Source organism: Cupressus sempervirens, chromosome 3, assembly GCF_028749045.1.
Source record: "Cupressus sempervirens isolate cs-2001-9-10 chromosome 3, ASM2874904v1, whole genome shotgun sequence".
Classification (NCBI taxonomy): Eukaryota; Viridiplantae; Streptophyta; class Pinopsida; order Cupressales; family Cupressaceae; genus Cupressus; species Cupressus sempervirens.
In genome coordinates, this window is record NC_143120.1 from 874,402,917 (window position 1) to 874,475,005 (window position 72,089).

The following is a 72,089-nucleotide window of genomic DNA, read 5'->3' on the forward strand; positions in this document are numbered from 1 at the left end:
AGGTTGAAAAAGAAGATATGAAGGCAAAAATTAAAGAACATTACAATTCATTGCATTGTCTCTAGATGAAGTTACATCAATTGATAATACTTCCTAAGCATGAATGCATGGTTATACTATAAATGATCTTTTTCGTCAACCTTTTCAACTATCTATTGCTAGATTGAATTGTAGCGCAACAACCAAGAATTTATATGATTTGTTAAAGAGTACTCTAATTGACTATGGAGGTATGGAAAACATGGAGATTTCCAAAAAGTTGGTGTGTGTTGTAGTAGATGGAGCTTTGATTATGCAAGGTCATTAAGGCAGTCTTTGCAAAAAGATCAAGAATCATTTGGCATCATATGTTATTCCCATTCACTGCATGACCCATCAAATGAATCTAGCTTTTGGAATTGTTAGCAAATTTGGTTGTGTTCGTAAAGTGAATCTTTAATCAAAGAAATTTACCAATACTTTTGTAGAAGTTCAAAATGAGTTTGGGAATTTCAACACTTTGCTTAAGGACTTACTGATGGGAGAAAGCTTCTTAAAGTCAATGATACCATAAGAATCTCTTTGGATGGACTAGCGCATTGAGTATTCTCCATATATCCATCATTTCTTGGACTAATCCACTCTGTGCGAGAAGAATTTCCTCGTCTCTATTGGACTTCTACTAATGTTAAAATACTCTTAACTTTAACAGGTATTCTCCCCATGCTAGAGGAAATGAGAAATATTATTAAAAAGGTTCAACAAAGAGCTATGTACATTGTAGAATATAAAGATGTGTAAATTGCCGTATACTAACATGGATACTCTGTATCGATTACAACCATTAGGTGACTCAAATTTTGCAAAGTGCATAGGAATCAAAATTTTGAATAATCCTGAGAAATTTTTACATATTGGTGCAAATGATGAGGTATGTGCTAGGGTATGTGAGTTGACGTACCAATATAGTACTATGTCTATGTTGGCCCTGAGGCTAACCCCAATGAATCATGAAGTGAACAAGAGAAGGTACTTTCACATGTTAAAAGTGAAGACTTCAAAAATATCATTGATTGCATGCTTGAGTCTATTAAGCGAATTTGCTATAGCATTTCCTCACAAACTATATTCATATTCCCTCCAGAGGAACTGCTTGAGGCAATGTCTATTGTTTTTTCTCAATATTGGTCTCTAAAAAGTCTAAATGATTTTCAAAGCAAGATGATGACTTTGATTAAGCATTTTTACAAAAGTACAGTAATCGGTGGAGTAACCATAAATGGAATTTTAGACGAGTCTTGATTGAGAGATCAATCATATTGTTTTGCAAACATAATGAGCGAACAATATGATCTTGTGGAGAACCCAAATGAAGAGGGAGCAATAACAAAGCTTTGGAAAAGCCTTGGTTGGAGCGGTTAGTTGAGAAAGTCAATACCAAAATACTCCAAGCTTGTCGGTTTATGTTTGACAATTATATTGGTTTCAGTGGAGGATGAGAGAGTTTTCAGTACTTTGGACTTCTTGAAGTCAAAGGTTAGAAACAAATTAGATAATTGTTTGAGGCTCTATATTTTAAGTATGAGGTAGATAATTTTCCTTATGACAAGGCCCTAAGCATTTGCAGAAACAAATGTCAAAGAAGAGGGTTGGCAAACATTTCAAGCCAAACTAGCAGTGGTAGTAACAAAAATAATGTCATTGTCAGTGGTTCATGTCTTGGTATTGGAAGCAATGATGATGAAGTTGACTTTGGCATGCATGCTGACAGTGAATATGAAGAAAACACATCGAACAATCAAATGCTATATGAAGTAGATGGCAAGGAATTTGATGATAGTGATGATGAGTCGGTGTGGAAACTATAGCAGCTTCTCTGTGACTCAAGCAATAGGCTAGTGCCTTTGGTTTTACCAATTTCAATTCAAATTAATTTATGTTCTCTGGTCTTAATTACCAATGTCTAAGTTATGCATCTCTAAAGACTAAGACTCTTTCTACTACTTAATTCTATTTGTAGAAGTCAAATTTCAATTAATAACCTTATGTGTGTTGTTGTAGATGTTTAAAATTATTTTAAACATGTTGATATTTTTATTGATTCTAGTTTTTAGACATGTTGATATTTTCCTTGATTCTAGTTTCTTAAAGAAATTGTAACATAATGCATTAATAAGAAACTTTCTTTCAAAAAATTGTATAATAATTTATAAATCAATGTGTAACATAATACATAATACATTTCACAAACGTAATACATTTAACATTACTATCTCTATGTAGAAATCTTTGACAATAGAATTATACAAATTTAGAGCCTAGAGAAGTAGAATATTAAAACCCTTTGTAAATGACTCCAAATTTTCTTTTATAGATACAAGGGAGAAACAATAGCTATAGGTCAATTTGTAATTGTATATGATTAGTACTACATTATGTGTGTACAATGTACATTGCCAGTAGTACATTTTTTTCAAGTAGGACTAGCCTCTAGGGGAAAAAATTCCAACTAGTGACTACTTTAGGTAGTAGGTTGTCCAACTATCCCGATGCTTGATTCCTATAAAAATTAATAAAGTTGAAATTTAAATTTAAAATTTAAAATTATAAAGATCAACAAGTAACAAAATGTTTATATTACTATCACTTACTAAGTAGTTAGTACTATGGTTGAGTAGATGGCCCAAGGAGATTTTCTAGGTCTCTCCATTATGCATCATTTGGAAGCTTTATTTTATATAGGTTGTACATAAATAGTTGTAACCTTGTCAGCAATGCATATTTCAAAGAGATATTTTTATATGAATCGAGCAATTTATCTATAGTTGCATTCAATATTGACAATGGTTTGATGCAACTTGCAATTCTTTCTAGAGTGATTTCCTCAAGCATGTTACCTAAATCAGAGTTCATGATGTTCTACAACTCTTTCATGTAATCTTCTCTTCCACAAAATTTTCCTTTTGATTCAGCTGGATTTGGTAATCTAGCATTTAGCATGTGGAGTATGTTGTGATTCATCTTCATCAAGTCTGTGGAAGTAGATTTCATAGCTTCATCTACTTCCATTAATTTCTTATAATTTTGCATGACAGTTAATGCCATTGTAGAGGTGTCACAATGGTTGTTTATTCCATGGCTTGTCAATTCCTTGTCACTGGATCACTGAACTTTATGCAAAAAAAAATAAATCCTAGTATTTTCTATGGAATGGGGTAAGATCATTTTTTAATCCTCAACATTTTTTTAACATTTTCAAAGCCATCTATGATATTGCGAGTTAACTCAAGTTATTAGTGTTCTACATTAATTTCTTCCAATTTTCTTGTTTGATATGTTTGACCAAGTTTCTTAATTTTATCCTTGACATGATGGTCTTTGGAAGATATAGTTATATTTTGTGTAATTGCATTCTCCATGTTTGTTTTCATTTTAGACATCTCCATTTCACTCTTTTTTCTTATTTTCTTTTCTTTCCCTTGCCAATTAGTGGCTTTCTTCTTCTCATCCTCCAATTCCTTCTTCAAATCTTAGATTGTCTTTGCAATAGTCACCTCTTTTTTCATCTCAACCTCCAATTCCTTTTTTAAATAAATGATTGTGTTTGCAGTAGACCGATCTTTTTTCTTTGCATTCTCTAATTCCTTCTTCAAATCACGGATAGTGTTTGCAGTAGACTCTTCTTTCTTCACATTCTCCAATTCTTTTTTAAAATCAATTATTGTCTTTGTTGTAGACTCCTCTTATTTCTTCGTACTATTCAATTCCTTCTTCAAATCATGGATTGCGTTTGTACTAGACTCCTCTTTCTTCACATTCTCCAATTCCTTCTTCAAATCAAGGATTGTCTTTGAAGTAGTCTCCTTTTTTTCTTCTTATTCTCCAATTCCTTCGTCAAATTATGGATTGTCCTTATAGTAGACTCCTCCTTTTTTCTTTCATTCTCCAATTCCTTCTTCAAATTACTAATTTTATTTTTCGATAGAAGAGTTATTTTTCCTTCTATTCTCTAGTTCAATCTTCAAATTATTATTTTCCTTGACAATAGAGTCCAATTCATTTTCAATTTATTGTTTACCTATGCACTATTCTCTATAGACTTGAACAACTGTGTAGTCAAGGATTTTTCATCCCCAAATCTTTTTTTGCTATCGTCTAATTCTTTAGTTAGTTTTTTAGTTATTCATTCCTCTTTTCTTGTTGCACAATTATCGTTGTAGAAGAATGATTTTTTATCTTGTTTTGCAATTCTTTGAACTATATTTTGCTACTTTTTCCTTGGTCTTCACATTTTCCAGGTTTGCCTATAAATTTTATATTTGCTTCGCAAGCCTTCTTTTCTCCCTCTTCGCTTTTAGAAGTGTAAAGTAGATCATTTTGTTGATCTCTTTTGATATATTGATTTTGTCAATATTTTTCAATTTTGAGAAATCCATTTGGAAGCTGCTAACTTGTACATCATTGCGATTTATTGGAATTTCTGGTGGATTTTTATTTCTAGCTAGGAGCATAAAAACCATGAAGCTCAACATTTTCGTGTTTGGGTCATATGTTGGAAATATACTGTTAGAGTTACATATCTAATGTTCAGCAACTACATCACTTTTCAACGTCTTCATAATTTGCCTATTTCTTTGGTTTGTCTGATCAAATTTTGTTGCAAAGTCATTGAAACAAAAATATGGGTTTGCTGATACAATTGAGTGTTTGAAAGGTGAATTGTCACTTCTATTGATGTATTCTCGTTCAACTCCATTTACTCCACCTACAATTGTATTTTGAGGATTGCCAACAACCTGAAGATGGCCTATTTGAAATCCTGGTATTTTTGGACTATTTTTCATGGTTTTGTCCAAAAGGTGCTGGTGCATACATTGTTGTCATTGCAATTGTCATAAGTTTTTTCTTTTTTGCACTTAGTTCTTCAGTGCCAATGATATCAACGTTAATTGGATTTGAATATTTAACAAATATTGTATTGGGATGACCTTTAGAAGTATAACGCTTTTTTCCCTTTCTAGATGAATCATCATCAATATCATTGGAGAGTCTAATTAATAGTTTACTTCTACTTTGGAATGGATCTAGTACTGCAATCAGATTCCAAAGCCCTTCACCACTTGGACAAAGGAGCCCTATACTTTCATAACCCATGTTTTGAATCATAGTTTCCCCTTTAGTATATGTTTTTTTAATAGGATCACTCATTTGAAGTTTAACAATATTTTTTCTAGTCTCAATTGACCTAGGATCCTGAGTTTCTTTGTCAGAGTAATAGTCATTTTGTCTTTGACTATCATTTGCACAACCACTACCTAATTGATATAATACAAATGGATGCTCTTTATTCCAATAATCACTAAAACGTTTATCCTCCTTGGTTTCCCCAAAAGGTGCTAAGTTCTTTGGCTCACCCATATTTTTCCTCATTTCCCAAAATTCACTCATTTTGGTTTGACACCAATATAAATATTTGCATGCCTCTTTAATTGCTTTCAACATAGATTTCTTAGAAGGTTCAATGGCTTTCTTGTAGAAATTGAAGTATGTCACATGGTTTGATTTTTGTGACTCTGATATGTGCAATGTCGTGATTTGGGATGACAATTCTTGCATTGAAATATTATTCTTTGCTACATGTTTCTCCATCTCTTTCTTAACCTCATCCCATGAATCCATGTTTTTAAACTTTTCTACCAATAAAATCTCCTGATGTTGATATTCGCTTGCAAAGTTCCCATTGGCAATAAGTCTTGTTTTATTATGTTGAGTGGATCATGATTCCAGTGAGTAATAAGATCAAAGCTAAAAATATTGACCAATTCATTTGCCACATTGAAAGCCTTTCTTTCACATGTGAGCCCTCCAATTGTGAAAGGCAAGGGAGGAAGTATTGTTTTCTTTTGTTGTCCACTAAACAATTCATCTATCTAGTGCTCTCTATCACATGCATTGGAAGTTTACTTGATTCAACTGCAGAACTGTAAACCTTAACACATTATAGTCTTTTATGAAGAATTAGTCAACCAATTGAATTTGACTTCCCAATTGAATCCAATCTTTACAATACACAAACAATCTAGGCATCGGAGTGGACAAAATTTTATGGTAAATAGGTGCCAAAAAGTTGTCTATAAACACGGTGTAGTTATTATTGCTACCACTCATCCTCATCTTATGTGTCCACTCATATACTGGACTTGCAGTCTTTGATTTTTTTGGGGTTTTCTCATCAAACTTATAGACCTCAATATTAAGCTTGTTGTTCTCAATCTCAAATATTGGTGATGCTTTGCTAAAAGAAGGTAGCACAAATAACTTGTAAACCTAAATGTCTTGTGTGTATCTTGTTTAATCAATAGTAATTGTCCTTGCATAGATTCAACAATGTGCTAAACAAAATTATATCTTACTTCTACCTTGTCAACTGAGTCACCTTGACAATGGATATTATAAATCATTTCAATAACATTAGCACCAACTACCTTGTTACTATCCAATCCTAGACAAAATGCTAACAATGAAATAGTATTCTGAACCCATGGCACAAAAATACCATATTTATAAAGAGGCTTATGATCTATGTCCAGTGTAACAGTAACACTAGTATTATTTGTAGATGACTATGAGCTTATTAAACCCTTAATAAGGAATCTTGAAAAACTATTTCCAATTTTTCATAAGCTTGTGTTAGTTTATCCAACCTAATGTGCTCGTTAAAGATATTTGTTGTAAACTCTAGGTCTAACAAAGTGCAAAATTCACTCTTAGTTATGGATAAAATTTCATCTTGAGTGTTTTGGTTTTCAATTTCCTTTTTATGTTCATCATAATTTTGAGCGCATAGCATTACAATTTCTAGGCATGGGAATACTTCAAGTACTGCCAGGTTTGCTAATCCACTAACCAACACAGCTAATTTATTTGTATGTGCACCAATACTTTTGTTAAATTTGAGATATTTTCTCCCCTTATGTAGATCTTTCCATTTATTAAAGAATGAATGTCTAATTCCCATGTTCCCATATCTCCACGGATAATAAGATAAAAAATATCATGATATTCATCGGTGAAACCTGGGGGTTTTAGCACAATGGTCTTGAGTTCTAATAAGTCTTTCTTTTGGCTTGCACTCGTATTAGAGGTTTTTGACTTTTTTTTTCCCATGTATGCTACTAGTATTACACAAACTTCAAGACCTAATTTATAAATTGTAGACCTAAGAATTCTACTGCTACAAGTGCACTACAAAAAAAATTGAAAATTTTAAATACCTAAAATCGAGATTCAATTATTTGAATTTGAATTTGAGTTGCGTTGGACTAGTGCTAGAAAAGACTCAGAAAATAGGTACTCTCTTGTGATCCTCAAGTTTAAGTCTTCAAAACATAAATTAGAATTTAGTCACAGTCTTTGAAAAGTTGAAAACCCTACTATCTATGACTCTCAAAAACTTCATAGTCTAAGAACATTAAAAGAAAAAGTTTAAAAGTTTAAATGTAAGTAATTAATAATTACTAAAGGTTTAAAGTATTGTATTTTTTACAATGTACATGTAAGTTAAAACTGTCGAGTTACTAACATTACTAATAAAAACAATAATGTACATAATAATTAATTACATAATACATTGGTACAACTACAATTCTTAAATAAATTAAATAATAAAAAGTGAACTTAAAAATCAACTGCCTGATATGATTTTATTTGGGGAATGTTATCACTGTTGGCTAGAGTCATTCGGAATCGTGTCACGAGACATGATTCTAGACAACTCTAGCCAACAACGATAACATTCCCCAAATCAACCTGAAAATCATATCGGGTCATCAATCTTTCTTTCAATCTACAGTCAGAAATAACAAAGACTAAGAGTACAGTTGCCAATGCCATCACTTGTCAGTGAATTTGGGACACGACAACACGTTTCCTAATTTAGGAAAGAAATAAATTTTGTGATATGACTTTTAAAATTAATTATTAGGCCTATAATAGATCCAGATCAATTCCTTTCACAATAAGTTTTTGATTAAGGAAAACAAGTTTTGAAGGGTGCCTGAAACCCTTTATGGATCAAAAAAAATTCAATGAAGCCCAAACCAAACTATACTAGAGCCCATACGTGAAACAGGTCACCAACCAAAACAAGGTGACCAGGGTGGCATCACATATAACACAGTACTCTTCAGCCACTAAAATAGGTTTTGAACGGACACCTAAAACCCAATGGTTAAAAAAGAAATAAACAATAAGTCCCTAACCATGTCAAACAACAAAGAAAAATAGGCCAAAAGAGCCATGAGAGCCAAAAATGGGATAGTCGCAAACAGGCAGGGTCTCAAGATTTCCTTTTCAGTCTCATCTTTTGAGAACGCAATGCCATATCAAATGATGCAGTGGAGGGCTTGACCCTTTTTCCTTTTACTGTTGTCCATTCATCCTCCACCATACCAGTAGCCTTCTACCATGCAAAGTTAGCAACACCACAACTAGTCCCCAAAACCCCCTGTGGCCAGTGAAGAACCAACACCAGACAACATCAGGACCACAACAGAAGAAGGGACAACAACAACATCTAGAGACAGAGCCACAAGAGGGCTATAGTCGAATCAATTGTGATAGAATCTGAAGGAGGGAGAACAGAAGAGGTCACCGCTATTGGGGCAACATTCGTACCATCAGAGATAGCAATTGAATCTTATGCCAAAGTGTCCTAAGAAGGGCCACCATCCCCAACAGAGTGGGCTTTCTGAATCATGTAGTGATCATCCGAAACCCCCTTCCACCAAGAAGGTGACTTCTTCGGTCTAGATTTTTCAGAGGAGCAGTGAGCAACAAAGTGGTTGGTCTTGTACCATTTCCTGCATTGGAAGGGGATACCCTTGTAACTAAGAAGTTGAATCCAAGAGCCAAGAGGGGAGGCTAACTTAGTTTTTTTAGGGAGTCCCTTAGAAATGTCGATCTCCACAAGAATGTGAGCATACGTCATTGAAAATACATTGAAAAAAAGACACAGTATCAACCAGCAAAAAGTCCTTGAGGGCTTCCCCCACCGCCTCCAGGACTGAATCCAACCATAAGTGAAGGGGGAGATTTGGCAACCTGACCAACAGAGGGATCTTATTAAAGGATTCCATTGACGGGTCAAAATCCTTATACCAAGGCTTAGCCATTAAGGGGAACTTCTCCCCCCATGAGAAACTATAGGGTAGGATGACATTTCTATCTTCAGTAATAGCATATTTCATAAATGAAAAAACCCCTTGCCATAGGGTAAATCTAAGCTATTCCGAAATGAAGGGCTCCCAAACATGGGTAATCCAAGCATGGAGATCCTTCTTTCACAATAAGTTATTAACATTGTTAACATGCAATTTGCAAATTTTGAGTGACACTTAATCGGGCAATGAGAGGATATGTGTCACGATTCCATATGAATCTAGGCACAAGTGAAAACATTCCCCAAATCGACCCAAAATTCATCTCGGACCATTGATCTTTTTTCAATCAACGATCACCATTGGACATAAGAAAGACTGCAACTGGCACATTAACTCTTGAGTGAATTTGGGACACGTCCTAATTAAGGGAATAAATAGACTTTAAGTTATAACTTTTAAAATCAAGCCCGAAATAGAGTCACAACCATTGATCTATCTTTCATTCAATAGTCCACATCAATTCCTTAAACCTTTCACATAACAAATATTAAATTATCAAATTGTTGCATAATACATTAAATTATTTCTTAGATTTACTATATTAACTACTATTTAAATCACATAGTGCACACATTTAGTTAAAACATAGTACATACAAATTATTTCTTGATAAAGGATGATGTTATTGCCCAAATAAAAATCAAGTTATATTAATATATTGAATTTCACTACTTTAAAATATTTGTTGAAACGTCACGTGTGAACTTTTTTTAAGCAATATTTTTATTTGAGGATATAATATAATTTTAACTTTAAACAATTTCAATTTGGATTAGAATAAAATTAAACATGAAAAACAAATGAAATTTTGAAAATATAAAATTATAATTTCTTAATAATTATAATGTTTATACAATTATAATTAATAATTTCTTGATAATGATAACTTAATTTAGTAAACATTTTTATTTAATTAAAAATATTATTCAAAATATTGTAATAATAAAATTATGATGATATTTAAATAAATTTAGATTTGAAAATAGGAAGTAATGAATTAATATTCAATACTTTATATGAACATTTTTATATAAGTTATAATTTGAACTTTTTATTTTCAAATCAATATAATGTATACAATTTAAATTGCATGATGCAGCATAATTTTATCTTTAACAAACTATTTTTTATTTATTTAATATTTTTAACTAAATTACTATTAATTAGAATTATTATAACTATTAACTAGAATAATTAATAATTATTATTATATAACTAGAACTACATGGCACTAGCCTAGCCCTGCATTCATCTGCCATTAATTATTGAAGTTTACTGGAGTTCAGGCCATACATGATACAATCAAATATGAAACCTAAAGGGAAAGTTGAAACCCTTTTTTTGTTTCTAACAGTTAATTTTTTATAATAGAGCCACAGACTAATATTTTAACAGTGCAGTTAGGAAATCGTGATTCATTACTCTATTTTAGTTATAATTGAAACCAAATAATTTAATTTGAAAAATTATAATTGAACAATAATTCATACATTTATATGAACAACGAATTGAGAAGTCAAAAACTATTGTTTCCTTGATTATATTTGAGATTGTACATATTCATAACGTAGATGTTCAAAATAGCTTATTACATCAACCTGATTTTACCATTTTGTAAATTACATGTAAGGGCAAACCCAATCCAAAGTAACTACTAATAGTTTTTATCAAGAATATATATCTTACAATATTTTTTTGTCCTAAGGGCATGGATTTATTAAACAAAGAACTGGGTAGTTGGAATAGGGTTCCATGGAACAGGGAATAGGGAACAGGGAATAGGGTTTGAAGCATTCGATCAAAAAGGTCTTCAAGCCCCTCCACGAGGAATCTCTTTGAAATGATCATGTCGTTGAACTCATGCAGCCATGTGAAGTCAATGTCGCTGACGTCGTCAAACAACCACCACTTCCATAAAAAAATCCCTCTCGAGTCGTGCCCACTTCTAATGGCGAGGCAATTGTTCTTCATTCATGCTGAGCAGGAAGGGTTGCTTCTGTACAATGCTCTCAATGTCTTGCTCCCAACACTTTTCTGCTACATCTGCAAAAGGAATGCCAACACCTAGTAACTGCTCAACCAATACAAAGATTTTGACATCGTCTTCTAAAAATGTCGCGCAGAAGCATCAAAATGTCTAGTTGATCCCCTCCCAGGTCAAGAAGAGACCTGAGGAAGTGGGAGGTAATGTTCATGGACATGCAGTACCTCTTCTCATTTCTTAAGAATTCATTGGCTGAGGACCATGAACAAAGCATAGCAGAAAGAAAAAAAATCTCACTATAATCTTTCTTGCGATCCACAGTGAGCACATCATCAGATATCATGCCCAAAAAAGGCTTTTGCAAATCCATTCTATTGCATCTCAACCTAATTGGTGTATCTATGACGAAACTAAAAAACAAGTTACAAATCTACAACTAAGAAATTATAGAAGTGCAAAGTACTAGAATTGAGAACCAACTTAACTAGAAACCAAATCTACACCAAGTACCTAAGAAATTATGCAAACTACTAGAACTGAGAACCAACTGAACTAGAAAAAAAATCTACACCAAGCACCTAAGAAATTATGCAAACTACCAGAACTGAGAACCAAAAATATAATTGAGAATTTGATAGTGAAAGAGGAATTGGAGAGACTCTTCAATAGAAGTGACACTAAATTGTTTGTGATCTTTCGTATCTTTAGTTTTCATATTCCTATTAAATCGCAAGTTTAGAAAATGTACTCGCATTAATGTCGGAGAGCGTACCAAAATGGCTGGAAATGGAAGGTATTAATTATAACTATCAGTCTCACATTTATGATTTTAATCTTGATATGAAGTTCACTACATTCTAGTTAATGGTTGTCATGCAAAATTTGTCACATGTCTCCATTCTGGAAAGTTTCATGAGGCTCCAAGGCTTTTCGAGTAATTAACCCTAAAATACATCTTCTATCATTGATCTCTAGTTAATCAATGGTCGATAAAAGTAATGTACTAACAATACCATAGTGGCGGCGGACAAATTGGTGACATTATTAATAATGGACACTAATCAATACACTTGGTAACCATAAAGCCTTAAAGATCACTAGTCACTACACTTGGCAAATTCACTTTCAAATTAAACAATTTTTTAGTTTACCACCAAAGATTAGCCAAGATCATTATTATTTATTTTCCTACAAAACCATTAATTCGCTTCACATTACAAACTCATTTTTGGAAAGAAAAAAATTCATAGACATTTATTTATGTACCAGCAAGGAGTAATTTAATTGGTCACATTTAAAATGATTTTTGTTAGGGCAAGACAAAAATTTGCAAACATATAATATTTTATTTCCCTATGTGGAACGTAAAAATTGCCCTCAAGATGAAAATATTCCTGCCCATATAATGTTGGATTCGCTAGCATTTTACATTTTATTTTTTTTCTGGAGAGGTTTCTTAAAGTTGTCCCTGAATTCATCCTTGACTAGTATGAAGTTCGATAAGAATTATTTATTTGTTATTTTCGTATCTTCCAATATTAACATCATCACCATCGATTGAGTACACAGAAAAAATTAGAGAGAAAATATAAACTCACCTCATAGTTTACATGACTCTTGATAGCAAGTTTCCACTAGTCAATGTTGATGACTTTCTTGATGGTCTATGTTATCTTATGTGAGGAACAATTTTTTTTTTGAATGCTATTTTTAATGAAAACCGCCTCTTTATTAAGGATGTGCAAGAAAAAGGACAACTCCATGAACTTTAAGCCCACAATTTTGTAGAACATAAAGATATTGTTGTATCATGAAGAGAGAGTATTGATTAGTTGGTCAAACATTGATGAGTTAACCTCTTAAAAATATCATTTGCAACTAAATTTCTTATGTGTGTGTATATATATATATATATATATATATATATATATATAAGAATAAAGCGCTAAGATTATAGATGCATTAAAAATATTTTTGCATGGCCCTATCTTAAAAAACATTCAACGATGATGCTAGGACCTCATTGGGCCACTCTACTTTCCCTCACATTTTAGTTAACATGAATATCTTTGCACCACTTTCGAAGGATGTGGTGCTCATGGTTGGGGAGAGGCCTTGGACTCAATCATTTGACTATGAAAGTCTTCTCTTTTAATGTTGGAGATGCTTCTCTAGTAGTCATATAGCGAAAAATTGTTCATTTTTGTGTTGTAATGGTGGCACTAGTTGGGGGAAGGATGCAAATAATTAGAATTTAATCGTCTTAGCTTTTGATTCTCTCTCTAACTCTAAATTTGAGGAGTCCTCATAGACTAATGATGAAGAAGAAGCTCCTATGGAAAATCTATATGAGGCTCCCATTGCAAATATGGGTCATGCTCCTATTGCAAATTTGGGTTATACCCCTGCAATAAAGTTTGTGGATACTGCTACTACTATTAGTGTGGCCCCCATTGGCCACGTGGACCATTCTTTACCTTCTCCTACTCTGTTCCAAGCTTCAATTGATAATATTATCAACTTTGTCAATACTATGTCTATTATGTTGATAGATGCCTAATAGGAGTTTCATTAGTTGTTCCCCCTTATGGTGGAGATTCTAAGGACACCATCACCTAAACAAGTGTCTGATGTTGTAGGGAAAATCCAAATTCACTCTTCCTCACAAGTAGTGAATGAATGACTCTCCCACTTCTAGGGGCTACTAGCCTTTGTTCTAGTGCACTGTTTATTTTGTATTTTGTCTTTGACAACATCTATCATGTTCATGTGTTGTTAATAAGTCATTGATGCCCTATAAAAGCCAACACCCATGTTTTAGTGGTGTTTTCTTGACACCTTTGGGATGTGCTTGTATAAGGGTCAACCCCCTTATTAGGTTGTTGATTATAATAAAAAACATTTTTCTAATACGTTGAGTGAAAAGTTCATTATCATTACCATCTTTATTTAATTCAACATAATAATCAAATTACCACTACACACAATGTTTGTGTATATCTTAAATAACATCCATGGGATACTTTGAGTATGTTCTTGATTAATTAAGCAAAACAGGGTGTCAACTAGTTACAACCAAAAGCCCCATCTACAAAATCAATTAATAGACCACTTTTAGTATTAGATCTGCCAGTAATAGACCATTGACAACACATTAACAATGCTACAGACAAACCCACATCATGAGTGGATAGAACTTTCATCCACAACACAGGGAAGAGTGGGATGAGGATGAAGGAAGACTTTCCTTCGTCGATTGACAATAGTCCAAGCAATACTATCATCAAGAACACCATTACAAGCGGGAGCGTGAGGGAAGCCCCCCTTAGAGGGCTTTTTGGTACATTGAGCATAAGGCTAATGAGGAAAGCACCCTCCATCAAAGGCTAGACTTGAACAAGAGTAATAGGCAAAGTAAGTTGCAAGCACGAGGCAAAGGTTCTCCAATGAGGTCCATAGGGCACAACAAGGCCACATGGTAGTAAGAGGCTCAATATTTATTATTCTAGGAGTCATCCTAAGAGGAATCATAAAAAGTTAAAAAAGTAAAGTCTGGATAGTCAAGTGATCACCATTAACATCCTTCCATTGAGTAGCAATGCCTTTATGACACAAGACAAAACATCATCTACCGAGGTGACTAGTCAAGAAGCATTGATGGCATAAAAAAGGGAGGCACTCCTAACCCAATAACTAAATTCGTGTTGTATCCCAACCATCAAAACTGCATTCCCATGAAGAGGTTTGGAGATGTCAATATCAACCAAAATGTGAGAAAATGTATGATGCCCCATGGAAGTGGAATTATCAGCCTTCAAGAAGCAACCAATGTTGAACCCACACTAAAAGCGAATTGAGTTGTTTAGTAAGAGGATGAAAGAAAATTGTCCATGGTTTGATTGAAAGAGTGTACTCCCTAATCCAACTTATTCAACGTCATGCTTCTACCTTTGGAAGAAGAAAAAGAAGTGACGAGAAACCCTCGACACTAGAGAAGAGCTCAATCTTGCTAGACACCAAGGGTTTCCAAGAATCCATTACAACAATGAAGATTTGGAAGAAAAGGCCAAAGACCAAAAAACCTGTACACCAAGTTGATAATTCCACTTCCATGATCTATTAACTTCAAGTTTTTGAGCTTCAATTTCTTCGAAATTTAAGCCATGAAAGTTGCATTCATCGAGTTTAAGACCAATGATATTCTTGAATTCCTACACTTTAACAAAGTTTCTCCCATTAAATCCAAACATATTGAAAGAAGAAATCAAGGAAGCCATCTAACCCAAGCACATGATTTCTTACCATATTAAAAAGAGCAATTCCTAACATGTGAGCCAAATTATTTGATGATCTAATAATAAATGGGATAGTTCAAAGGACCAAATTCTACCTCTCCTTTGTTTTCCTCTATTAGCATATTATTCTAAAAGAACACGAGAGTAACGTAAATTTGATTAGCAGCATATTTGTGCTCCTTCAATGAATCAAAGACATCATTGACCTGGAGGTATTTTTGAGCATCTGGCATCCATCATCCTGCTTTGCATTTGAAATAGGTTATTTAAATCTGAATGATTCTACTCATTCAAATGTTGTTTCAAAGCCTTCAGCTTTCTAGTAAAAGTGGACAACTTCATCTCAAAAATGAGTGACATTCATTAGAAAATGGGTGATGTCCTTTCCAAGCTAATGCATATTTAAAGGGAATTTTCCCAGGACTAAAGATGCTCAAGCATAAGAGAATTGGAAAACAAGTGGCTATATAGATCTTCTTTTGAGGGCGAAGAGGTATTTCCTCATATATTATTTGCCTCTAAACATGGGAAGGAAGATATATTTAAGGGGAACCATAGTTACTCAAGGAAAAAGGACCTTTCATGAAGCATTCATCTGCACCTTTAACCCCAACAAAAACCTCCCTAGCACAGTATTAGTATGCATAAGACTACCTTTTCTCCCAAGTGAATATTGGCAAGAATCCTCCATAGAAGAACTTGGGAATATCATTGGAGAAAATATCATGTATTCCAAGTTAAACAAGAGCCCAGGAATCCTCAACTAGCTCATATGTATGTCAATCTCAGGTTGGAACAGCTTTTCCATGATAGAATTATCCTGCACATGAGTGGAATAGAATGGGAATAGCCACTTGAATATGAAAATATTCCTTTCAGACATGTCAGTGCCACAAATGAGGACAATTTGCAAGGGTATATCCCTCAGAAAAATTAAAGGGACCACCTGGAGAAGATTCAAACCAAACCCGAGGCAACAACACCAAATCAAAGCCTATTCACAACTTGTTTATGAATTACATGAACATTTGACTGAAAAATCATTACCTTGGGGTAGATTTAAACCAAATGTATTTGGCATTCTTGGTCTCTCATGACTCGAAGCTTCAAGGATAATAAGAAGAGATCATGCAAAGAAACTATGAAATTCAGAACAAAATAATACAGGTAGAATTCTAACATCCATTTAATGACATTCAAACAGTGTTAATATGACAAAAAGGAATTATCACATCATTCATTCACCAATTTACAGCAACAAACTCACTCCCAAAAGAAGCAGAGTTCAATAAGAACAAAATTTTATATTTAAATTTAGAGATGCTCAAGAGAGGAAACATAACACAAAAACTTCAGCATTTTATAAGAAGCATTGCAAAATGAACTCGTAAACTTGATATCCAATCTGACATATATCCAATCATATAATTAAATTTTCAACTGGACATATATTCTAGAAATTACACAGAGCTTTACATAAGATGCAGAAGTTGGTTATAACATATTATATTCCTTGAATTATAGACCATGATACACATCCGTCTTGTGTATCACATGCAATGCTCAATGGGGTTCTTCATCTTTTCCTCGTCTTTGCTAATGGAAGTCCATCAATATTGACTTTTAAAGCGTTCCAAGTCAGCCTGCAAGTGACATTATTCAATAAATTATGAAAATGTCAAAGGCAGTATTCTTAACATTATAAAAAGGTTAGGAAAGGTATCAAATATTTAATTCATAATTACAATCTATAAGAATGTAATCCAACACCAATGAAACTGTTTCACAACTCAGACACAAGTATGGACATTTCTAAGAAGATAAAAAACACCAATCAAGAAACTCCATATGATGAGGCTTATATAAAAAGAACAGAAATCAAGATGTACAAATTAACAAACATACACAGAGTCATCACAAAAGGACTATGTTGATCCCAATAGCAGAAGAAATGTGTCAAACAGCTTGAGGACTGTATTGCTGTTGATGACTCACCAATAATGCCAGCATTCATGCCCAGTGAAAAAGAATATTAACTAGAAAAGCTTAGTCCTGGGCTAAGAGGTACAGAATAGATTTGGAAAGCACAGTAGCTTTACCATGAAGGATAATTAATCCTACAAGTAAAAAACAAATTAAAAAAAGCAAGTGAAGATGTTAGACTAAGCCTATCAATAGATGTGTCAATAATAACATATGCGTGGATAAATCATGACAGATTACTCCTTGGCGGCTTGACCAATCAAAAATTTCATTTGTCTTCAAGGACCTCACAACCCAATCTCAGCAGTGTATTTCCTAATAATTTTTATTTATGAACCAAACAAATTATCCTGATGATTCTAGAACCTGAAGTTCCGGTAAAATGGACATACTTGTAACAATAGTTCAAAATATCGCAGATATATCTGCAACAAGTCTACGTTTTTGGCTCCCGAGAAGTAACGTCAGCATATCGCCAATAAGCTATCGCGGAGAGGTTTCAAAATATTTGCAGAGAACTTGGTAAAATATCAGCAATATTTATCTGTTTTATCGTGATAGATAGCAAACTTCTCGCCCACAGGCCTGTTATTGGCAGGGATGGTGCACAAAAGGGCAAAACACATTTTTTTGATTGGTAATACAAATTTGGAGAGGAGAGAGGGCAAAGAGGAGAAGGCAGGTTCAGTCGGGATTGGGAAAACAGATTTATGACTAGAAAAACAGATTGTAAGTTCCCAATAATTTTCCGAGAAGTTTCTGAGTTATCTCCAATATTTCCAGGTATCTTTTTTCTTGCCATCGGCAATAAGTTGCCGTGTTTTGAACTAGGCTTGTAACATCACATGTGCCTGTAGAAGATTCTCTCAGGTTGTTTGGAAAAAATACACTGGCTTTCACTCTTATCTAAGATGGCAGGCTCTCCAAATTTGTCTCTGTAACTGCAACAAATAAATGACCTGTGGAGCACAGATCAATGGTGCAGAAAACATAAAATTTATCTTTAATAAACTTGCACACAATAAAAGTTTCAATTTCTAAACATTTTGGGTACAAAAGAAGTGATTGTGGCAGTTTTCATGATGAAATTGCCCAATACATTTATTGCTATTGTTTTGGTAAATATAAGCAACAAAAATAAGGGTGCTGTCCCATACAGACAAGCCAAGAAGTCTTCAAAAATAAAAGCAGCCATAACAAGGGGGTTGGCCCATACAAAAACAAGGTCCAAAGGCAAAAATCAGGTCATTAACAGCACATAGTCAGCACAACAGATGCTGACAAGAACAAACTCAAAGCCCAAAGGCTAGAGCCTTTCAAACGAAAGGCCAAACTCACACCAAAGAAGATGTGCAAACATGTGAAGAACAGTTCTTCCTACACTGTCAGACCACTGTCTACGCAATGCTATCCTTAGGCTCCCCAACAAACGAAACTTCACTAGGGCAGCTGCCAGCGCAGGAGCTAGAGTGTTGAAGAAGCTCAGCAATGTCAGCAAAAACTTGGTGCAGAGGTGCAGAGCAGAAATTGAAACAGTAGAAATAGAGTGAACCTCACGACTGGGGGAGGAGTGGAGGGGGCTGCTCTAGAAGCAGGGGAAAATTGAAACACAGAAGCAGCCTCACACCAATCAGAAGCAAGGGCAACATCCATAGTAACAACATGAGTAGAAATTTGAAACATGGCAAAACCCTGACCCCAATCAGAAGCAGGGGCAACATCCAAATTTTCAGCAGAGGCTTCGTTATCAATTTTAACTTTTTGAGTCCTCAAAGGAAGAATCAGAATCAAAAGCACAGACTGTCAAATGGTCCTCCCTAGCTTCCTTTCACCAAGTAGCAGCACCCTTACAACACATAAGCGCGCAATCAGAAGCCATGTGTCCAGTGGAGAAGTAACATCAACAGCGAAAGGGAAGACCCTCATAATCCAGCACTTGAGACCATGGTCACTATCCAACCATGAGCACCACGTCCCCTGGAAGCGGTGTGGAAACATCCATATCAACAGGATTAAGAGCATAAGTAGAATAGCCCAATGTAGTTGTAGGATCGTCCACCTTCAAAAAACGAGCAAGAGAGTTTCCAGTGGCATCAAAGCAAGACATCTCCCAGAAATGAACTTAGAGATTAGGAAGACGAACACACACTAAACGAACATTGAGTGGTTCAGTAACCAGGTTGAATGAAACCATCCACGGTTTAGCAGAAAGGGACTGATTCCCCCAAACCCACAGTTTATACAAAATCAAATCAATCTTTCAAGATGTAAACGAAACAATAAAAAAAAATCCTTGCACAAGGTTAGAGTCCACTATTATCAGAATCTAGTGGCTGTCAAGAACTAGTTAGCCAGCAATGCAAATGTGGAAGAGAGGGCCAAAGACCAGCAAATCTGCAGACCAACCCAGGACACTGGTGAAAATCCACATTGTCCAACACAGCTGGGCCACAAACCACCATAGGGGAGGCTTTAGCATAGTTAATACAACTTAATAGGTTGAGTTTTCCCCCTGAGAGGGATGGTAGCAGCAGTTTTGGGAGCATGGCCATAGCTCTTACCACCACAGGTAGTAGATTTTAAAGGGGGGACTCCGTTCTTAACTGCTCCAGGACTAGAACAACCAGTGCTAGAAGCAAAGGAAAATATTTAATTACAACTGCAATCGAATGAATATAATCATCAATGGCTAGTTAATACAGATGAATTATGGAAACAGAATTATTATAATTAATTATCTATAATCAACGGTAACCATTCAAACACAGTATATCAAAGGCAATATGGAGTCTTGACCCACAGTCGTACTCTTGAGAAGACAATCGTAACTGAGACCATTTATTAATATTGTTAATATTAGTTGACAGAATTTGAATAAACTACTTATGTCTGAAAGGGATATGGTTCAAGAAGTGACATATCTCTTAGACACAACCTTTAAGTTTGGCATGATATAAAATGGGCACCCAATCCATTTTTAAAGAATCATGGGTGGAAGAAAATAAAAAAAATAAGACAATATATAAAATATGAAGAATACTCTTCATTAAGATATAAGATAATTTAATATGTTGTAAGAATAGTATGACAGCAACAAGATGGTAATGTATCTAAACTAGATACTAATCTATAGAATTGTATATATATGTAATATGAAGGATGAAAAGCCATCACATGGTCATATATATAAACATGTCGATAATGCAATTATACACGTATTTATATTATATTTCAAAATACATAATACACTATATATAAAATAATCAGGGATGAAACCATTGTTAAATAAGTGATGAATATACTTAAACATTCAAGTAAATATTTATTATTATATATAGAAAACATATTCAATCCTATTACTATTTAGCTAAGAAGGGAAGACTGAAGTGTTACTGAGGAGGGGCTTGTATAAATCCAAGCAATGGATCTTTGTCCCAAGATAGGATAGGGATTAGTGACCCTAAGCGCCTTGCAAGCAAAGTCCCAAGAAAGGCTAAGGGCTTGGATCTGTAACCTTTTGGTGGAATCCATTGCGAGTTGGTATGTGAACAGCGTGGATAAAACATACTCCTTCCATCTTTGAGCTGAAATGGTAATTAGGTAAGAATGGATGATAATGATTTGTATAGAAAAATCTAATAAGATAAATGACTACTCCTATCATGGGACATTACAATCCAAAACCCCAATCGAGAAATTTAGGATAAATTAAGGTCCCAACAAAGGACATTACAGTTTGAACATTAGTTTATATCAAAAAAGTTTCAGTAGCGATTTATTCATCTACTTTTATTGTTGGTCCCAAGTGATTAGATTACCAAGAGGGGGGGTGAATTAGTAATCAGCCAAACAAACTATTTTTTCAACCTTTTAACCTTTAACTAATAAATAACACAAATGCACCAACTAAAGCATCCATTACATGAAATCACTCACACATTTGACACAACTATTTTTGTTATGAGGAAACCCAACTTAGATCAAAACTAAAGTGGGGATTAGTACCCACAAATAATTGTACTCTTATAAAATATGCCCTATTAGGAGCTTAATCGTGTTAGGAGTTACAAAGACACTATCAGGTGGCACCCTGTTAGGGGACTTACCTCTAGCCCTATTAAGAGTAACCTTGTTAAAGGACTTTGAACACTAGCTAAATTGTCACCCTATTTAAGGATTTTACAATAAGGACCTATTAGGATCCACCCGGTTAAGGGATTTCACAAAGTTGCAACTGTTAGGGAACAACAGAAAGATTGATCTCTGTGACAGCACTACCTCTGTCTTATCAGATCCACTTAAGCTCAAACTCATTTCTCTTCTTCTTGGCTAGATGGCACCTTCCACTTCTTCACCACACACACTGGACCACGGTCAACAACGACAAACGCGTTCTTTCACTTGTTTATATTGGTTTACCTCTTCCACCAACTTAACCAAACCCTAAACATATTACTGTTGTGAAATTCAAATATCCCGCTCAGATCCAACCAGCACAAGACAATATCTCATGTTACAAACCAATATACATGGCCGCACCTACTAATTCATACAATTGTGTGCCAAAGGTCAAACAAGTCTTGACCTATCATATGCTTCCTCTAGAATCTTCTCCACGTGTTGTTCTCGATCACTGTAATGCCAGATCATCACCTCCACATGTACATCCATGTCACTGGATCATGACCGACTCATCCAATTTCATTGCAAACTTAACACATGTCACTGATGGCTAGTTAATTGATCGTTTCTCAAGAACTCATTCTTCTTTAACCTGTTTGTCACAACTTCACCTATTTGTCACAACTTCACCAGTCATCTATCCTTCCTAAAACTGTTGTACCGGGGAAATGCTTTTCCTGTAATGCTAATGAGATACTATTATAAATATTTCGGCTTCAGTGTCTTGTGAACATCATCCTATGATCACTTCACTTCATTCATCATAGATTTGATAAACCAATCAAATCACCTATCATTTGTCACTAACTGTTTCAGTAGTTTCACTATGACTTCACTGATCAGCTTACTCTTTACTTCAGCAGCAGTGGTCAACATATACTTTTCAAGAGACAACCCCAATGCTCTCTTGTAGATTGCACTCACTGATCCTTACTACAACACTTTATTTACCATTATTATGCTTGGGAACATACTAGGAATACTATGTCAATAGTTGACATCAATGACAACATAACTAATCATCATGCAATCAAATCATCACTCATCACATCATCAGTTATGCCAACATTTATTGTTTTTTTAATCTGAGATAGCCTGTGCCTCTTTTCAAATTAAGCATTCAAATTTCAAAAAAATTGACCTTAGATTCTGAGATTCATATTTAAGTTTTCATTAATTAAGTTTTTCATTTTCTGGATTTTTTGTTCTGATTTTACTTTCTTGGAATTCAGCAGTAGATTTTTCGGGCTATTTGTTATCAGAACAATTTGGTTGCCACCCAAAGGGCTAACAGTTAATCCCAATCATTAATGAATCACCCAATGTAATAGTCAATCGCCAGCTATCAGTGAATTACCACATCTGAAATGAATTACCACATATGTAAAAACTAGACTATAGAAGAATAGCTAATAACATCTGAAATGAATTACCACATATGTAAAAACTAGACTATAGAAGAATAGCTAATAACGAAGATATCCAATAATTATGTTATGTTGGTGCACATGTATCATTGGTCTGAGTTTGGACCAGAATCCCCATTTGATTTATTTTCTTTTTAGTCACTCGTTTAGAGTCTAGACTCTATTGAGAATATACAGGAGATTCCTTTTTTAAGGGCTAAAATCCTACTTCCTAAATAGCCTTCCAACATGGTCTGAATCAAATAATACTAATTCAATACGCATTAGCTCATATGCTGTTTGTTTCTATGTCCTAATGGATATATTTGATGTTTGATCATGCTAGTGTGAATCAGCTATTGATCATGCCATACAATGGATCCAATAGCATTGTTGCTGATAATTCACAAGAACAAGAAGCATTGGTCAGATGTGATTAATAAGTAAAATGATACCATACAGGAAGAGAATCACAAAGCATCTCAGTATTCCACATATTATAAAACCAGTAGGGATGTAAAAAGTTTCTGCTGTTCAACACCCAGCACCCAGATTGAGGATCAATTTATGCCACAAGAAGAGCTTTAGCTTGACAGTTACAATGTCCTACTATGAAGAGGTCAGCCAGATTTTAAGGAAGATAGGAACAAGAAGATAGAGATCTTAACTAAATACTTGCTGCAGAGAGTTTGGGTAATTTTAATGACAGGGCAAGTTTTAAAAGTTAAAACAGCGGATAGATTTACAAGTGTTTTAACCTTCTGTAGACCTTCAACCACTCTCCATAGCCACGATAAGGACAGTGAATTTGGGAAACCAGACATTGTTTGTGGTAGGAATGAAAAGGAAGAATGATCTTGGAGGGGACCCCACTTTACCCATAATGGCACTGCAAGAATTTCTTAAGTAAAACTTCAGACATTCTAAAGCACAGTTATGAAAATCCAACTGAGTTTAATTCATTATGGATTGTCTTCAAGACATTGACAAAATTTGCAATGTGCACCACAAAAAGAAACGTGCGAGAAGAATTTAAAATGTGAAACTCAAAACTCTATTTAAAATTAGGGAAACAAAGCCCACTTGTTTCTTGATGAGATGATTCTTAGAGAGACTCGTCGCAAATAGAATTTGTGGTGATAGGCTACAGAAATCACCATAGAGGTGAAAGACCAAAAGATAAAGATAGCTATAATTAATAGTGGTACAAGTGTCAAAAGATCCTGTGCAATGGTGGTTGGAAAAGTGGGCAGGAAAGCAAGGAGAAAGGCAGGTAAACTCAATAGAGTGAATGGCACATCTGTGAGCAGTTTAAATTGAGCAGGTGGCAACAATGGAAAGGAAGCAGATGGTGTGGAAGCTGGGAAAATCACTCTTAAACTTGCAACAATAGTTGCTAGTGAGGTTGTGCTTCATGATGAACGGTTGGTTTTTGTCAGCTTTAAGAATGATGGTAACCCCTTCCACAGCTACAGAGACTTCTGCGAATCACAGGTTGCTTAAGTTATTGGAATTTGATCCGCAGTACTTATTTCTGCTCAACTGGCTGAGGCTTCAAAGCTCAATTCTGAACATGTTAGTTTTGTTATTTCTGAGTCCCCCCTTGAGCCAAGCAATTACGAAAAGATGCTTTATGATTCTTGTGAGCTGTTGAAAAATTGAAACTTAAAGAACACAGGTTTCTTTAAATCAGTGTAACCTTTTGTTTTTCAATAATTTTTCCTTCCAACCTCTTGCAGTGTCTGTCTGTCCCCCTGGTATAGGTTGATTTGAAATTAAACCTGGTTCCAAAGATTATAATGTTTTCAGTTACATTATTAAAATTAAATTATAGATATTCTCCATGTTTTGTTGGTTTTAAGATGTCAGGATATCAAGTCTTTTCCTGCATTAAATTTTTTTTCCCAAGTTTAATCTTCAATATTATCAGGTTCCTTTTATGTTTTATCCTCAGTGGACAACCCAGCGTACCACAGATTAAAGAAGATTTCATAAAAGCCTTGCATCTGATTTCATATCCCACACTCGGGCCTCCAATTTTCTATCTTTTGAAATGTTGATGCTTTTCTGGTCCCAAAATGAATCTCTACCAGCTCTAAGACTTTTTGCATCCAAAGTTTGTTTGACTGGATGAAGCTTCCTTCATTGTTTAGACCTGAAATGGGATTGAGCTGGATTTTATACTACGTTTGCATTGAATGTTCCTCAAAGCAATATCCTGATTTTTACTCCCTCTTAGTCCCCAAAAAATATTCAGACCCAAAATCAACATGTACCCAAGTTTAAAACTCATTTTCACATCCTGTTTGCCTTATCTTCCAACAATCACCCCACACAATGCTTGCACATGGAACATACAGTTGACATTAGATCTTTACACTTGGGATTTTCAAATCCTAGTCTTTAAACCCTTTTTTTGAATAGCTCGAACTCAAAAATAATATACCTTTGGATTAATTTCAACTTTGCATCTAACTTCTCATAGAACCTTGGATGGTTTTGTGCCCATTTCTCTAAGAAGCCCACAGACTGTAAATTTTATAAACCAGATTTTAATTGGATGTGCTTCAGATTTCTGTCTTTAGGGAAGATACATCCCTAATGAACAGAGGTCAAATGGCTCAAGGAGTGTGAGATGTTAATATGTGTCCCACACCAAATGAAATCAAAACTTTCTTGGAGCCTCCAGATTAAGGCATTTGTATTCCTCAAAGTTTCCAATATGTTGACATATGTTACAATAGAGAAAAGTTAAAACCTAAGCCCCAATCTAAACTCAAATGTAAACTTTTATAAACCAACAATTGTTTTCCCTTCACATCTAATCTCGACTATCACCACAAAAGACATATATCTGCAGAACATATTTTGGCATGAAAATATAGACGAAAGTCCTTCAAAGATTTTACATGAATATTTCTTGGAATTAACCACATATGCCATGAGGAATCCCCCAAAACAAAAACATTTCCGATTTTTAAACCCAAAATCAATTCAAATCAAACTCAATCAATTTTTGCATTCAGTTTCCTTTGGAGCTCCCAAAGTAAATTTTATGATTGATTACCCTCCTAACTAGGATTTAACCTAGTATTTTGGATCCAAAACTTTCTCAACCTTGGTAAACTTAATGATAACCCAAGTAAGCCTATAACCATAAATATTAACCTAGAGTCCAACAGGTGCCCTCGCAACTAAGTTGCTAGCTCAAGTTTGGGGACGGAAATGTGGGTTCAGGCATTAAAAAAAAATCCATTTGGGTCCGTGGGGGGGTTTGTGAGTGTACATATATATGTATATATGTATATATACATATATACAGACACACATACATGTATATACATATGCATATATGTATATAGATGTATATAGATATATATACATATCTATACATATATGCATATGTATATATATGTATATATATGTGTGCGTATCTATATATCTATATATAGATATATGAATATATCCATACATTATATGTATATATGCATATATGTGTGTGTGTGTGTGTATATATATATATATATATATGCATTATATAATATTTAACAAAAAATATTATTTAATGTGTTTTTAAGTTACTTTTTGTCCCCATGGGTCATGGGTTCTTGCAGGTCCCCAAAGGTCCATGTGAGGTCTACCGAAGTCCCTGCCAAAAACCACCAGGTTTGTAGCAGGTCTGCACCACAGATTGTGGGCCCGAGTGGGTTTGTAGCTCAAACCCAGTGTCCATGGTGCGGACCCGGCTGGCAAGGTCCAAACCCTGCAACTTCACCTCACAATAATGGAGAAACAAGAAACTATTGCATTAATGACAACTGTCATCCTACTAGCACCCACCTGTATCCAAATGTCCAAAAATGATTGAATTGGAGGAATTTCAAGGAGAAAAAGAAGAAAATTGGGATTTAAGAACATCATGCGGAAGAATCTACCTGATTCTTCCTTGGGTTATTTACAAACAAAATTTTGAACACCAAGATATTGTTATCAGGTAACCTACAAAAGGAATCAGGTATGAATTCCCGTGTTTGTTAGTTGTCACATAATCTTGGAAATTGTCCCAGGTAGCTTGGAATTTCAGTTAGTGATTGATGCTCAAAATCAAAATTGTTTCTTTATGCCATTTCTTGGAATATATCTACTCGTGGTCATCCTCCAGATCAAATATAGTTGCAATCCAATTGGATTTACCTAGGTATATGGAACAAATGTACTTATACCCATTGGAGGGTCGGGAAGATAAGCAGATTATTTTGAGGGCTATGAATTCAATCAATCATATCACTTGGGACACATTATCATCACTAGCTAAGAATATGATTTTAAAGTATTAATTATTGCTGGAGGCAATTAATTGTATTGTAAACTAAGAAAATTTAGTAATATTAAACTCAATTAGAAAACTACTTGCATTGTATTGGTTTAGATGCTCATGTGGAAATTCTTCGAAACCAATAGTGCGTATGCTGATAAATAGGCTCATCTTTTTTCTCACCTTAACCTTTCAACCTGTTTTATTTTCTCTTCGAATAGTTATTTCTTGTTTTCCCACCCTGCAACATTTGATAATATCTCTAGAAAAGTATGGAATTTTTAAAACTCGTTTTAATTGTATAAATAATTTATCATGTACCAAATACTAATCAATCTTGAAGTACCATGCTCGAGGATCATGTTATAATCCATTAAGTGCTTTCACAAGCCTACATACTTGATGTTTTTTGCTAGCAACCTTGAAACCAGGAGGCTATGTCTCCTACAACTGACTGTTGAAGAAGGCATTCTTGACATCCATCTAATGAAGTGTCCATCCAAGTTGAGCTGCAATGGCGAGAAGACAAATTGTGCTCATCTTGGTACTAGGAGTGCGAGTCTCCTCATAGTCAATGCCTTCCCCCTATATGTGAATCCTTGAGCAACTAATCCAGCCTTGTATTTATTCGAAGTACCTTTTGCATGCTACTTTTGGCAACTCATAGGTTTCTTAACGGGAGGAAGATAAAATATAACCCATGTTTGATTTTTCAGAAGACTATGGTATTCTACCTCCATAGCCTTATCCCACTCTAGAAGTTTTGTAGCCTCTAAATATGTCTAGGGCTCAAATGTTGTAGATGCTGACCATAACAGCAAAATTGATTGTGATTTGTTGCTTCCTCTTTCTATGAGTTGATCTGCTCTCAATGAACTCATCACAATGAAGATCTCCTATCGTCTTGGCCCACCATTTCACCGAAGGGTATTAGTACCAAAATCTAGGGAAGCCAGGAAAAAATCATCTATATGCAGATCTTGATGAAAATCAAGTGGTGCTATATCATGAATGGTAAACTCCTCTTCACAGTCAAAATCATCTAACACCCTCCCATCACAGGAACCAAAAGGAAGACGAGCACCCACATCAGACACCTATACAAGCTAATCCTCAAGACTGGTAGTAGAAAGAAATAAACCAATAGTCTCATCAACCACAACATTACAACTAAATATGAAATGATTTGTCTCCATTTCATTGTCTCCATGTCAATCAACTTGTATGCCTTGTGCTTGTTGTTGTGACCAGTAAACAAATAAGTTTCTACCTCTTGGAATCTAGCTTGCCACGCTTAGCTTCTAGAATGAGCTATTGAACCAAACCAAAGACTTTCAAATCGCCCACCTTGGGCTTGCATCTTGACCAGGCTTCTTCAAGAGTCATCTTCTTAACGGCCTATGTAGGTAGCCAATTCAAAATGTTGCACCAGCCTAGTATTTCTTAGAAGATTTCTATGCTTCATTATAGAACGAAACACTTCAGTCATGGTACAATTTCTACAATCAAAAAAACCATTCTATTGAAAGGCGTATGGTATGTGAGTTGGCACTTAATGTCAGGGGTAGCACAAAAAGTAGAGAAGTCAAATAAACAAACCCCCCATTATTAAACCTTAGAGTAACAATCAGAGAACCTACTCTTTCTCAACTAGAGCTTTATACTGCCAAAATATATTGAACCCATCTAATTTATTCTTAAGAAGAATATGCACCCATGTTTTTCTACTGAAATAATCAACATCAAGATATGATAAAAAGCACTAGGACCCAGGAACAAAAGGAATGTTTATTGGCCCACACATCAACATGAACCAACTCAAGTACCCTTGGATGCTCACCAACAAACACCATTAGAAAATGGTGTCCGATGTTGCTTGCCAACTTGACAAGTTCCACAAACTCCATATTTTTGAGTTTGGATCTCACATAGACTAGTAACAAAACACTCTTGAGATAACTAAGAGAGAGTGCACATTCAAGTTCCCATATTTTTGATGCCAAAATTCGTTGAGGGAAATAATCTTAGTTTCCATGGCATGCTCCTAAGAATCACCAGAATCAGCAAGTCTATATAAAACATGATCCTCAAGTCCTATAGCCACTGTAGTAAAAGTCTCCCTATCAACACTGTTGCAGGTGTGCGAGCTGAAAAAGATATCCAACTGGGGAGAGTGCCCCATGATCTGGCTGATTGAGAGAAGATTAAGTTCCATTTCTGGAACATGGTATATATTGAGAAATATTAAATTTCTCCCTGCAAATTGAATTTGCCCAATGCCCTTACCAACAACTATATACTGCTCTCCTTTTCCAAAGACCTTTGAATCAGAGAATGGTTTAAATTTTGTGAACCAATCTCGTCGATGAGTAAAATAATATCTATCAATTTTCTACAATCCATAGGTATAGTGTAAATGCCTATGGATTTGACTCTGTGCAAGTTTTTTCATTAACATTTCAGATCACACTCCATGATCCATCATCAGAATGCAAGAGAGACCAAGGAGAGAAATTACTAAATACCAAGTAAAATCACTAGATGAATAAAATGCCACGAAGCTCTTGAATCTATATACCAAGTAGAAGATTTCACTAGATCTGCAATCCTTTTAGCCATAAAGGCATACAAAGCAGATTCTTTCTTATCAAAGTGCTCTACAACATTTGCTTTAGATTTAGACCCTCCCAGCTTCTTTTGCTGAAAAGCAAGTATAAGCTGATAATTGATCATCATGTGACCATACTTATGGCAATAATTAAACTGAATGTTATTTTACTTCTAGTTGTCCTGAGAAGAACTAGAGCCTTTTGGCCGAAAAGATTGAGCCTTCAATTTGTTCTTAGCAGAAGATTTTGAATGTTTATCATGTGGAGGCTGAACTAGTACTACCAAATTGTTGCTTCCAACAATCCTTTTGTTGTAGAAGCTTGTTGCAGAGATTTGGAAACTTCAGCTCAACATTAGTTGAACTAATGTTGAGCATTTCATAGAAATGCTCATAAGATTTTGGCACACTTTCCAAAGTACTGACCACCAGATTTTCTTCCTCAATCTTTCTTCCAATTGCCTCAAACTGATCATGGATGTCCTTGATCCTTGTCAAATGATCTTTTAGAGATGCCCTCTTGGCCATCATAGTTGAAAAGAGCATGTCCTTAAGAAAGAACGCAAAGCTCCTATCTGACATTTCATGGAGAACTTTCAGATGCTTCCAAATCTCAGCAACAGACTTGCTTTAAGGCACTTGTGGCAGATAATCGTCAATGACAGAGAGTTTGATGACCATGATAGCTTCCCAATTGCACTCATCCCATTTGTCCAAATCCTTTCCAGCAGTTTTAAGATGTGTAGTTGTATCCAGAACAACTACACCAAGAAACCAATACTCAAAGATAGTAAGCATGCGCTGCTTCCAGGTGTTATAATTTTTGCCATTGAATTTCTGACTTCCAAGCCTGATATTTGTCAAAGACACCATCACGTACCTTGAGGTCAAACTAGTGAAGGCACAAAAATCCAAGGTACTGAAAACAGAATCAGGTTCTTCGGCATGAATTCCAAGGCCAAAACTGAAACCCTAGCACAGATATTGAAGCAAAAAACCAAAGCAAAGATTTTAAGACAACCCACAAAAAGTTGGAGTGCCCAAAAAAATTCACTGAAAACCCAAAAAAAAAAAAAAATTAAATGGTAGATTGTAACAGAGGGTTTAGTAACCTGGTCGTGGACAAAATAAACACCCCAAAATGATGTGCCCTAGCTGAGAGATGCCTACAAAACCTTTATAAAACCATAGCTTTCTGGTTGAACAAAGCACTGAGAGTGATTGAGTAGAACACCACCAAAAAACTCATAACAGATGCAGATTTCAGCTTTCAAATTGTGTCAGTTGTAAAGTAGCTTAGACCACGAACCAGAAAATGAAAAGCGTGGGTAGAATGAGACGAAACTGCGGGCAAAAGGAGGTGAAATGTAGGAAAAAGAATGCAGGCTAACAACCAAAAAGGAATCTCATCTCAACTTGCAAAACAACCATAGAAATGGTCATGCGAGTAGAAGCTTGAGCGCGAGCTGTGAGGGCCAAGAATATCAAAGACAAGCCGCAAAGAAGTCCTGTCGTAAGTTCAACAGAAAAAGAGATGACCCTAAAAAGCACATGAAAAGAGAAAAAATGGCATTGCACGGGTAGAATACACGCAGATGTAGGCACAACAGGAAAGCAACCTGACAAATGTTTGCAAGAAAGAAGACCTAGGCACAAAATCATCACTGAAAAAAGTTCATTTTTCAAAAGACTTCAAAATTTTCATTCGAAAGTTTTAGAAAAAACAAATTTTCTCCCCACTCTAAGACCATGAAACAAATTGAGCCATGTAATTGCTTGTTTATGATTGAACAAATGAGGAACATTTATGGGCAGTTACATAGCAAGAGTTGTTAAAAGAAACTGGAAATCTAAAAATGGTAGACTCTAAGAAAACTGAACTATGAGATTCTAAACTGACTATTTACATTATTATTGACCGTTCCCTATTAAGATATTGATAAGTAGGTGATATTGTTCTAACACTTTTTAAGTTGAAGAGAGGTGTGTTTTTAAGGACCTGCAATTTGTGAAAGAAGAATTGGATGCGGATAATTTAGCTTCCTCTAAGATATTAAGTGCACATCCCCACGTGGCTTCTAAGCTTATTTTGGTTAGCAGCCACTGTTCAACATTTTAAGAAGCATTTTGTGGAGGAGATGACCCCACGAATAATAATGATTCTGCTTTTTTTTTCAACATCAAATTAAAATTAATTTCCTCAATTATAAAATTTATTTTTTAACTATTAATAATTTCTAAATATCCTAATATCCTAAAATATGTTATGTCATGGTTCTTAACAAACAGAGTTTGGACATTCATTAATCATAATTTAACAGGATTTTGATTCCATGGGGTCTTGTAAAAGAACAGTGACTATAATTTTGATGAGACTATCGACGCAAAACATGTTTACCAGGATCCTCCTCCTAAGGGAATCTCAAGCAGGGAGATTTAAAGAAGCGAATGTTATGCGCTTGAAATAATAATTGAAACCAGATTTATGCCTGCAGAATCAAAACCATTGTGCAAACAATGTTTTCCAAATAGATATATATGAGGTCTTTATTCATAATTCCGTTCAAAACCTTCATATTGTGAATCCATATATTGGGAGTTGGGGCCATGTATCTGAACAAATTATAGATTTTTTCTTAGAAGATGAAAGGTTGAATGGAGTTCAATAAAAAGAAATGCAGGGTCAAACCAAAGTGGCTCACTATCATTGAATGATGCTCACTACAATTGAAAAATACTTTGGTCCAAACAAGGTATAAAATGTTTAAATTTCAGAATTCCAACACACAAGTAATTCAAAGAAAAGGCATATAGAAAATTATACCATCTCTAAAATACTTTCCAGGAACTATACAATCTCTGTAGCATGGAAGGTGAAACATGAAAAGTAAATTATTTTTATTTAGAATAATATATGCACACAAATTGTAGAGGGAAAGAAAAGGAGGGGAACGTGAAATGGAGAAGGGGGAAACTTTGAAGACAGCTGGCCTTTTTTTAGTATGCAGTTGCTGCTTAATTTCACACCCTCCTTTTTTAAACAGCCTATTTTTCATTGTTAAGTAGCAGCTGCTCCATGACAAGTAAAGATTCCAAATTATCCTTTTGCACTAATTGAAAAATTACATGGGAGCACTTCTAATGCTTATTTTTTAGCACAAAATAGACTTAAGCAGCCACATGGGGACATGGGATCAAAATCTCTCAAATGGCTAGTCAAAAAGAGCAAAGCTAACAGTGGAACTACTACAAAGTGCATTAGAGGAAGTCAAAACTGAAAGTGTCCAGATCAAGGTTCAAAGCTCCAGATTGAGTTGGCGATGCTTCTCTATGAACTATAGAGGCTCTCTTGTCCCAAAGGTGAGAAGGAATTTTCTCTTTGTATGCATTTGATTTCATTCAATTGCATGGTGAAGCTTGGTTTGATCTTTCATGAGATTGTTTATGATGTATTCTGAGATTTTTAGTTCTGGCTGAAGTTGTTTTCCCGGATTCTATTAGTAAAGGATCAAGGTTGATCAAGCTTCTTTGGCAATAGTTTCAGCAGTCTTCGACAAATTATAGCTCTTCATTTTTAATGGATGTGTCCTAGATTCCTTTTTACATGTAAGGACCCCCATAGATTCTCTCACTTACCTATCTAAAGAATATCGGTCCAAGTGTCAGCCTAATTAAGGAGAAGATTGGTAGCAACTAGAGTACCATATCCACAAGAATTCCATCAATTTTGACAATGCTGGAATCAGACAAGTTAACATTACCATTCACTTAGTGATGTTTTTATTGCGGTTCAATGATGCATCCATGGTTTCAAACTACTTGGTCAACTTTATTTAAGGCAAGTGAAAGTAATTCAACAGTGAGCTAAAGGTACAAGGACAATCAAACAATGGAAGAATCTCTTCAGTGATCTAAAAATTATAAATGAAGAAAGACTAAGGCAAATCAAATGACTCTAGATGTCAAAGATAATTTACAAAGTAGGTTGTCTTGTTCAAACAAAATATATATTTGGTTGCCAGTGTCTGGCATCTGGATGTTGTAGAAGTATTTGCAGGACTAAGGTTAATTCATGTAATGGCTAGTTCCACTAGAAAGTGTAAGAGTGATTTTTTGGAGGAGAATCCATTCATTTCAAATAAATGTAAAAATTTATAACACAAATGACAAGTAATACCTTGCCTAAACTGTTTTGCACATGAAATGAACCCAATGCTTCATCATGTTAGACTTTTGAAGTTTCAACAACTTAATTATTTCAAGAGCTAGTGAGAGATACCATCTCAAAAACCAAGTGCTGCACAGCAAAAAACTAGATGTGCAACACAAATATTATTTAGTGCTACACATAGTGACTGGGTCAAACCACCAAACTGAAACATCAAGATGATGCAATGACACACAACCTTTGGCAAATGATGAGGAAAGGAGTAATTCCCCTCATAATAAGATAAGCTCCCCTGATTTGGACTTGTGGAAAGACAGAGGAAGTATAGAAATAAAGTGGTTATTTTAATAACACCTGGGTTAAATATAGAGTGGATGATATAAATTATGCATTAAGGTTTGTGAATGCCACTTAACAATACAATTAGCCCCTGTCATTATTAAAATAAAGCATTGCCCAGCTGTCCCATGAAAGAGAGAATGAATATCATTTAATGTATCTTATTCCCACTAAGTAAAATAGAAAGAGTGTGGTTACATTAATACAGGAAGCAATTGTGACAAACTAAATTTCATTGCTTATTTCAGAGGTTGGTTACTTCTATTTAATATATACAAATGGGAATTGATGCACTGACCACAATAAGCCCTAATCTATATAGATTAGAGAGCTAACCAGTAGGACTGTAGGACTAAAAAGTTGACTCATCAATGGATGCAATAACTATCAGTATACTCATATTTGCCATAAAATACCACAGAGAAAATACAAAATTATTTCCAAAACAAAAAGCAGGAGCCTACAATTCTTATAAAAGCCAAGGCAGCAGAGTACTGAATTTAAAATAAGTACAATAAAATAAAGAAAAGGACAACCACCCACAAATCACTGAACCTAAGTTGCAGGATGCACCTCCTGCAGTCTGGGTGGTGTGGGTGGATTCATGGATGCATCTGTGGATATGACTTATTTGTAAATTTTGAACTGTCGATTGCCATTTGAAATTTATTTTTGGCATTTGGCATTTGGCATTGACCAATTATGAAGTATCATACCGTCAAATGAATTAGTTTTACGAACAAATTAATTTGTACATGCATGCATATCCAATCGCATCCAAACAACAACAAAAAAATTCCACACATCCACATATTGGCTTCTCATACCCACATCTGAGCCAATAACTTAGGATTGAACCACTAGCATATAAGTAGACGCTCCAAAAAAAATGCCAACTGCATGACCCAAAAACATGCCCTATGCCCGAAAGAAGTTCTACTCAAGTCCAAAAGCTAAGATAGATGGGAAGCCATATTGGTATTGAAATAAAAGTTATAGATCGCCACTCACGATATTAGAGTATGACAAATTCTGTAAGGATGGTCAGTGCTAATGTCAAAGCACATGCCTACAAATTTACAATAACAAGTATGGTCACTTAACAATGCCAAAAACTATTGGAAATGTTGTTATCAATGTCGAAGTGTACTTTGTTCAAGAAATTGTCATTGATGTCAAAGTGTATTTTTGTTCAAGCAACATTGTTGGAAATATTGTCATTGATATCAGTGTATTTTGTTCAAGGGATATTGTTGCAAATATGGTCATCGATATTACAGTGACATTGTTGGAAATGTTCTCATTGATGATAAAGGTTGTTGATGTCCAAGTTTAGAAGTTGTTAAAAATATTGTCATTGATGTTATTGTATTTTGTTCAAGAAGCGATATTGTTGCAAATATGGCCATTTGATATTAGAGTGAGATTATTGGAAAGGTTGTCATTGATGATAAAGGTGGTTGATATCGCAGTTTCGGAGAATGTTTGATATATCAGCTTTAATTGGAGGATTCATGAAATTTTACTAGCCTGAAAGAGGTATAATTGGAGGACAACTAGTGGAATTTGTTAAATATAGAACCAGAATATAGCAATTGGAATTAACGGAAAGGTAACGCACAAAATAATAAAGAAAACAGGAGACTTATCCTGGAAAAACCCTTATGAGGGTGAAAAACCCAGCCCACAAAATTATAATCCATTTACTGAGTTCTCAAAACCAATACACTGATTTCTGGTTTATGATTGAAGACATTAAACATTCAATATAAGCCTTATACATTTATCCACAGATTGAGCTCTTGACTGTAAATAACAGAATAAAGACAACATGATATGTATATCTCTGTAGAATGGCTACCAGACAGTGTATTAAAACATAGATCTAATGTTACCAGTACCACATAATAATTTACTACCAATGATAAGCATACCAATTCTTGGCCAGGGAAAACAGTAAATTTAATTGATTACCAAAAACAACAAGTACATCATTTCAGTTCAAATGTTCTTAAATAGTGGTTGGTTGGTTAGGGAGACCGACACATCTCCTCACTACCTAACTACCCAAAACCCAAAACTAAACGTCTTTAATTACATTATTGATTTAACCACCCTACATTATCCCCCCCAAAAAAAGAAGTCGTCTTCCAAAGGACTACCTGACTATTAACAAAACCAAAACTCAAGATGTAGGGTGTGAGGATGTCCCTGAAGTGGATGTGTGCTGCCACAAGAGTCGCAAATCTCATTCTGCTGCCATTTGTTTGGCTCGGACCCCTTGCAGTAATCACAATGCCTCCATCCTATCCTTTTCAACTGCTGCCAACTTCTCCTCCATTGATGCTTTCTCCATTTCCCATTCTTTCCTCATCCTTCTAGATGACTCCTTTTCTTGTTGGAATTCTAGGAATGTTCCCTTAAAGGCCTCCTCCATTTGAGCAAGTGACTGCATGCAACTGAACTGCTCTATAGGTGATATGAAGCTTCCATTCTTCCATATTTCCGCTGCCTCACTGTGCTTTGCCCCACTTAGCATAAGTGCGCTCAAGTCTGCATGACAATCTTTCTTCATAAAATTGGCAAGGGACATTGTGGCCCTAATTATGGCATCTAAATTCTGCCCCTTAGCCTATTTAATGATCTCCTTAGCAGTTTGCTCCATTCCTTGCAGGTCTCTCAGAAGTTTTTCAGCTTTTCCCTCTAATGAGAGTGCCTCCAGTTCTGTCCCTCTCACCTCCAATTGCTTGCTTTGAGCTTCTAGTTTGACTTAGCCTTCCGCTTCTCATAACGTTGGTGAAGGTGGAGGCACATCTTTTGCACTGATCTCAAATTTCTCAAGTAGTCTATCAGCCTCCTCCAGTACTGTGTCCTCCCCTTACGATGACTCTTTCCTGTTTCCTGCTTCTCCCATGCACTTTTCACAGGTACTTGGGACTCCTTTCTTTCCTGTAGATTGCATTACCAATGCAATAGGCTACAACACTTCTATGCCCTCTAGTGTATTTATTTTCATTGTATGGGCAGCCTTCTTGTGGCACCAAAGGTCTATCACGTTAGTCTAGGACCGCGGATTTGGGGAGATCAAATTGGCAATTGTTGAAATGGGCATTCGCTTTGCCCCCCACTAAGAAATTATTTGTCTACTCATTTCTCCTTCCTTACTCATTGTACGAACCTCTTCTACTGGTTGTGTATGCACTCCCACCTCCGTACGGCCTATCTCTATTATCTCTTTTGTACGAACTTCCAAATGCGTATTGTTTGTCATCTCCTCCATACGGACTTCCATATGTATTCCATTGTATGCTTCATACGTTCCATGTTTGTCATATCCTTCGTATAGAGATCTTTCATACGTGTGCAGCCCTTTGTCTCTTATGCATGCTTCATCTTTGTGTCCTTCATACGGACTCCCTCTGTACGAATGTTACGTGTACAACCTTCTCCCTAGCTCTCGATACAATCACCTTCTTGCATTTGTCCATCCCTGTGAATTTTGGCGTAGTAAGGTACAGCTCTAGGCAACGGGTCGTCTATTCTAGGAGGAATGGGACGTTCCTTAATGTGCCTTTGATGTGACTTAACCAGGATTCTTCTTGGCCGCCTGACTCTAAGGAAGAGGATGATGCTTCTATAATTGCCCCTTCTTTTGAACTTCTATCCTCCTCACCAGTGCTCTATGTCTGGATAGAAGCCTCCTATGCAACCATGTACACCTTAGTTTCTTCTTCCTTGGCTCTCCCCCTGTAGTGCTTATTCCAAATGTATCCATATGAAAGCAATGTGCTATGGCTGACTTGTAGGGTTCCACCCTATTTGCTGGTACAAATGTTATATGCTCTGCGGCTACTTGTGTTCGAACCACTTTTAAAAAAAAAACTATAGCATGATGGGGCATGTTTCTTGCTTTTGTTCTTCTCAGTCACCGTTTGGTGCTTCTGCTTGGCCGGCTCTTATGTTTGTATGCTCAGTCCCATAAACCTTGATGGTTTCTCGTAGACATTAATATTATTATCTTATCTTATCTTATGCTTCAGCTACAAAAATTCCCTTAACCTTTCTGAAGGGAGTTGAGCGCAGTTATAAACCCTTCCTAAATTCAACCCATTCACTATGGGCAACATCCAGACGGCAATGTCCAATGTGCAGCTCTTCACTAAGTCCACAATGCACCTCTATTCTTCATTTTCTATAAATGCTTTCTTTAGCCCCCGACTATTATTCTTGCTCAAAATATTGTCCCGTTCTTGTTCTGTGAGATCACTCCTGCATAGCAGCCCTAGCTATTTTTTGTTTACTTTCATTGTCATTTGTTGGCATTTTTGCTGCATCCTACGCTCTATTAGGGACCCCAAATACTTTGTTTATCTCTTTTGGGGACTATGAAATAGTAAGGGTTTGCTGAAAATATTAAATTACAGATCTATGCCCTTTCTTGTCATATCCATCAACCATAGTTCTCAACATAGGATCAAACTCTTTCAAATCAAAAATGGGCATAAAGATGATTTTGTCTACCTTTGTCTTGCGTAAGGCTTCCTTCAGTATATGGTTCTCCTTTGCATTCTCCCAACATGTCTGACACTCGCTTCCTATCACGCTTTCAAATGTGGCATTGGCATTTTTTTGTGCTCTTCCCTTTGTCCTTCTTAGTAGCAGATGCCATTTACCTCACCTACAAAGCCTTGTCTTTTCTTGAATCAATTACTTTTCCTCTTGGGGTTATCTATGCTTGTCTTCATCATCTTATGATGCCATTTAAGTCTCCAAGTGGCTTTAATTCTATTTGTTCCCCAAATGCCCTTTTTCTACACATGTTGACCCTCATACAATTTCCTAGGTTCCTTTCCCCGCATGGATTCTTCTTGCCCTCGTACGGCCTTGTATTCTGTCGTTCATACAATGTACGAAATCACACTCTATTGTCTATACGTTCCTCCTGCAAGTTGTCGTCCATACGTCACTCAACACTCGTGCGATCTTGCAATCTGTCATTCATACGATGCACAAAATCTTGTGTACGAAATTTGTCCCTGCTTTGTTCGTATGGGATTTGTTGTTGCTTTGTTCGTATCAAGTGTTGTACCCTTTTCGGGTCTGTACATCGTATGGAAATTCCTATCTCTATCTCATCCGTACACTGCCTATTGGTACATCGTACGGTGATATGATTTTCCTCCTGGTTTCCCTACTCACTCGTACGCTTAGTTTCTCCACATGGCTATCGTATTGAGTTTTCATTCTTTCTTTTGCTTCTACCTATCAATACATCGTACGGTGATGTGATTTTCCTCCTGGTTTCCCTACTCACCCGTACACTTGGTTTCTCCTCATGGCTATCATATTGAGTTTTCATTCTTTCTTTTGCTTCTCCCCTACTCGTTAATAAATTTATAACCTTGCCCATTCTTTTCCAAGTTTTGCTTTTGTATATTCCCTTTTTCTATTTCTCCTTTTATTTCTATGGAATAAATATGAAAAGTCTCTCTCCTTTCCTTATAAAGTTTCAATTTGGACCCATCAATTGGGCCTTTTAAGGGGTTATTGTCTAAAGTTGCTAACTTTTTTGCTTTGTTCACCCCTACTTCTGTTATTCTATATGGCCCCAACCATAGTACTTTGCACATGTGAGGCTTTATTTCATTCTTGCCATTGTACTTAAGTGAAAGTTGCCTCAATTGAGACTTCATTCTGTTCATATGTTTATCATGCCAAAACTTTTGCCTCCATTGTGCTACTTCGGTAGCCCATTGAGCCATAGTCCTTCTCTCGTCCAATTTTATTTTATGAAAACATTGAATCTTTCTCTTAGGCTCTACATATCCCCAAACCTGTGTTCAACTGCCACTCTTAGACTTGGAATTATATACTCAACAAGCATTACGGCCTCGTGCCAATACATTAAGTGAAAAGGGATTTGCCCAATGGTGGCCTTATAGATAGTCCAATACGCTCATAGGACTGTTGGAAGCCTCTCCTCTCAATCTTTTTCAACTCCATGTCTTGTACATAATGGTCACCAGTACTTTGTTTGTAGCTCTGGCTTGTCTGTTGGCCTTAGGGTAGTATGGATTAGAAAAAGTATGGAAAACCTTAAACTCACTTGTCATTGTCCTAAATACCTAGCTCACAAAGTGTACTCCTTTGTCACTTGTTATCTGGAGGAGTGCCAAACCGAGTCACTATTTGTTCATAGAAAAATTTGGTCATACTTAGCGTTGTGTTGTCAAGAAGTGCCCTTTCCTCCACCCATTTTGTGAGGTACTTTGTTGCAACCACTACATATTTGCATCTGTGAGTGTTGCTAGTAGGCAGAGGGCACACAAAGTCAAAACCCCAACGTTCAAATAGCTCTTGTGGTTCCGAGAGAAACAGAGGCATGAAATCTCTCTTGAGGGGTTTTGCCCAACCTTTGACATGTATCACAACTTAGAACCCATTCTCGAGCATTCGCATAAAGTGTAGGCCACCAGATTCTAGCTAGTAGTACCTTTCAGGTTATTGCATCCGAGCTCATATGGCCTCCCATCAAACCTCCGTAAGACTCCTTCACTACTCCCAAAGTCTCCTCCTCCATCACACATCTGTGTAGTACCTCATCATGCCCCATTTTATACAATAATCCAATGATGAGCTCGAATGTCTTACTTTTCAATGCAATCTTTCTCCTTTCTGTCCCAGGGCATTTCTCTGGGAAAGGTAGAAGTTGATAGGTATTGACAAATATGTTCATACCAATGATGTAGTACAACAATTTGGAATAGATGAGCATCTAGGAAATCCTTGTTCACTCTATTTCCAGCAAGTTCTCTAGACTTTATGTTGGACAACTAATCTGCAATCACATGGCTCTTTCATGGACGGACTACTATTTTGAAAGTAAATTCTTGAAGGAGGATTACCCTTCCTTGGATAATAGGCTTGTTAACCAACTACATGGGAGCTTGATGATCAACAAAAAATTTAAAATGAGTGGCTAATAAGTAATGTCAAAAAATTTGAACTGCATAAACCATACCTAGTGCTTTTCTCTCCGTGGTGTTGTAATTTATTTTGGCATTTTGAAAGTAGCCCATTGCAAAGTACGTCGAATGATCCAATCCCTCCTATCCAGTTTGTGCCAGCATGGTACCTATTGCATAGTTGGAAGCATCTACATAGACATGGAACTCTTTGTTCCAATATGGGTATATGAGAATTGGGGATCCCACCAATCTCCTTTTTAATTCTTAAAAAGCCTCCTCATGTTCCTTCCCCCATGGGAAATGCTCCCCTTTCCTGGTTAATTTTTCCACAAGTAGTTATACTTCCACAAATCCCTTTATGAACGTCCTATAGTACCGCACATGCCCAAAGAATGATTTGATGCTAGTCACATCTAAAGGTGCTTCCATATCAAGAATGACTTTGATCTTGTTTGAGTATGTTTTTAATCATTCCCTGCATACTATGTGGCCAAGAAATCTGCCTTGGGGAACCATGACTCTACATTTCTTTGGATTCAATGCTAGCCTTGCCATCCGACATCATTCCATGCACTCTCCAATGGCTTTCAAGTAGTACTCCTTGCCACTGTAGATTGACCAATCATCCATAAAGGCTTTGAAATTCCCTACTAACATCCCATCAAAGATGTGTAGAATGATTCTCTGGAAGGTAACAGGTGTGTTGCATTTTGTTGTATGCATACATGCCATCTTCAACTATGAATGTGGTTTTTAGTTTGTCCTCTTCCGCAATGCTGATTTGGTTATATCCCGAAAACCCGTCCAAGAAAGAGTGCATCTCATGGCCAACCACTTATTCTAAGATGTTGTTAGTAAATGGGATTAGAAAGGGGTCTTTTAATGTTACCACATTTAGATGTCTCAAGTCTACGCAGATCTGGATTTGATTCCCACCTTTTTTCGAGGATATAACTATGGGCGACACCCACTCACTAGTTTGCACTTTGAATATCATGCCTGCATCAAGCATCTTAGTGATCTCCTAAACTCTGGCCGCATAATTCTTTTTCATTCGATAAGGCCTCTTGTGTAATGGTCTTGCTCCAAGTACCAAAGGTATTCGATCGACACACAATTTCTAGTGAGACCCCATTTTAGTCCTTGTACGTCTGTACAAACACATCCTTATAATCGAGGAAGATTCTAGAGGCTATTTGTTTTCAACACTAGATCCCAAACATCTCCTATGAGAATCTCCTTAGGGTGGTTCTCCTCCCCTAGATTCATCTTCTCCAACTTATAATCCTCATAATTTGTTTTTCTATCCTTATCGAATGGGTGTGTTGGGGTGTCATCAAGGGTAGTCGTACCCTCCTTGTACTCCTTATAACACCCTAGGTATTCTTCCTAAGATTCCATCTCTTGGATTTGCAACATATTACATTATGGTTAAAACACTTCATAGTCCCCCATTTGCCAATGGAATAGGCCATTGAGGGGACTTGTTTCATCTTCGGAGCGTTCCCCTAACCATAGAATGCCTTCTTCATCTAGCTCAACTCCTTCACCATCTTCTCCCTCCGCCTCCAAGTCAAATGCAAGTTCCTGACTTACAGATTGGCTCCTTAAGTCTATTGTGTACTTTCAGTCATCTACTTCCATAGAAAGGGTATATTTCTTCCAATATGGTTCGCCTTTGTTGTGACTAACCATCCTCTCCCTAATAATGCATCATATCCCTTCTTTTCCAAAGTAACCACCACAATATCTAGGAAAAATTATGTGCCAATCACTACTTTTGTCCCATTAGAGTCCCTATAGGCTTGATTCCATGTTGGTCTGCTCCCACCAACTAAAATGTGGGTGGCCAAAGGGTTGGTTTTGCTAGAGCTTTCCAAGTTTCCTCAAGGAGGACATTAACACCAGAGCCTTTATCTACAATAGTATTGTCAACTTGCACCCCATTATCTCCATTTCTACAACGGCAGGTGTCCTCCTCATTCCTATGGTGAATAAGGTGTTTGTGTCTTTTCCCACTTTTGCTTCCTCCTTTCCATCTTCCTTCGAATGTTCTTCCTTAGTGCTTCATCCTTGTGTTATTGCCACCTGCAGCTGAGGTAATGTTTCTAATAGACCAGCAATCGTCACAAGAACAATGGCCTCTAGTACTTGCTTTATGATGTTAGTTTCTAGTATAGGCCTAGTGGATGGGAGTCTAGACGTACTTTCTTTTCCTTCCTTTGCCATGGTGTCTTGGATATCCTCATGGCTTTTTCGAATCTCTCTTTCTCTGTACCTGTATCAAGATATGTGAGTTTCCTAACTTGCATTCTTGTGATGGCCAGTACTTCCCTCCCTAGTTCTACAATCTCCGACATGTCCACCCCTTTTTGTCTAGGACAATTGGCATCCTCGTGGTTACCTGGTCTGCACCATTTACAAAGCATTCCTCCATTTTGTCCTCCATGATGGCAATCCCGAGCAAAATGTCCCCATTCATTCCATCTTTTGCATTGTATCATGGGGTGTCCCCTGGAGTCATACTAGATTTAGCTCTTGGGCATGTTATTATTACTGTTGTTATTGCTTCCCCTCCTGTTATTTTGATACCCCTAAGTGATACTTCCATGTTTGTATTTCGTGGAGTAGAAGGTGATGTGGATTGTTCCCCATGTGTAAAAAATACCTCAGCATTTTGGGCCTTCAAATTATAGGGACAATCTTGGATTGAATGCCCCAATACCTAACATATGTCACAAAATGCCTTCCTAGGGCATGTGTTTTTTGTGTCCTTCCTTTTCACAATCGGTACATAATTCTTTTCCTTCTCTTTTCTCCTCCTTGTTTCCTGCCATTTCTTTCATCATCGTCATCATGTCTTTTCTCAATGCTTGGATAGTTTGACTCATCTTCACTTTCTTCAAAACTCCCGCTTTCGCTTCCATGCCTTCTCCCTTTAGAAGTTTTGTTTTCGCTTTCTATATTCATAGCTGGAATGTAGGCGTCGACAAAGGATAATGGTGGTACTATTTTCATTTTTCTACGTAGGGATGGGGTTAGCCCTTTAATAAGCCATCTTTACTTTAACCCATCTGCTGGTTTATTGTCTAATTTCCCAATCAACTCCATCCTCCCACTATATGCTCTTACATATTCATTTTTCCCTTGTCTTGTATTGTGTATTTTTGTTACTATCTCGTCGTCATCCTGTAAGAGTCTAAGTTCTTCCTCGAAGGTTGTGCAGAGATCCTTCTTCCTAGCCTCCAAATCTATGTACTAGTCAATAGCCATACCCTTTAGGATGGCAAGAAATGCCTTTAACCATTCATCGACATCATTCTCTCCATTCATCTACTATATGGTTATGCAAGTTTTTCAATGTCCTACAAGGTCTCATGATCCTTCTGCTATGAATCTAGGAAGTTTTTTCTTTTATGTGGCCATCCTGGTTCTCCCACTCCTTTGGTTGTTCCCTCCTGTCAGGATGGCGTTCCCTCCTATTGGGACAATATTACCCCCTACTGAGATGGTGTTCCTTCTTGTCAAGATGGTTTTTTTCTCCCTCTAGTTCCCCCTCTACTTGACTAGAGCTTTGTTCTTGTATAAATCGATGCTCCTTACACATCGAGGCTCAGGGCCTGTCCACCCCTCCTTCCTTCCCCATCCTTTTGAGATTGCTAAGTTGGCTATACCCTTTATTGTGTTTTCAATTAGATTCTCTTCAATTTAGTTTAGACCTTGGGATTGGTTAACAAATCCTCTTAAATGGCGATGTCTTTCTTCCTATTCCCTATTGGGTAGAATCTGTTGTAGGGCAATTTCCCCCTCGGTTTCTTCTTCTCATACTCGCCTTCAGTTCTTAATTGGAATTAGGGGCATGAATTATTTTATTGCCTCATTATCCTCCTTGGATTTTCCTACTCCTGGAGTTCCCATGTACTTCTTGCGGCAAATTATTGAAGTACTTGTTGCCTTCTCCGCTCTCTTTGTACTTTGGCTCTTTCTTACTCCACACGTAGCAAGTTTCTTGCCAATAACAAAGGGATTTGTCCAAGAAGTACGTACATTGTTGGTGGAACCTTCTCGGGCTTTCCTTTGCACATACTCGTTGATAGAAACTTTCCAAGCCACCACCAGATCTCATGTCACTTGATCTTTGCTTGTTATTTCTTCCTATTTCCCGTCACTATTTGTGACTTGTGACTTGTACTTGTGGAGGGAATGGTTTGCTCATTACTCCATCTTATCTGATATATGACCTCCAAGATCGAACTTAGGCAACGAATCCAAAATGTAGAATGGCTATTAGATAGTATATTAAAACATAAATCTAATGTTACCAGTATCACATAAAAATTTACTACCGATAATAGGCATACCAATTCTTGGTGAGGGAAAACAATATGTTTTATTGATTACCAAAAACAAGTGTATCATTCCAGTTAAAATATTCTTAAATAGTAGTCAGTTGGTTGGGAAGACCAACCGACACATCTCCTCACTACCTAACTACCCAAAACCCACAACTAAACGCCTTTACTTTCATTATTGATTTAATCACCCTACCATCTCACGACACTCTTGATGTTTAGCAGTAAAAACAAAATATATATCAATTATCATATTCTGATCAAACATTCTAAAAGACCAAAGAACTCTGACGAAACACACAAAATTCTTTGCCCAAAAATGATCTTCACACTGAGACCCAATTAAAAAACGATGAATGATGCATTCAAGTCTTTTTGCTTCCTTTTGATTAACCAAAAAGTCTACCTAGTAGCTGAAGAGATGCATGAGGAATGTCAAGGGATAACGATTACAAACACCAAACATACTTGCAAAGCATTTACGATAATTAATAAAATCAACAAATGGCAATCTACAAAATCACAACCTGCCGATACTCATCACAAAGAAAACAAGTTGTCAAGTAATAACAACCACGATGTCATGTCACCATATTCCTAGAGGTCAATAAAGGAACAAAACTCTTAGCTAAGAAGAAATAGTAACAACAGAATGACACTTCACATCCAGAAGAAATACAAGCATTTGAAGTAACAAACAACAGGCACGAACATACACTAGAGGAGTCTCAAATGAGTAAAGAAACAAAGTCCATTATCACAAGTGTATTTCTGAAATAGCTCAAAACAGATTATCATAAGTATGAAAGGAGCTCTATTTCAGCTACCTCTTTAACACTCCCTCTTAGCAAGAGAGAGATCATTCATAACTCATAGCATGACAACCACAAGAAGTTGTAGCAAAATAATGTTGATAAGAAATTCACCACAGATTTTCACAACATAGTATTGTCATCTTAGCATAATATTCGTCAAGGCTACTCCCAAAAGGGTGAAAGAACAAAAAAATAAGTCATGGAGCCCCACACATGACTTCCACCATCGCTACTCCCAAAGGATGGAATAAAGGCTTTCACATCGAACTTCTCCCTCGTGGAGAAGAACTCGTTAACAAGGGATTGCACCTCAAACTTCTCCCTCACAAAGAAGAAGTCATTTAAGGGATTGCACTCAAACTTCTCCCTCATAGAGAACTCATTAACATGTATAAAAAACCACTGAAGCTGAGACTCTCTCTCAACAAGATTAGTGATTCGTCATTATTAGTGAGTTAGCGAAGATAAATCATTAGGTGGACAATCACCACCCAGTGTGTAAAATTATAGTGAATAGTCAAGTACATATACATCGGAATCTCACATGAATAGACATGCCATGACTAATAAGAATAGTGATTGTGTTATAATGATGAGAAGTTACTTCCAATCATCATGAGTTTGTGTACAAGTCACTATGTCCACAACAGTTTTGACTTTTGTTCTTTGTAGAAAATGTATACAAAGAGTTTTAGTTAAAGACCTGAGTTGTTAGTTTGGATTGGGTTCAAGATTCAGGTTCAAAATTCATTCAAAAATTTTTGGTGTTCAGTTCAGATTTGCTTTGGGTTCTTCCATACAAAAGTATATGTTTTTCTTAAATATATGTTTTTCCGTAAAAAAACAATTCCAACTTAAGATGAGACTTGCAAAATATTTGTTTAAAAAAAATATCACAACTGAATACATTTCATTATAATATTCTACTTAAAATTCTACAAATTATTCAAAAATATAACTTATCTTGATTTTTTGTAATAACTATCCTTTAGACTGTCTTGTCCAAGATCAATTAATCATAGCACCATTATTAGGATCAATGCATCATAGCATACTTGTCATAGCAATTCATATCGTGAACTTCTTAGAAATACTTGCAAATAGCAATATTAGGGTGGTTCCTCCTCAAAATTGCAGAGCGTATGCAAGGGAAGGAGGGCATCCTTACAACTCCTAGCCCACCTTGGAGAGGGGCCATCCTCCTTGATCAAGCCCAAGGGAACAGAAGGTGGGCCATCCATTCCACCCCTTGGCCCACAAGCATGGAAGGTCAATCGTCCATTCTAACTCAAGGTGGCATACTTGGAACGAGTATGAGAGGGGGGCAATCCTCTCATCTCTCATGGACATGGAACGTGGATTATCCATCCTATTTGGCAATTTGCAATGCACTTCCTTAAATTCAAAATTGATTGCTCAAGGAGTTTTCTAGAGTATCCCTGGTTGCTTTATTGCTTTATATAATAATTTCTTGAAGGATTAACGAGTGTATGCTTTAATGATACTTAAATGACTTGATATTTTAATAATTAATATTTGAATGATTTGATGATAGAATGGTTGATGCTTGAATACCTGATGTTTGAAGGATGGAGGTTTGCATGATTGAATTGATGGAACAATTTGTTGTTGGTTCATTTACTTGATTCCTTTATTCTAGACGTCAACAATTGATAGATAACTGAATGATTTCATTTGATTTGATGATTTGATATATTGATGAATGGTGACTGAATGACTGTTGACTCAAAAAGTGATTAGTCATGATTGAGTGAAACCTGATTTGATGCATTGGTGAGTGATGATTGATAAGTGATTCTTGGATGTTTGAAATGATTTCCCATTTGTACTTTATTGGTGAAAGGGTCACTACCTTATATAAGAATTGAGTTGCCTCCCTCCATTGCTGCCTTTTAAGAATAATGAATTATTTTCCAAATTGATCTTTCTTCCACATCCTCATTGATTGAAACCTTCTCCCCTTTATATGTTTCAATGTGAGAAGTTACGCCTCTTCCTCATATCTGCCCTTTGCAAGAGTCACAACCTTTCAAAGTTGCCTCCATTTGAAAGAGTACAACCTTCCATATGTTCTACCCTTTGAAATAGTCACTTCCTTATCTTCTTCATATTCCTTTCTATTAATCCTTCCTTGATTCATATGCTCCATTGTCACTTCATTCCGCATTTGATTTAATATATTCCTTGATTCTATGATCTCCTCCGAAGGAAATGATCTCCCTTATATATCTTGTTCTTCCGTGAGTCACAATCTTTCATTTTATGCATTTTGACCATTCATTGAACTTTAATTAAATTTTAATTATACTATATTATATTTTTATTTTTCAATATTTTAATTAATGCAGATGGGCATTCTACAATGGCAGAAAGGGTGGAGTGAGATGGTGTGTGTATTAATGTTAACTTTTATCTTTTTAGGTTAAATTTGACAACCATCTACACATCAAAACTTAAAATTTTATTATAAACCGAATATATTTTAAAAATATAGTTTAGCATACACCACACAAAATATTTGTTAAAATTATAATCTTTGGAGATATAAATCATCAAATTTTTTTAGAAATTAAAATAAAAAACTTAAGTTGCTAAAAAAATGGAGATAAAGGAAATATAAATAGTTTAGGATGTAGTAAATTAAGTTTTAATCATTTTGTAGTAGATATTATCGGCATTTCTTTAGATAGATTTATTTAAGATGTCTATACTAGTTTATTATTAAATCCCATTACAGAAGGGGAACATTTCACAACGGCGCCAGGTTGAGGCCACAAACTAATGTCACAAAAAAATCATGAACACTTGGTTGAAGCTATCAACCAAAAACTTAATATTCAGACTATAGTATAACAGCTCTAGATTTGAGACATCAACAAAACAACCCAATATTCTAAAACACTTCACTGAAGCAAAGTTTCAACAACTCCCAACTGAGATAACAAACATATGACACTTCATTCAGGACAGAAACCAAATATTGAACATAAACTCGAGAAATATGCCAAAGCACTGACTCATCATTCTGGGGTATAAACAACAGTTCAAGAAAATGCATTTGAAACTCAAAATCCATAATATAACAAATTCTTCATGCAATCGCCTCATGTAAGTTACAATACCTAGTGCACAAACATTTAATGCGATTGTGTAGATGTTTATTTAAATATAGTAAAAGAAAATATGTTGACAAGAATACATTCTCAAGGACTGGTGAAATACAAAGTTTTCTAAACTAGTCTGAGAGAAGTCAATTAACAGCTTGAGAAATCATCAGAGAATAATATGAAGGTGCACTTCTTGTAGGTAACACGCAATTTTGAAGATAGAATTGCATGTGATTGGTAGAGAGATACTCTTTTAAACAGGGCATTTATATTTATCGTTCCCTTATAAATTCTTCTTGATCAGCCAAAGGACTATAGGGACTGATTCTAACATTAACCTACAGGCTTTGTTTCCACAAATATATATATATATATATAGTCCTATATGTAATTAAAATGTGTGCACATTATCCATAATTGAAGAACTCTTAAAATCCTATAGTGTAATCCTTCTCTACTAACAAGGTAACTGATTCCATTTATTCCTCAAGTTTTTATAATGGTCTAAAGTTTCATACAGCCACTTTACAACTAGCTTACTTGACTCATTTGATAGCTCACAATAAGTGTAAGTTTTCTTATATATCAATGCTCTTAAAATGTACTTTGTTATGGTATATACTATATACAGAGCATAAAAATCTCAGTTTTGGTCCTTTCAATTTTATGTTTGATTAATAATCATTATCCCCGTTAACTGCTTACTGATTTCTCAGTTGTAACGATTGTTCAACTTTGAGTGTAGTGAAGGAGGTCGCAGTGTTTTATTTATTTGGGGGATGGCAATGAGATACTGCTGGCTTGTTGTGGTGCCTGTTTTAAACCATTTACCTCCTCCTTGGCTTTGTGCCCTTGCATCATCCAGTTTTTTTTGTCTACTCTGTCTTCATTGCATCCTCTGCAGCTGTTGGTGACCATCTGAGCCGGCCTTTTCTTGAAAACATTCTCCAATTCTGATGGTAGGGAAAAATCTAAATCCCATGACCCTCTTCATTGTGGGGATGTGTCAGACAAGTGTCTTAATGTAGCTTTTAACTCCTCACCCCTAGGCTCTCTCTCTCTGACAAAATGCATTCTTAGACGAGATGGCTTGGGTTACTTGGGACCTGCAGAGTATAGCCTCCATTTGGAAGAACTTCCTGCAGGTTTGGAAGCTAAAATTTTAAATAGATAAATGTGTGTCAAGTGAGGAATTTCTTGCTTTTGCGAGGAGCCTTTCTCGGCTCCAGCTTCAGATCCCTCAACCTAAACTCATTCTGCTTTGGACTTACTAGCATCATATTGATATTTTCACATTATCAGCAAGGAGCCGTTAGCTGTTCACCTCCGCCTTGTTGTATCCAAACTTTCAATTTGGACCTTGAAAATATCCATGTAATGCATTCACAAGGGATGTTACAGGTTACAATCTCTTTAACCCTTTTGGAACTGGTAGTTGGGATTATCCTTTGCATAGGGAAATGGCTAGAAGTTATCCTCAGTGTCCACTTTCCCAAGCTTGCCGATTTGATGGGAAAGTACTCTATGGTGGCTCTGGTCCTCCTCATTGTCTCTTCTCTGGGTTGTTTTTTCTCGTTCTTGATTTTCTAGTTGTTCTCTGTTTTCGATTTGCTGGCCTGTATTAATTTTTGGAGCCTATCCATTATCTTTTTCTGGTTGTTTACTGCATGGGAACCCTGATTTAAGCTTCTGTTTCTTGGTAGGATTTTCTCGTCTGACAGTCCCTGTAATATTGTTCAAGTCTCAGTGGATGAGGACCACCCCGATGGAATCCCTCTTTAAATTATAAAAAAAGTTTAATCTCCAATCTGAAATTTAAACCATAATTGTCTGCCAATTTGTGATGGGTGCCAAGTAAAAATTCAACAGTGTGAATATGTAACATTTTCAGGATTAATAAAAACACAAAGCATGAAATAATCAAGGAACTAAGCTTTCTGATACAAGTTCCACATCTCTATAATGATCTAAAACATCTACACTATCACATTGAACTCCAACATATAAGTTTTTTAGACAAGGATTGAGGTTTTTAAAGTCAAGATAAATTGGTCATCTTATAACCTATGAAGCACAGTGTAACAAAACTAATCTAAACAAGAATCTTAATCACTTTAAAGAGTATTCTAATACATGTGACCTAATTATCATGTGACTGCGTGATCCAGTCAAAGTGAAATGAGCGCCATTTGAAGCCATGTTTCAAGCAGTCTAGCTCTTTATTCAGATCATCGATCCAGAAATAGACAACAAGGTGATCAGCTCAAATATTCTGCCTCTGCCACCTTAGATTGCAATGAATTTGTGGCTGAGAGAGTAAATGCCAGCTCAATCCATCTTTATTGAGCACATTGATTGCTTAATATCAATCAAATGATGATTCAGTTACTTTAGAATAGTGGCACTATCATTTCCTGTAAGAGCTGAATACGCCATACCAGTAAAGCAGTCATAAATGTATTGGCTACCAAATAAGAATTATTGACAACTAATGTCTCGGAACTAGATTTCCTGAGAGTGAGCACAATATAAACTGTAGAAAAATAAACACTACCTCAAAGCTACTCTTCAAACAATCAAGCTCTTTATCGAGATCATCAATTGCCAAGTTGTAAGCCTGCATTGGAGAGGACTGGCTTGTAGTTTGAATCTGGTAATCGAGGCACCAATTGCAGTTTCAGTATATTGTTTTAAACCACAATATTTTCAATGTGTGCTTATGCAAATGGATACATGCTGACATTCACATAGGCCTAAATGAAAAACGGTCATTCCCAATCTGAATGCTTCTTTGAATATTTTTCCAATTTAAGATTTCCTATTAATGCAAAAGTCACAAGAATAAATTTTTGCTTGAAACAAAAACAAAACGTAAATGGATTGTAACACACTTATTAATTTGGAAGCTTAGATAGTTGGAAAAAAATCAAACAAAGAACTAACCCTGAGGAGAACTTTGTACTGCAATGGGTGCGGCAATTTGTAGCCAGCAAAAAGCACATTTGGGTCCCTGTGCAATTGCCTGTTGTAGTTGCGTGGGGTGCATACAATGTCAGTACCAAATCACGTTGTGAATCTGTGCATTTAGCCATAAATTGATCCTATATGAAAACCGAACCTTTACAATCCACGAGATAATCAATACCCGATGAAATAACAAGAAGATTATCTATAACAAATTTAGGTCCGAAAAAAACCTAACTCTAGAAACAGGAACCCTGAACCGGCTTAATCTAGAAGATAACAAGGGCACAATAACAGAGAGCATGTATCAAATTTCATGAATTTGTGTCATTAAATATTAATTTTAGAAACAAGAATACATCATTTTTCATCAAATCCAGACTAGGAAAGGCATCGCTACAAATTTGAACTCCATGAATGATATAAAAAAAAAAACTAAACTTAAAAACAAGATAATTTTATATTTTTTAATAAAAGATGGATGATCAAAAACCCAAAAGAAGATAAACAAGAAAGCTTAATCTTATTGATCGCGGTATTAGTGCAGATGTAGCTGCGTCCAATCCAATCCTATGTAATATTGTATGTATCTTGCGAGTAGAGAACAGGGATGTCTCTCTGTAGAAATACTACTTACATACGGACAACATTGCCTACTGTATGATCTTCTCTCTCAATGACAAAAGTTGCAGCATTCATAATCTTCATGTCTCTTTCATAGCTTACTCTGTAAAATCCAACAGAAAAATATCAACTAAACATCTGCATAAAACCCAAATCCAAATGTAAATGCCAGCATGAAAGCCCAACAGACGCTTCTATTTATGTGTGAGCGTCTCGGTGGAGACTGTAACTTTTAGATAGAGATGCAGGAGATAGGTGTGACATACTTTTTAGTGCCTTCGGGCACCACAAACTTCTCATAGCGGTCCGGAGCATTCATCGTAGCCTGTTGTGTTGTTTGAAAGTCGGGAGAATTTGATGCTGAAATGCAGAGAGGCGCTTCGCTTTCGTTGCCAACGACAGGAATAATAGTCGTCTGAAATTACCTGTTCTTTATCACAACCGACAAAATGTGGGTTTAGTAAGACCGTAACTGATCAGAAAATTTTTTAATTATTATTTTAGTTTTTCAGAAGATTCACTGAGAACCCTCCGAGCACCTTAATACTTCTACCTCTTCCAACCAAGATCGTTGTAAGGTTTCAAGATACATTATCAAATATCATGACACATTAGCATTTTTCTTTTGTTTGTAAAGGTGTGATGAGGCTTGAAAAAATATTAGATCCATATTTATGTAGTAAGTTATATTTTGTTCTCTTCTTTCATTTTGATGATGAATCACATAGTGTGATTCGAAATGTTGATGGTAAAAAATTCAACATAATCGAATCTAGAAACAATCATCAATGAGTCATATTTTGTTAGTGCAATAATGAGGCATGGCATGTTTGGCTACTTTTTAAATCTAAGAAACACATTTCATTCAATCATAGGTAGTTATCATCAACATTGAGCACTCTAAAATATTGGAAATTAAATCAACAAGTGTTATAACAATTATTAAAATGTGCTCAACCATTAGGTCCTTTCCATAAAGAAGAACCAAGTAGCATTTAGGAACGACACAAAGTGTCAAAGTGAAATGTATTTTGTTGGAAGCTAATTAGAAAGCAATGATAGGAATTATAGTGAAGTATCAGGAACTAGATATGATTCAAAGTAGGAAATGATTTTGATCACCGTGTGAACAAGTTTTGAACGGAGTTGAAATCCTTATTACGAAAAGTAGATCGTCAAAAAGAAAGACATGATGACAAACATAAACAATTGATGCTTGAGAAACTAATAAGAAACAAAACACCACAAACACCTCAGCAAGTAAGTATTTAAAATTTGTTTCATGTTCTAAATCTTTGTTTCTAGTTGTAGTGCAATAATAAAAGAAGGTAGTTTTTAAAAGTTTCATTCTCTCAATTTTGCTTTTGTAATCACTATGCAAAATAAGAGTGCTCAACATGGAATTAAGATACATTTTGAAAATTGCCCTTTTAAAAAAAGTTTCAAGTTCTAAATCTTGTTTTTCTATCCTACTACAAAAATACAAGCAAGTATTAAAAAGAGGTTTGATGTTCTCAATGTTACATTTGCAATCCTTATGCAAATCACACTGTGCTTAAAATGGAATTTGGATACATTTTGGAAAATAATTTATTTGATGATCTTCCATTACATTTTATCAAAAGCTTTATGGATCCTTTTTGCTACTATTGCGTTCAACTTAAGACCCAAAGAAATCAAGGAGGTGTTGTGAAACTTGTACATAAAATTTCATTGCACTTCATCAATTTTGTGCAATCCAGTCTTTATTTATTGTCCATAAGCTATAGTTCATGAACAATTTTCAAAAAGTTGTCCTTTAATGACTACTAGATTATGCTTGTTTTGAACATAGTTTGAACTCGAAAGGTTTTTAGTAGAAGCCTCAGCATTTAACTAGTGAGATATAAACAGTATGTCCATCATTGGAATAGGATTGAACATGTGGATCATGTTTGAGCACGTGTTGTCTTCAAAAGACAAAGGAACATCTAACACGTAATCATAGTCAGGTCTTCTATTATGTACAATAATGTTTGGTAAATCAACATTATTTTCCAGTGCTTTCAATGAATTTGTTCACAGACAACCATTAGATTTTGGGTTGTCTTTATGGCTTGAATCATAAATCGTTCTACTTTAGAAATTGATTGCATTATGAGTTAGGACAATGTAAAATGTTTCAAATATTGCATGGAATTGAGTTTCCTAAGTCAAAGCCTCTTTTTTGCTTCAATTTCTTACATGGATCTTGTAGCTTTGCTATATGCATTAGCTACTTCCTCAATTGTGTCAAATGTTTTAAGCCATTAATGTTGCCTAGATTTAGGGTCCCTAATTTCTATGACATAATAACCCCATGGATATTTCCAAACACCTTTATATATTCTTTTCTTATTTAAACATCTAAAACTCTTGGCACTCAATTTCTAGTAGATGTCCAGGCTACTCTTCTTTCATAGAATCTTAAAAATTTGATTGCTTTAGCAATGTGTCCATAGTGTTTCCCAATTTCTTACTTCATTTATACATTTCCATACAAATAACTATAATTCTTTTTGTGGCATTAGTTCCTTGATTTGAAATTCAAGGAAACTTGATTCTATTGCACAAAATCACACAAACGTTTGTTCTAAAAAATTGATTGATAGTAAATAGCTGTATTGAAAATATGTGATTGATGTAAGTGTTTTTGTCTATCTGGAAAGTGTATCTTAGTCAATGTTGGATGTTTTAGTGATACAATACAATCAACTATGCATACAATTGATGATCCCCTTTTTTTTGATGCAAATCATTGGCATTATGTGGCATAACATTATATCCAATGTGCATTGACTTATGAGAACTAGTAGAATAAAAGTACCATATTACATATCAATAATGTGAGGAATAGATGTGTATCTTTGACCATAATGGGTATCGAAAGTATAAGGCACATTTATATGAAAAAAAATAACACCTCCATATGGCACACCAATGACATTAATAGGAGTACACATCATTTTCCAGAGCTATTTTATTCTTTAAAAAAAACCTAGATAAAGTGACAAGTATCTATATGCAATTAGTTAAGCTTTCATTTTGCCATGTATGCAAGGTTGAACTAGTATTTGAATGTCCCATAGAATTTAATCACATAATGCAATATGATTAAAACTTCATACCCCAAAAAAAAAGTTCACATGACATGTGTGACATACTAACAACTATTGTGATTATTAAGCCTATAAATGCATGTTGTCTAATAGAGTGTACATGAATTTACTAATCAATATTACCACAATTGTGTTATTTCAAGGGCCTTTTAAAGTTGACTATAGTTCCAATCAGAGAACAATGACTATGATCTATAGGAGACCATTAACATTATAGAACACATAGATACATTAAACATACCAATAGTAAAAGGTGGAAAATACATCAAGAAATTCACATTGTTGTCAAGTTTACAAGAATGCATTGCAAATGATAATTGTTTGAACTCTTTGTTTTCTTTGAACTTAGTAGTATATGTGAGAATATCCCAAAAAAAAAAGTAAATCCAAGGGTGAAAAATGATGCAAGAGCATCCTTGGTTGGCTAGCAATCCTGCATGTTGGTGTGGTTTGACCTTGGAGTTGGAGGACTTAGTCAAAGAATGAAGGGGATTCATTTGATATTGAGTTGGTTTGGTTGTTGTGTTAACCGAGTGACTTAGTTAATGAAGATGTTTGGGGATGCTTGGGGCACTCAATTTTCACTAGAAGCTTGATAGTAGTGTTGCCGAGTTAGCTCAGTCAATGATGGGGCTTGGTTGTTTCTGAAGGACTCAGTGTATATTGGTGCTCGATCATTGAAGGAACTTGGTTTTGGTCTAATGGAATCTTGACACTTGGTTTGGTCTTGGTTCTTATGGTGCTTAAGTTATCTGTAAGATGACTCTTGGCATTTAATTTGAGTATAGGTATCGAATTTGTGTTGCAGCCAACTTGTGACTTATGCAAACATTTAATGCAAGGGTTTATTTTTATTTGTAATGGGCTAGGTTGACTTGTAGTTTAGTTGGGTATAAGTAAGGGGTCTTGTGGAGTATTTAGTCATGGGTCATCCAGCTTGGAGAAGAGGATGAAGTGTAGGAGCAAACTTTGAAGGGATAGTAGCTAAGGTTTGGTAAACTAGGAGATTACTTGGTGGGCATACGAGCACAAGTTGAGATTTCCTTGAGTTTTTCTGCTAGATTGTGGATCTGGACTAGATGGGATTAGTGTGGAGTTGGATCTTGAGGGATCTTGTAGAACTATTTTGTAATTACTTTTTGGTATTTGGCCCTAACTCAGAAGGCCTTACAACCAGGCACAGTACATGTAAATAGTTATATTTTATGAATAAAGAGTTGCAATTTGGTATCAGATCTTGCATTGTTGTTATGTTTTTGTTGTGTGGTTATTTCCAAGGATTTAGATTACGTCTAGTAGGGGTACCCTCAGATTCTCGTTGCATTAGGTGGTATTAGAGCTTAATTATTCCTGAGTGTGTAGACTAAGTGCTAAAGTTGAGGTGGTTTGCAGTAGGACTTGCATGAAGGCTAGAAGAGAAGGTTGATCTTGTGGAGGTAGTTGATCTTTTGGATTTGTGGACTTATTGCTTTAGTGATGGGAAGTTTCTTCACTTTAGAGATTTCTTACTCTATCAAGGCTACTCCTAGCCTATTCAGGGTTACTATTCCAAACCCCAACCTAGAGGACTCCTTCCCAATCCCCTTTCATGAAGAAATTCACCCAACAATTCAAGTTTCCATCCTCTACCTTCAGTTCACCAGCTATGCCCTATTTGACCCAGTGTGCCAAGATTTCACTAAGAGCACCAAAAAGGCCAAAATCAAGTTTGAACCATCATTATGAGGTTCTTGACACATTTTCCACCATTCTACATCATTCTTTTGAATTTCACACACCCACAACTTCAAATTGCCATGTTTTCCCTTATAGCCCTAAGAGCCCCTATTAGCCCTCCTAAAAACAAGAACAAGCTATAACTATTAAGAAGGTCACTTGGTGTCTTCAGGAGTTTGATTCCTAATGCCCTAAGCTTCAAGACTTTTTAGGTCTTAGGTCTTTGTGGTGACTGTACCATATGGCTTCAGAAAACCCCTATTTTAAGGGTTTCAAAGGCAATGATAATGAAATTTCTACAAATGACTCCAAACTCCACACCCAAACTCATCCTTTGAGTAATGGATTCTTCGTTCATTACTCCTTTATTTCCTGAGCAAGATTGGCTCGTTCCAATCCTTTGTTCTCTTCAAATCTCCATTACAAGCCTTCATTATACCTTGCCAAGCCTTCCTTGCTTGCCTAGGGCTCACTTATAAAAATAGCTATTCCACTTCCACAGACCCCAAAAACACTATTTACATTATTTACAAGGTTTATTTCTTGATTTCCAAAGGCCATGGAGTTTTGACCATGGAAGTTCAAGCCATGGACATTTTAGTGCTAGTGATGCAAAATTGGACAACAAGAACACAAAATCTAACTAATTTTCTAAACCCTATCAAATGAATGCTTGAGACCAAAAAAAGTATGCATAGATTTAACACATGGAATCAAGAAAATATTCCATTAAAAATAGTAATCTTTTCAATCCAACTTCTTTACTCAATCCTTCAAAAGCACGTTCCTATTCACAAAAACATTCCTCACATAGGTGTTGTCTGTACATATGTCTGATCAACCCCTAAAAATGAGTTCTAAGGTGTTCTTATAGTTTTCCCCTAACCACCTGGTCCTTAGGTTTGAACCATAACTTCTCGTGTTACCTTTTTTCCAAAATTGCACAAAAAGTTGCTATGCAATTTTGCAAAAATTGCAAAGTTGTCAATGAGCAACTTTTTGACAACTTTTACAACTTTGCAAATGGAGCCTCAAACTTGACCAGTTTGTTCTCAATCCTTATCAAATGGATCTAAGACACCTAAGGACCACTTTTGGGCACATCTTTCCCCTTTTTAGGTCTTTTTCCACATTTAGCCTATTTAAACAATTTCTAAGCAATTTTTACTTATCAGGACCTAATTGACAAGAACTTGACTCACATTCCAAATCCCACCTGTTCAAACCTCCTAACCTTACCTTTGGACTTTATTCCTAGTCCTTATTTCTTAAATAGTTGTTTTGACCATTTACAAACCAAAAATCCATTAGGGTTTTACCTTTACCCCTAGGTGCTCCTGCACCATTCTTCCCCTACAAGAAAAGACTAAGGTACTGCTAGAGAGAGGAATTCCTCATTGATGCCATGCTTCTTGAAACCACTCTCAACAATCCAAGTGGCCTCAACTTTAGGTGTATCCAACCACTTCACTAGATGTTCCTTTTAGACCTTGTTTCTTGTACTCTTCTTCACTCTAGAATCCAAAATCCTCTCCACCTATGGTTGCTTCTTTTTAGGTAATTGCATGTCTGAGATATCCCTGCTTAACTCTTCCTGATACTCTAATTCATCCACCTTAGGACCCCTGTAAGGTATTAGGTCTTTGACATTAAATATGGGAGAGATATCCATGTCCGTGGGTAAGTCTACCTTGTAGGCATTGGATCCATACTTCTCAAGTACCTTACATGACCCAATCCTCTTCATATACAACTTATTGGGATGCCCTTCTACAACCTAGATTTTTTTAGATAAACCATCACCAAGTATCCCACTTGAAATCGCAACTCTCTTCTCCCCTTATCCTTCTTCTCCTTCTAATTTGCCTCCATCAAGGTTTGTTTAACCTAACCATGAACTTCTTTCATGTATTGAACAAAGTCATCAACATGCCCACCAATTTTGTCATGCGTTGGTAGGTCTGTTAGTTCCATCATGCCTCATGGGTGAGTGCCATACACTACTTGAAAAGGGCTTAACCCTGTTGTCTTGTTCTTACTGTCATTGTAGGCAAATTCATCTTGAGGGATGACTTGCTTCCAACTTTTCCCATACTCCTTGGTTAGACACCTTAATAGGTTGCCTAAGACCCTATTGATGACATCTATCTATCCATATATTTGGGGATGGTAAGTAGAACTATGTGCTAGGTTTTTTCCAAGCCTCTTCCATAGGGTCTTCCAAAACTGCCCCATAAACTTGACATCTCTATCAACAACAATGCTCCTTGGTAAGCCATGTATCCTAACCACTTCCTTGAAGAATAGATTGGCAATATTACTTGCATCATGTGTTTCTTGCATGGGATGAAATGGCTCATCTTGCTAAACCTATCCACCACCAAAAACACACTATCTAATCTTGGATTAGTCCTTGGTAATCCCACTATGAAGTCTATGTTGATGAACTCCCAAGGCCTATTAGGAATGGGTAGAGGTTGGTAGATTTCTACATTTGTTGAAGTGCCCTTTTCCTTTTTACATATGCCACATTGTTCCACATACCTCCTTACATCCCTTTGCATCTTGGGCCAATAATAGAACCTCTCCACAAGGTCTAAAGTCTTGTTAAGACCAAAGTTTCCACTCATGCTTCCATTGTGCTTCTCTTGTATGAGGTTCTCCCTCATAGATCCCCTTCAAGTGCACAACTATTGACCCCCTGAACAATAATCCATTCTGCAAGGTGTATATAGTAAAGTCACTATGAAAATGATTAGCAAAGTCAGTACATACCTTGTAGGCCTTTGAAAATTCAATGTCCTCCTCATATAGGTCCTTGAATCCATTCAATCTTATGTTCTACAACTTGACCTTTTGTACTGTTAGCAATCTCCTGCTTAAAGCATCTATCATCTTGTTGTTTGTCCCCTTTTTGTGTTTGATTATGAAAGTGTAGGATTGCAAGAACTCCATCCATTTGATGTGCCTCAAACTTAGCTTCTCGTGTGAGATGATAAAGTTGAGGGCTTGGTTATTTGTGAAGACCACAAACTCCTTAGGCATGCCTACATTTCTTGAGGGCTTAGACAAGTGCATAGAACTCCAAGTCATATGTTGAATAGCTTGTTTTAGCTCCATCAAGCTGCTCACTGAAAAATGCCACTAGTATGCCCTCTTGGCTCAAAATTGCCCCAATTGCTTGTTGACATATCAGTCAAGTTTGTTATTAGTGACACACACTTATTCAAATTATGTATAGCTACCGAGCTTATTGAACAATTTACAATGTTTGCCATGTAATTTAGTAGCCACCGAGTTTTACAGTTGCTATCAAGTCTTTTGGACCAATTCCAATGGTTACTGAGCATATTCAGTTAGTGTGAAGTTCAACAGTTCAAACCGTGTATTTCAGTGATTACCAAGTTTGTAGTTCATGTGATGCAAAGCCAGTGGTTACCAAGCATTGTAGTATCTACTGAGTTCTTAGTTCATGTGATGTGAAGATAGTGTTAACCAAGCCACTCCATGGTAACCAAGTGATTTAGTGTTTTTCGAGCTGCACAATATCTACCAAGTCACCAGTGCAGATTGAGTTCAAGACTACTTGAAAGTGATCAGTATGGACCGAGCTTCTACGTCTACCAAGAGCATGAAAATGCCAAGTGGTGATAGTGGATGCCGAGTATCAAAACCTCACTGAGTCAGTTTTCAAAACCAAAGTATCTTCATATGGGCCGACTTTGTAATATTTGTGTTAACTTGTGTAATGGCTCACTTTGTAATTTTGTAATTTGGATTGGTATATATATGTAATGTATTGTATCATTTCAAATGTATGCAATATGAGAGCATGAATGTGAATGTGAGCATATGTATAAGCAACAGATAAAGATTTATGAAGGCCATATCAGCATAAGGAGCAGCAGTGACAAATCTACCACAAAAAGGTGATCAGTACACCAAGGAATCTCTATCAGCAAACTGAGTTACAAGTCAAAGATCAACTGCTTCATCCTAACAGGTGAACCAGTCAAAATCCTTTAACAAGGTAGACCTAACAGTCTTATCTAAATCTCTTTACTAAGTGCATGCTTCATTGTATGTTTGTAAATCCTCTCACAAGGTGGACCTAGCAGTCCTATTTGCTCCTAAAAGTGCAGATCCTCATAAGTGATCAATGTAAGCCTTAATCGGCCAACGTTATACTGCAAGTACTAAAGTTTGTGGGTATCATCCCCTCCCTAATTTTACTTTCTATTTGGAAGGTTTTTGGGTCACCAAATCATTGGTTCAAGTGTTGTGGATACTTTCATGTTTTTAGTTTCTCATGCATGCAATTAGATCAAATGTGATGAACTACGAGTTAATTGATTTATTGGTAAAAGTTTTAGACGTTACTAATTCACCCCTCCCCTCTTAGTAATTTAGCATAGTCTTGAATATTTCCAACAATTGGTACTAGAGCTTTGTGGTTCTCAAGAGAAAGTCTAACAGCTTGAGTAAAGATCAAGGATATGGAGGTATTTAGACTTGACAAAGCTATTGACAATGAAAAGTTGGATCTGGAAATGGCCATTGCCCAACTCAAGAAAGCTAAGGAGAAACTTCCCCAATCCTTGAAAAGAAGAAAGGAACTTGCAAATCAAATGAATGATCATCTTTACATTGAATAAAGAATTGAAGACTTTTTCCCTTCAAACTGTTTAGATGAAGCAAATGATGCAATCAAAGAACTCCTAGAGAAGAATGGTTCCTTGCAAGAAGAAGTAAGAAAGCTGAAAAGAGAACAAGAAATTCAGTCAGTAAGGTTATGTGAAGTTTTGGAATAGAGAAACAAGATAAAAGAAGAGATGGATGGAAGAAACAATGAGATTTGAGAACCAATCCCTTCAGCATGCAGACTTTATTGATCAACTCTCCAATGCAAATGAGGAAATCATGAGCCAAAGACAAATCAATGAAAGAATAAGGAATGATCTAAACTTTGAAAGACAAATCAATGAAAGAATAAGAAATGAGCTAAAATCTAAAAAGCAAATTAGTGAAAGATTGAGAAATGACCTAAACACTAAAAAGAAAATCAGTGAAAGACTGAGAAATGACTTAAACACTGAGAATCAAATCAATGAAAGAATGATGAAATCTCAAGCAAACATGGATCAACTAAATAAGGAAAATCTCTATAGGCAAAAAGGAAAATCAAGAATTGGATACAAGGAAGAAGGTGAATCCTCCAAACAAGGTGCTCAAAAGAATCAAAGACCTACTTGCAATCACTGTGGTAAGATAGGTCATACATCAAACAAATGTTAGAGTAATGGAAAAGCAAAATTTAATGGAAAATGCTACAATTGTAATCAATATGGTCACATGACTAATGAATACAAAGAGAAACCAAAATTTGAAGGTAGCTATCATAAATGTAAGAAACATGGACACAGGGCATCAGAATGCAAAACAAAGACATTGAATCCTGCAGAACAAATTGTGAAAGCAATATTTGGATGGGACTACAATACCTGGTGTAAATGTCATTACTATGGAGAATTTGGACACATTAGTATGAATTTTGTTAAACATCATATTAGGAAAAGAGATACCACTATAAGATGTTTCGTTTGTACAAAACTTGGTCATCTTGCCAAGAATTGTATGAACACTGGTAAAATTGAAGATGAAAAGAAGGCAAAAGTTGATAACATTTGAAAACAAATGAGACAACAATGGATTCATAAGTCTATCAAGGACATTGGTCTGAGTAATAATGGTCAAGTCACTCAAGAATTGGGTGACTCTACTAATCCTAATTAAGTTCTTAAAGAAGAATTGGAACTGGGCTATCAAAGAAGACATCTAAATTAGTTCCAGTTGAAAAGGTGACAAAGATCCAAATCAGTATGCAAGATACAAAGGGATCACTAAGCAAGATTGGTATTAGTTATTACCAAGTTACCTTCTCTACCAAGTAAGGTTGGGTCATAGACTCTACTGAGCAAGGTCAAGAGTAACAAGGCACTTATGGTTACCGAATCATGAAGGCATCACTGAGTGATCATTGGAAAAGTGGATGATAGTCTGTCAAGCATAATATCAACTCATCTACCTCTGTACCAAGCATTAATGGTGAAGTCTTAATAAAAGGCATGAAATCAAATTCATTTTTCACCATAAATTTTTGAGAGCTATTGCGAAGAGCTATTTTTTGTGCGATCAAGCGACTTGAGCAGTTTTTCTGCAAAAGTTTTCGAAGTTCTCTCAAACTACCAAGTGAAAATGGAATCTAGCAACAACAAGGCAAAGAAAGGTTCTGATATGTTAGTTTGAGGTGTTGAATGGAAGGTGCCAAATTTTAGGCTCGTGCCCACGGTTGCTAAAACCCTAGACCCCAGTCGAGCCCAATCGCAAATTCCTCCCAAGGTACTTCTTGCTAATGCTATTCAAACTCATTTAAAATATGCAATTCAAGAAATTGGTACTCTGGAGATGGATGATGCCCTAGGTCAATTACGTGTTGATGGAACCTTGAAACCTGAGCATCAACATTTGGAAACAAAAGGGTTCACACATATTCCCCACATGCCCCAAGAGTTTCAAATCAAATGGATTAGGTATATCCTTATTTGGGTGCATAATGGACAACTATGGTTAGAGTAGTGAATTTTGATAACCAAGAAAATGATTCATCGAATCACTGGCCTTCCCATGTTTGCCAAAGCCAAACTAACCAGAACCCTAGGTCAAGCAGAATTGGAGAAGAAAACCCTAGCCAAGTGAGATGGCAGAGGCATGAAAATAAGTAGTGTTACTAATGCAGAGCTAAAGTTTAGAATTCATGTTATAGCTCATAAGATATACAATTCAAGCCATCTCAACAATGTATCATGTGAAGCAATGGATTTGGCATATAAAAAGTTTAAGAACAACTTGCCTTATCACCTCGCCAAGTTGTTGTTGAGGCAATTCAACAAGAATATGGAAAGTATTAGAACTTCCAATAATAACCTGTGCAAATTGGGCTCTCTATTAACTTGCTTATTCTTTTATGTTCAGAAGTTCTTCCCTTCCAAAGGCATAGTAGTCTGAAGAAAAGATGTACCTGTACTGTACCAAATAAATGAATATATTACAGAAATGGGAGAGAATTATGACAACATCATGGACAACTACTTTGATGTGTTCAAAGATAAAATGAACAATAGGTTTAGAATTCCTAAGAAGTTAGTTGAAGATTACAAGGATGATGTGTGCTTCATGGTTGATGGTGATAAGGTATATATCTAGGAAGTCAAGCCTAAAGTTGTATGGGTCAAACCTCTTGGCTATGAGGTAAACATTGATGAGACCAAGGATATCATTAAAGCCCTTGTCAATGAACCTGTTGACCCCAAGGCCCCTTATTTTGGTACTTATGAAGAGGCAAAGGCAAGAATAGAGCTAGAAATAAAACTCCCTCGGGTGGTTAGCAAAGGGAAGGGGAGGATAGCCAAACTGAAATCTAGTGCACCTCTCATGTTAACTGAGGGCAAAGGTGAGGATGAGGAAGAAGTAGAGGATGAAGAGAAATTTGAGAAAGAGGAAGAACCTTTGAAGAAAAAGGGCAAGGTGATCATCACCAAGATTGCAAAGGCATCTATTGCAGTCTTCATTAGGAGGTCATAGGAGAAAGGAAGTGACATTGTACTTGGCAGACCTCCTCCCACCTTCCAAGAAAAATTGAAGCAAATGGAAGGAGTTGGAATAAAAAATTTCGAATCTTTGAAATATGTGACAAGGACAGAGGCTAAGTAGAAGCAAGTTGAAGAATTGGTGCAGAACAAAATGGGTAAATGGAAGTACTCACTAGACTAGATTGCCTCTCAAATCTCTAATGAATTGTTGGAGAAAATAAAGCCAAGATGGGATTTTGCCATGCAAACAATAAAAGGCATATATGCACAAACCTTGAGGTAGCTACTACCGAGCATATTAGGTGCTGAGGTAAAAGAGTCTTTAAATAAAAATGAAGAGAAAATGACTATAAGGTTTAATACTTGTTTAATTTTGATTAAGGATTTAGAGCATGTAGTTAAGAATGCTACAAGCACTTGGAAAAATATTTATCATCTTCATAAACCAAGTGAATATCCAATTGAAGTAAAGGATGTTGAATAAGAAGATGAGGGGAAAGATGAGGAGGAAAATGTTGAAGAAGTGACTCATTTTGATAATGAGGAAGATGAAGAGGAGCAAGGTGCAGAAGCTATCGAGGAAGATAAGGAAGATGATGAGGAGACTGACCCAATTAAGATAGCTATTGCAGTCATTGCCTCACTTCCTCACTCCCCGAGCAAACCTTTGAATACATCAAGTATGGAGACAACTTCAACAAGTTTGGTTGTGATTACTACAGATACATCAAATGTCCAATCACTCTTTGGACCAACTCAGTTCAACGTATCATTGACAAAAGTGACTTCCACTTCATCAACTGAGCTACAGACTCCCTTTTCAACTACTAAGTTGAGTTCTCCAGTCATCACCTCTCCAATTTTGACTTCTTCAGTTTTGAGCTCATCCATGGTAAGCACTCCAATTTTGTCTACTTTAGTTTTGGATTCTATAATTTTGACTTCATCAATTTTGGATTCTTCAAGCATTTATGTCAGTATTCCATTAGTCAGTGCATTATCAATTTTTACTGCAAGCCCAAGTATGTCTACTATTGTTTCTATTTTGAGTACTAAGGCAATAAGTGCAAGGATAGTTGAACCTAAGGCTCAACTGAGTACAAATTTTTTTAAAGGAAAATAGATAGAAGAAGATATAGGTTTGGATGAGGAAATAGAAATTCCCAAATGGGATATCTATAATCTTTCTACAAACCAAATGCACATATTTGGTGAACTCCTCCAAAGAAAGGCAAAGCAACATTAAGAGAGGAGAGAGACAAAGAATACAAAATTATAGATGATGCCAAGAATATTTTGTCTGAGGCTATTGGAATTGAGGTTGATTCTTCTCAACCTGTTTTGTTTCAGCTTGGAGAGGTAGTCCAGTTCAATAAGGACACCAAAGGACAAAAAAATTTGGTTGAAAAGGCTGAAAATAAATTCAATAATAAAGTGTTGGAGCACATTGCTATTTATCACATTGAATTATCAACAATTTTGGTCAATCTTGAGGTATCTTGTTCAAACGTGTCATCACTTTTTGCAAAGCTATGTGATGTCACTAAGTAGACCAAGGAAGTCAAGAACGAATTGTCCAAAATTGATACTAATCTTAAAGCAAGTGCTCAGTAGCTGCAACTTGACCCCAATTCAAGCTCTGCACATTTTAAGAAGATTAGATTTTTTGTCAGATATGAAAGTGGAACTGTTAAGAGAAGAAGTGAGGAACCGTTCAACATTAGTTGATATACAAAATATGATCCTTCCAATCATGGATTCTATGCAAAAACACATTTTTTATTTAAAAACCTTGATTCATGATAACAACTTCTCTGATGCTAACCACATGATTGAATTATCAATAGAAGTGCAAATTTCCATTTATACATGCAAGATATTACAAGAGAACTGGGATAAAACCTTGACGATCACCCTCAAGGTACACTTTGAATTCTTATCTCATTTTGGTGTTTCCATGTAAATATGTTGAATAAATCTTTGGCATTACTATCAAAAAGGGCGAGATGAGATATGCGAGAAGAGTTAAAAGGGGAGAAGAGAAGAGTTATAGGGGGAGATATGTATATAAGAGAAAACTTACATGTACATAGTAGATCACATAGTATGGGGGAGAAATATGCTATAGAGAAGAACTACTTTGTATATACCTTACAAAGATTAATTTTGAAAAATCTCAAAAATAGACCAAGCTAGTATCACATGGTGATAAATACAAGGTATTTAGTTTTGGGCTAATAAGTGTTTTTGTCACTAATGCCAAAGGGGGGGATTGTTGACATATCAATCAAGTTTGTTATGAGTGACACATACTTATTCAGATTATGTACAACTACCAAGCTCATTGAACAATTTACAGTGTTTTCCATGTAATTCAATAGCCACCAAGTTTTACAGTTGCTACCGAGTCTTTTTAACTAATTCCAGTGGTTATCGAACAGATTTAATTAGTCTAAAGTTCAACAGTTCAAACTATGTATTTTAGTGTATACCAAGTTTATCAGTGGTTACCAAGTTTGTAGTTCATGTGATGCGAAGCTAGCAGTTACCGAGCATTGCAGTATCTACTGAGTTCTCAATTCATGTGATGTGAAGTCGGTGTTAACCAAGCCACTCTATGATAAACAAGTGATTCAGTGTTTGTCGAGTTGTATAATATCTACTAAGTCACCAGTGCAAACCGAGTTCAAGACTACTTGAAAGTAATTAGTATGAACCAAGCTTCTATGTCTACCAAGAGCATGATGATGCCAAGCAATGATAGTGGATGTCAAGTATCAGAACCTCACTGAGTCAATCTTCAAAACTAGAGTATGTTCATATGGGCCGACTTTGTAATATTTGTGCTAACTTGTGTAATGGCTAACTTTGTAATTTTGTAATTTGGATTGGTCTATATATGTAATGTATTATATCATTTCAAATGTATGTAATGTGAGAGAAAGAATGCGAATGTGAGCATATATATAAGCAACAGATAAAGATTTATGAAGGCCATATCAACATAAGGAGCAACAATGACAAATCTATCATAGAAAGGTGATCAACACATGAAGGAATCTCTATTAGCAAACTCAGTTGCAAGTTAGAGATCAATTGCTTCATCCTACTAGGTGAACCAGTCAAAATCCTTTAACAAGGTAGATCTAACAGTCTTTTCTAAATCTCTTTACCAAGTGTATACTTCATTGTATGTTTATAAATCCTCTCACAAGGTGGACTTAGCAGTCCTATTTGCTTCTAACAAGGAAGATCATCATAAGTGATCAATGTAAGCCTTAACAGGCCAACTTTATACTATAGTACTAAAGTTTGTGGGTATCATCCCCACCCCAATTTTACTTTTGGTCACCAAATCATTGTGTTCAAGTGTTGTGGATACTTTCATGTTTTTAGTTTCTCATGCATGCAATTAGATCAGATGTGATGAACTAAGAGTTAATTGATTTATTGGTAGAAGTTTTAGAAGTTATTGATTCACCCCTCCCCTCTTAGTAGCTTAGCATAGTCTTAAATATTTCCAACACTGCTATGTTATTGGCATCACATTCCCCCATAAAGGGTTTCTCAAAACTAGGCTTTTAAAACCAATATTGGTTGTGTTGCCACTTCTTTCTTCAACCTCTCAAAACTTGCATCTGTTGCCTTGGTCCATGTGAACTTGGTCTGTATGCCTCCTTTGATGGTGTCATTCATGGGTGCACAAATTTCACTAAATCTCCTCACAAAATTCCTATAGAACTATGCTAGTCCATGGAAACTTCTGACCTCAGTAATAGATCTAGAAGTAGGCCAATTCAAGATTGCCTCCACCTTGTCCTTGTCCATCTTCAGATTCCCTTGGAATACTACAAACCCAAAATACACTAGCTCCTCTTTCATGAACTCACTATTTTCTAGGTTTACTGTCAACTTTTCCTCTTGAAGCTTCCTCAACACCATCTCTAGGTGTTTCATAGGCCCCTCCTCTATCTTGCTAAAGATGAGGATGTCATCTAGGTCTACAACAACAAACACTCCTATGTAGTCTTTCAAGACCTCATTCATGACTCTCATGAAGGTACTTGGTGCATTGGTAAGACCAAATGGCATTACCAACCACTCATAGAGACCCTCAGTAGTCTTAAATGCAAACTTCCACTCATCACCCTCTTTCACCCTAATCTGATAACATCCACTTTTGAGATCAATTTTGGAAAAGTATGTAGCCCCACCTAGATAGTCCATCAGATCCTCTATCCTAGGAATAGGAAATTTGTACCTAATTGTGATTCTATTGATTGCTCTAGAATTAATGCACATTCTCCACTTACCTCCCTTTTTAGGTGCTAGGACAACATAAAATGTTGTGCAAAATGCATAATGGTTAAAAGAATGTAAGGAGATGGTTTCAAAGGTGGTTTGGAAGTTATAACCAACCAAAACTACTATGAGAACTAATGTATGGTTGAACCAAAGAAGAATTGAAGGACATAGTTACAATTCAAACAAATTTGGGGTGATTCTAAGTTGTTGTTTTGATTAGTATTTCAATTGTTATGGTAGTTCTAGGTCTTATACAGCCTGGAAACCATGTATAATCCAAAGCCCTTTATGTTGAATGTTTAATGTCAATAATATGTAGATTTGGGTTTATTTGAAATCCTATTTACATAAAATTGGTATTAGAGCCTAGCAAAATGTCTGGGTTGGTAAAGTTATGTTGTGGATTGTTATTATTATGGTTGTAGGGTTTTCATCCATCAAAGTTGTAGAAAGAAAGTGTGTGTGTGGAAGACTTAAGAAGGGGTCCAATTTTATGTAAAAGGTATTTCAAAAAAACCCAATTATGCATATCTTTAACATTAAACATTCAACATGGATGCATTTCATGAGGTAAAAGACAACCAAGCTTAATATTCCCCCATTCCCATAGCCTGGTTTCTCTTCTAGATTCCATTATTCATAACATTTGTTCTAGAAAATTTCTTGAAAAACCATTAGGAGGAATTATTTAAAGTTATTCCTTCTAAATCATATCCAAATATGAGCCCAATCCAACAACCCAGTTGCAAGTTATGATCTATGTATTGAGACCCAATTTTACTGTAAAAAACCTAGAAGTAAAACTCAAAACCCTGCCTAGGGAATCTAATATCTTTCTCAAAACAAATCCAAATGAAACCAAACCAATTTCCAATTTACCATTTATGATTCTAGTTTCCAAATATATAAACCATTAATTTTTCCAATGCGTAAATAATTCCACAAGAATAATCATTGACTGTAACTTCAATGAATGTCTTTAAATGATAGTTTTCACCAAACTTATCATAATGTTCATAAATTTTCTTCTAAATGACTCAAAACAAAAGGAAAAGAAAGCTATTTATCATATATATTTTATTGAGTATAATTAGATGATCTAATTCATTCAAAAGTGGTTGTACCAACCATTTCAATCTAACTGAAGTCATATATCCTTAGATTTACAAATAACAACTTTTACCAAAATGCTCATAACTTATTCATTTCTCCATGAAATAAACTGAAACCTAAACCAAAATAAAGTTTATTCACTAAACTATCAAAATATACAGATTATACATGGTTTACATGTTATAAAAGACCTAGAACCACCATAAAAACCAAAACACTAATCAAAACAACAACTTAAAATCACCTCAAATTTGTTTCAAATGTAATTATTTCCTTCCATTCTTCTATGGTTCAACCATACATTAGTTTTTATAGTGGTTTTGGTTGGTTATAAATTCCAAACCATCTCCTTACATTCTCTTAACCATTATGCATTTTTGACAACATTTTATGCACTTTATGCATTTCTGCATTACAACTTTTGCAAGTTTAACTCTAAAATTGACAAATCTTTGCATGGATAGTTTAATCACCCTTAAATGGAATTAAATGTACATTTTACATCAATTTTAGCCTTTATAAAGCATTGTTTCATATTTTGACATTCTTGACCACTTTAAGATCTCCATGCACAATTTTGACAACTTATTACAAATGGATTCTCTGGCCTTTACATTTCAACTTATGGACTCAAACACATTATAAATGTCTTAAAAAAAATTAATATCTAATATAAGGACTCTTAACCTCCTTGTGCTCTTGTACTTTAGGTGCTCTTGCACCATTTGGGTTTGTGAAAATCTTGGAAGTTGCCTCCAAGAAGATTGAACCCTAGGGCAATTGATGATCTTAGTGATGTTGTGGAAGAAAGGATCTAAAAGAAGGTTAAAGTGGATTT

At 35.8% G+C, this 72,089-nt stretch overlaps 1 protein-coding gene across 1 annotated transcript; it reads right to left on the minus strand.

Annotated features, from left to right (window-relative positions):
* Positions 1-16,818: 16,818 nt before the first annotated feature.
* LOC149569575 (DNA-directed RNA polymerases II, IV and V subunit 11-like) lies at positions 16,819-53,796 on the minus strand. Its single transcript, XM_089822258.1, has 5 exons — positions 53,598-53,796; positions 53,345-53,434; positions 52,687-52,765; positions 52,298-52,393; positions 16,819-17,122 (listed from the first exon to the last, which is right to left on the minus strand). Exons 1-5 carry the CDS (start codon positions 53,648-53,650, stop codon positions 17,090-17,092), a joined length of 351 nt encoding a protein of 116 aa, XP_089678384.1. The 5' UTR covers positions 53,651-53,796; the 3' UTR covers positions 16,819-17,089.
* Positions 53,797-72,089: the final 18,293 nt, after the last annotated feature.

What these genes read in the sequence shown, in the direction of transcription:
- LOC149569575 (XM_089822258.1), bottom strand. Translation starts at nt 53,650, where the DNA reads ATGAATGCTCCGGACCGCTATGAGAAGTTTGTGGTGCCCGAAGGCACT. An exon ending in GTGCCCGAAGGCACTAAAAA is followed by an intron (nt 53,435 to 53,597) that starts GTATGTCACACC and finishes TGGATTTTACAG; the next exon opens with AGTAAGCTATGAAAGAGACA. An exon ending in GTAGGCAATGTTGTCCGTAT is followed by an intron (nt 52,766 to 53,344) that starts GTAAGTAGTATT and finishes CAACTACAACAG; the next exon opens with GCAATTGCACAGGGACCCAA.